General features: G+C 39.8%; 4 protein-coding genes and 1 long non-coding RNA gene across 6 annotated transcripts in view; all 5 read left to right on the top strand.

The window, feature by feature from the left end:
• LOC106601909 (uncharacterized) overlaps positions 1–4122 on the top strand; it is a 6144-nt gene extending 2022 nt beyond the window's left edge. Inside the window, exons 2-4 of one of the 2 annotated variants that reach the window (XR_014391730.1) lie at positions 1–3241; positions 3317–3364; positions 3834–4070. The exon at positions 1–3241 is cut by the window's left edge and continues 1040 nt beyond it. This is a non-coding gene — a long non-coding RNA (uncharacterized LOC106601909). Of the gene's footprint in view, positions 3242–3316; positions 3365–3833 lie in introns of both variants that reach the window. The other variant, XR_014391729.1, reaches the window with a different exon arrangement.
• Positions 4123–13783: 9661 nt separating this feature from the next.
• Positions 13784–15026, top strand: LOC145850403 (mannose-binding protein-like; the record flags this gene model as incomplete). The annotated part of the gene is made up of 3 exons (XM_082973139.1): positions 13784–13850; positions 13926–13973; positions 14443–15026. Coding segments are annotated over 3 exons (495 nt in total), but the record flags the coding sequence as incomplete, so codon positions are not given.
• An 11125-nt stretch (positions 15027–26151) lies between these two features.
• LOC145877428 (mannose-binding protein-like) lies at positions 26152–27538 on the top strand. The gene is made up of 3 exons (XM_082972891.1): positions 26152–26362; positions 26438–26485; positions 26955–27538. The coding sequence occupies exons 1-3, from the start codon at positions 26164–26166 to the stop codon at positions 27332–27334; spliced, it is 627 nt and encodes a 208-aa protein (XP_082829017.1). The 5' UTR covers positions 26152–26163; the 3' UTR covers positions 27335–27538.
• An 11468-nt stretch (positions 27539–39006) lies between these two features.
• On the top strand, positions 39007–40393 carry LOC145877429 (mannose-binding protein-like). The gene is made up of 3 exons (XM_082972892.1): positions 39007–39217; positions 39293–39340; positions 39810–40393. Exons 1-3 carry the CDS (start codon positions 39019–39021, stop codon positions 40187–40189), a joined length of 627 nt encoding a protein of 208 aa, XP_082829018.1. The 5' UTR covers positions 39007–39018; the 3' UTR covers positions 40190–40393.
• An 11167-nt stretch (positions 40394–51560) lies between these two features.
• LOC145877430 (mannose-binding protein-like) lies at positions 51561–52947 on the top strand. Its single transcript, XM_082972893.1, has 3 exons — positions 51561–51771; positions 51847–51894; positions 52364–52947. Exons 1-3 carry the CDS (start codon positions 51573–51575, stop codon positions 52741–52743), a joined length of 627 nt encoding a protein of 208 aa, XP_082829019.1. The 5' UTR covers positions 51561–51572; the 3' UTR covers positions 52744–52947.
• The last annotated feature ends 8001 nt before the right edge of the window (positions 52948–60948 follow it).

The following is a 60948-nucleotide window of genomic DNA, read 5'->3' on the forward strand; positions in this document are numbered from 1 at the left end:
GTATTTTTTTGGAAGACAAAGATCTCTGAATTACCTCAATTAGACAAAGCACACCAATTCCTAGAAAGAGACTTTGTCTGTACCAGTTGCCAAAATAAACATATTAAAAGGGTCTGGGGTATAATGAATTATTAGCGGTTCACAGCAGAGCTGTAAAACCTTTTGTTGTTCATAGATAATAAATACAAAATCCTTAACATGGCCAGATAACTCAAGTATAGATTGGACCGTTTGTTCTCATTTGTATTTACTGTAAATTCCGGACTATAAGCCGCAACTTCTTTCCCAAGCTTTGAACCTTCTCGGCTTAAACAATGACGCGGCTAATATACTGCTCAATAAAATAAAGGGAACACGTAAACAACACATCCTAGATCTGAATGATAGAAATAATCTTATTAAATACTTTTTTCTTTACATAGTTGAATGTGCTGACAACAAAATCACACAAAAATAATCAATGGAAATCCAATTTATCAACACATGGAGGTCTGGATTTGGAGTCACACTCAAAATTAAAGTGGAAAACCACACTACAGGCTGATTCAACTTTGATGTAATGTCCTTAAAACAAGTCAAAATGAGGCTCAGTAGTGTGTGTGGCCTCCACGTGCCTGTATGACCTCCCTACAATGCCTGGGCATGCTCCTGATGAGGTGGCGGATGGTCTCCTGAGGGATCTCCTCCCAGACCTGGACTAAAGCATCCGTCAACTCCTGGACAGTCTGTGGTGCAACGTGGCGTTGGTGGATGGAGCGAGACATGATGTCCCAGATGTGCTCAATTGGATTCAGGTCTGGGGAACGGGCGGGCCAGTCCATAGCATCAATGCCTTCCTCTTGCAGGAACTGCTGACACACTCCTGCCACATGAGGTCTAGCATTGTCTTGCATTAGGAGGAACCCAGGGCCAACCGCACCAGCATATGGTCTCACAAGGGGTCTGAGGATCTCATCTCGGTACCTAATGGCAGTCAGGCTACCTCTGGCGAGCACATGGAGGGCTGTGCGGCCCCCCAAAGAAATGCTACCCCACACCATGACTGACCCACCACCTAACCGGTCATGCTGGAGGATGTTGCAGGCAGCAGAACGTTCTCCACGGCGTCTCAAGACTCTGTCACGTCTGTCACGTGCTCAGTGTGAACCTGCTTTCATCTGTGAAGAGCACAGGGCGCCAATGGAAATCTTGGTGTTCTCTGGCAAATGCCAAAAGTCCTGCACGGTGTTGGACTGTAAGCACAACCCCCACCTGTGGACGTCGGGCCCTCATACCACCCTCATGGAGTCTGTTTCTGACCGTATGAGCAGACACATGCACATTTGTGGCCTGCTGGAGGTTATTTTGCAGGGCTCTGGCAGTGCTTCTCCTGCTCCTCCTTGCACAAAGGCGGAGGTAGCGGTCCTGCTGCTGGGTTGTTGCCCTCCTACGGCCTCCTCCACGTCTCCTGATGTACTGGCCTGTCTCCTGGTAGCGCCTCCATGCTCTGGACACTACGCTGACAGACACAGCAAACCTTCTTGACACAGCTCGCATTGATGTGCCATCCTGGATGAGCTGCACTACCTGAGCCACTAGTGTGGGTTGTAGACTCCGTCTCATGCTACCACTAGAGTGAAAGCACCGCCAGCATTCAAAAGTGACCAAAACATCAGCCAGGAAGCATAGGAACTGAGAAGTGGTCTGTGGTCCCCACCTGCAGAACCACTCCTTTATTGGGGGTGTCTTGCTAATTGCCTATAATTTCCACCTGTTGTCTATTCCAGTTGCACAATAGCATGTGACATTTATTGTCAATCAGTGTTGCTTCCTAAGTGGACAGTTTGATTTCACAGAAGTGTGATTGACTTGGAGTTACATTGTGTTGTTTAAGTGTTCCCTTTATTTTTTGGAGCAGTGTATATGGATTTTTCCCGCTTTCAATTTTTTTTTTCCAAAAAACACATTCTGTGACTTGGTCAGTTTTTTGGCGGCATGAAGATTTCATTAGACCAATGAAATTGCCGAACGGGTTAAGGTCAAACAACTTTTTTGTTTACTGTTTTGATTAATCGAGCGCTCTCAAACTTCCCATCATTCTGATTACGGTAGTCATTTTGTCACCCTCATCATGGCAAAGACACGGAGAAATGCATATGATGCAGCTTTCAAGTTGAAGGCGATTGATCTGGCTGTTGGAAAAGGAAATAGAGCTGCTGCTTGGTCTTAATGAGTCGATGATAAGACGTTGGAAACAGCAGCGTGAGGAATTGACTCAGTGCAAAAAGACAACTAAAGCTTACTGCAAATGTTTAATTTTTTGTTACAAGCCGTGTTTCGTTAAAGCCTATTTATTTTTGTTACAAGCTGTGTTTCGTTAAAGCCCGTGTAAAGTTAATTTGTTTCAATGTACCGATAGGCATCTGCGGCTTATAGACATGTGCGGCTTATTTATGTTCAAAATAATATATATTTTTAATTCAATGGGTTCGGCTTATATTCAGGTGCGCTTAATGGTCCGGAAATTACGGTAGGAGTCTTTCCTCATGCTAAACACTTTTGCCTCAATTACCCATAAAGTCTGTCAGGATAGATTTACCTCCATCTTGGACATTTGGGAAAACTTTAAAAAAACGTATTCTCATGAACCACAAGTCCATTGTCACGGATCCGCCCCTGTACTGCTGCTCATTCCGGAAGTCTACGTCACCGGCCTTCTAGGTGTCACTGCACTGGATTCATTTTCACCAACCCCGGACTGTCTTGTCTCATTGCGCACACCTGGTTACATTCCCCCTGATTAGGATGTTATATATGTACCCTCTGTTCCCCATTGTACCTGTCGATTTTTGTTCCATGTCCGTTGGTCTTGTGAGTACCTGTGCTCGGTTGTTTCGGCTTTCATGCTACGTGTTATTGTGTACTTGTTATTATGGGTCTCGTCCCATGTATTATTTAGAGGTTTACACCTCACTCTTTTGTTTGGGTTACATCCCTGTCTTATCTATATATATATATATACACACGTGTGTGTTTATTTTGGGCTTCTTCCCCATCGTTTTCATGACGTACTTTATTTTGAGTGGAGAAAAAAAAACTTTACTACGTATTCCTATGCCTGTCTCCTATCATTACACAGCCATCCATCCACATCTCTATTATCTCACCATAGGACGTCCTGGACTTCCTGGATATCCTGGTAGAGTTGGATGTGATGGAGTCCGTGGTCTACCTGGACCCCCGGGCCTTGCAGGAGCTACTGGTATTCAGCTGATTGATCTCTTCCTGGTTATGAATTGATTATTTGGTTCTCTAGTCACACCTTCTGTTTTCACAGACTAAGACTTGGAACCCCTGCAAGAAAGCTTGGTCAAATTGCAGTTGGGTAAGGAAGTGAATTTCAGAAAGCATGATGTTATGTACTTGAATGCAACATGACAGATCCCATATCTTAATTTGATCATTGTTGTCGCAGAGAATTTTCCTGCACATCAGGAAACGCAAACTGGTAGTGTATTCAAGGTCTAAAAATGCTTCTAAAGTTTACATTTCCTCTTAAAAAATGTCAGACTTGATTTGGCCGACAAAGAAACGATAATTCCCTACAAATAATGACCATTATTTATAATCCACATGACAATTCCTAGCTCCTGTTCCTGCAGGATTATTTTCCTGCTCTGAAACTGGCTCAAACTAAGATACTGCATCCGTAGATTATATTGTACTTATAAACAATCCGTTCAACATAAATTATGCAATATTCATAGTGTTTCCATTTGTGAAATGTAAAACACCAACTTTTGCTTCCACTTTTAATGTTACACTGACTGCATTAATACCTGGTTTCTCTTCAGCCATAAACTATGATTTCACCAGAAGAGTTGACAAGAAGTACTTTGTGTCACACAAGAGACCGGGTTCTTTTGACGACGCTGTTCAGTTCTGTACCAAGAGGGGCTTGGTGTTGGCTTTGCCGAAGAACGAGGAGGAAAACACTGCTCTCACGCAGGTCTTTGAAGGGGCTTTGAAGAATGCATGGCTCAATGTTGACAACAGTAAAGAGGGGAAGTTTCAGGTAGATTTGAAAGGCCATCCCCTCACCTTTTCCAAATGGGGAGATGGGGAACCAAAAGTGCCTAATGGGGATAAGGGCTGTACAATGTTGACAGAGTCAGGTGCATGGCAGGTGACATACGATTGCTCCTTCAATGCCTATATCGTGTGTGAGATATAGAGACACGTCAATGAAATGCTGTTTCTGAATTTAATATGAAATATTTATTCTCAATAAAAATGTGTTATGTTTAATCTCAATGTATTATCTCTATTCCTTATCTTGTGCGTATTTCCAGTTCTTTACCTTTATTCAAATTAGCTACTTAAATTGTGAGGTAAAATATGAAGGGACATTTGTGGAATAAAGCAACCAACACATTTACTTTGGTGCTTGTCTGTCTCCTTCATGCTCCTTCTCTCTGAACAGATGGGCTACTGCTCATGCACATGGCTACTTTTGACCTACAGTTTGCTGACAGAGGAATAACAAATATATATTTCCAAACAACAAAATATCAATTTAAACTTTTATGAATAGGCTGACATAGATATTGAACCCCCCTAGTAAAAGCAATGCATCTCAACACGAAAGGAAGATGTCTGTGAGGGAGACCCTCCTTAGAGCTGGTGTTATATGTTTCTCTGGAGACATAATGACAAGTTATCCGTTCCACCAGAGGGTGAAGGGGGACAGAAATCAGGAGGATAGAATTATGGTCATATTTGCCAAATGGAGGGCGAGCTTTGTATGAGTGTCTGTGTGTGGAGTAAAGGTGGGCCAGAGTTTTTTACCCCTCTGGTTGCACATTTAACATGCTGATAGAAATTTGGTAATACGCATTTAAATTCCCTGCATTAAAGTCCCCGGCTACTAGGAACGCCGCCTCTGGGTGAGCGTTTACCTGTTTACTTATGGCGGAATACATTTCATTCAGTGCGGTCTTAGTGCCAGATTCAGTCTGTGGTGGTATGTAGACAGCTACGGAAAATACAGATGAAAACGCAGGGCCAGATGGTTTGGGACACTGGATTCTGACAGTCCTCACTACTTGCGGTTATATCCAGGATCAAAACAGGAAGCAGCAACATGGGTCTGTTAATTCAAAGATTCATCTTAGAAGAAAAACAATTCTATCAACACTTTGTGAAAATAGTGGTGAGTAATGTTTTTTTGAGCACAGCATTTGCTGTCACTAAACATTTTTCAACAAGAAACAATGTTATTCTTAGTTATCCCTGCGCATACAGGTTTCTGTCAACAAGAAACAATGTTATTCTTAGTTATTACTGTACTGTACACACAGGTTTCTGTCAACAAGAAACAATGTTATTCTTAGTTATTACTGTACATACAGGTTTCTGTCAACAAGAAACAATGTTATCGTTAGTTATTACTGTACTGTACACACAGGTTTCTGTCAACAAGAAACAATGTTATTCTTAGTTATTACTGTACATACAGGTTTCTGTCAACAAGAAACAAAATCAATGTTATTCTTAGTTATTACTGTACATACAGGTTTCTGTCAACAAGAAACAAAAATCAGTGTTATTCTTAGCTATTACTGTACATACAGGCTTCTGTCAACAAGAAACAAAATCAATGTTATTCTTAGTTATCCCTGCGCATACAGGTTTCTGTCAACAAGAAACAATGTTATTCTTAGTTATTACCGTACATACAGGTTTCTGTCAACAAGAAAGAATGTTATTCTTAGTTATTACTGTACATACAGGTTTCTGTCAACAAGAAACAATGTTATTCTTAGTTATTACTGTACTGTAAATACAGGTTTCTGAAACTAGATCTTACACAAGACACTGACATATACATATTTAGGATCTTCATTTGAGCCAGTTTGCTACATCAGGAAAATAATCCTGCAGAAACAGGAAATGTGAATTATTATATGGATTATAATTAATGGAAATGTTTAGTAGGGGTTGATACATTTTTCGTTAGGACAAATCAAGTCTGAAATAATAAAGCGGAAATTGCAAACTATAGTAGCCATTTTAAACCGCAAATACACTACTGCTGTGCAGGAATATTATCAGCAACAAAAGAGTGATCAAATTAAGATTCTACATCTGTATGGGAGATAATAACTTGGCATTAATATTCTACCATCAATGCATGTGGTAGAATATATAATATAATACTTTTTGTGTGTGTCAGGGCAAAACCTACATTACATGTTGACTCAAACTTACCAGAAGTGGAATGGAACTAAAATGGAATGTGCGTGATTGATGTCAAAGATTTGTTTGGGTCCTTGACAGACGATTCCAAATGCATAAGTGTTTTGCAATAAAAGTGAAAATTGACATGTACTACATTCCAAGTTTGTATATTATCCAGTAAACTGTAACTGAACTTCAGAAGTACTTCCCGATAATAATGCATCCTAGGTGATGATCCTTGGACTAGGGCCTAACGTGATAACATTGGACTAGGGCCTAATGTGATAACATTGGACTAGGGCCTAATGTGATAACATTGGACTAGGGCCTAACATTGTAACATTGGACTAGGGCCTAATGTGATAACATTGGACTAGGGCCTAACGTGATAACACTGGACTAGGGACTAAACTGATAACATTGGACTAGGGCATAACGTGATAACATTGGACTAGGGCCTAACATGATAACATTGGACTAGGGCCTACCGTGATAACATTGGACTCGGGCCTAACGTGATAACATTGGACTAGGGCCTAACGTGATAACATTGGACTAGGGCCTAACGTGATAACATTGGACTAGGGCCTAACGTGATAACATTGGACTAGGGCCTAACGTGATAACATTGGACTAGGGCCTAACGTGATAACATTGGACTAGGGCCTAACGTGATAACACTGGACTAGGGCATAACGTGATAACATTGGACTAGGGCCTAACGTGATAACATTGGACTAGGGCATAACGTGATAACATTGGACTAGGGCATAACTTGATAACACTGGACTAGGGCATAACGTGATAACACTGGACTAGGGCCTAACGTGATAACATTGCTTTTAAAATGCACATTGTCAACATCTGTCTATGGATTGAATCCTGGCCTCAGCCTATACAGTAATACACATTAAAGTCATTAATATGCAGTTCTGTTCTTTGAAGAAAAATAAATAAATCATATCTGTCGTGTCTTTGGGGTACCATTAAACGGAAGATATGTTTATCAATTAGCTCCCTGTAATTATTATCATGCGATTAAACGGATTAATCATTTAATTGTAATTAACTAGGAGATCGGGGCACCAAGGAGAATATTCAGATTACAAAGCTATAATTTTCCTAATATAACTTTCCTGTACTATAATATTATATTATATTATAGTATAGGCAGATTATCTTCTAGTTTAATTGGTGTATTTTACCTCTAGTCCAGTCTCATACCAAACGTCGTAAATTGTTGTATCTGCACGAACCCAGTCTTCACTAAAATCATCCATACATCAATTGTCTTAAAATCATTTATTTACTACACTAAGTAATTAACAGAAAAACATACAAACATTCATTATCGTCACAAAGGATTGGTATCGGAATGTGCCCTACTGGCTAAACAGGCAGGTCGGCCTGTTGAACAATGGATCATAAAAGGTCGGCTGAGAAGTTACACAGGGTTCATTAATATTAACAATTGACAATTGAATGCTCACTCATTCGGGAACAATTGCAATCAATATATATTTACGCTCAGTGTGTCGTTCTGATTCTTGTTGGAGAGTAGTTCTGTTGGGGAGTTTTGTCCGCGTTCTCTCTCTCTCTCTCTCTCGGTTAGAATGGATCTTTCAGAGCGACATTCATTAATGTCGTCATCGAATGGTTGGTTCGTTGGTCTTCGCGTTCAATGATATAATTTACTTAGCTGCAGACTAATAATTAATATCAAAGACTTGTTCTTATTCTGTCAGTATCGATAGTCTAAAAGTTAACCACGTGGTATGGTTCACTTTCAGTAGAGGAATTGGAAGGTAAAACCTATTAGCCAACGGAGTGTAGGCCTGGTCTGAAGAAATGTAAATCCGGGGGTGTTTTATAGTGCCCATAGAACAGCTTGTCAAATGACGCCTGGTCCTGTATGGGTCCCTGGGGGCGTGCCTATGACTGAGTTAGATTTGGTTAAAGAAATACAATTCTATCACATTACATCAGTACATAGCATCTCAATGTCTTACAAAAGCTTTATCCTTATTAATACATTCCATACACCCATATAATGCAAGTCTTAAACTGAGTCTATTATATAAACAGTTTTATGGTAATATGGCTATATTGTCTCTTCTGAGTATCACAAAATGGTACCAAGCGGATCAGTTCGTAGCTGGATTCGTCAACAATCTTCCATACCTTCTCCAGAACACAAAATGTCGCTTGGCTCTCCAATTCTATGAGTTGGAAGAATTTCCTGTGTCTCTCTATGGGCCATGTGGCCAGAGACTCTCCTGGAATTTTAGAGTTTTTACGACCCTTTACACACAGGGTGGATTGTGTGCAAAAGGGAGGGGTCAACTGTCCTCCCTGTACCAAAAGAGGCCAACGTCATGACATATCCTTATGTTTCTTAACACCTGCCTAAACACAATCAATGAATGATATATTTATTTATTTAGGTTGAAGTATTTCCTTGGTGATAACACAACAGTAGATGTGTAGGCTGGAGGTGTATTTCATCAGTTCTAATAGGAAGGTTGATATACCTGCTGGTGCTACTGTTAAATGGGGTGAAGGAAAAACCAATGAAGGCAAACTGAATAAATATTTACTACAAAAATATGTGTGCTTGAATATATAGTATAATGTATGAGTATAATGCATCTTCTGAGTTGAAACAGCTAAATGTGTGCCGGGAAAAAACAACATTGCATGCTAAAACAATGGAACTATGGAAGACACTAAGTCATTCGGATGAGATAATTGTGTACTTCTTTTTTGTTTTTGCCTTGGACTTTAAGTCTTCCTTTCTCAAACTCACCAGAAGTAGAATGGAACTAAAGTGGAATTTGCGCAATGGATGTCAGAGATTTGTTTGTGTTCTTGCGAGATGATTCCACGTGCATCAGTATTTTGTAATAAATGTGAACATTGGCAGGGTACTCTGGGAATTACATTCCAAGTTTGTCTCTTTTCCAGTAAACTGTAAATGAACTTCAGAAGTACTTCCTGATAAAAATGAATCCTCCAAAGTGACGGGTTGTTTACCAATGTCTTTATAAGTTGCTGCACCAACCCATTTCTCTAGCATTCTGTTGCAAAGCAGGACAGAAACATCACATCCATTCTCAGCACATCAACTTAAAAGGTATGGTACCCACTTGTTTACTTTTTGTCTTAATTATATTGCTGCAGTTTAAAGGCACAATATGTAAGCTTTACGGACGTTAGATGGTCATTTCAATCATTATAACCATCGATTATTGAAGAATATAGTTTATCAATGTGTTATGAGCTGATTACAACTGTGTTACCCTGTCATCAATCTATGTTCCTATTACTTCACTGTTTCTGTTGCTGTTTCCATTTGAGTCTTTGTAAACACCCCAATAGCTTCTGTTTAAACTAACATGTTGATCTCCTGTCAGTCCTTGCATCAATAGTTCCATCTAACTAATTTGAGAGAGGTTACATTTCCGTTACATCCCTCAACTGGCAACAAAGTGGCAGAGTCAAGCTGTTGAAATGACACATTCACATATTCTGCATGCTACTTTTCAACTGCTTGTATTCTTGTCGATCCCATTGACAGTAAATGTTCCTATCATGTAATCTATAAGCAGATGTTTCCTGTGCTTCTATTTTTATGACACCAGTGATTTACTGTCCCTTTGGTCTCTGTGTCTTCTCCCTGATGTTTTAGTTTATGGCTCTGAGCCGACGTCTGAATTTAGTCTCTGTGTCTTCTCCCTGATGTTTTAGTTTATGGCTCTGAGCCGACGTCTGAATTTAGTCTCTGTGTCTTCTCCCTGATGTTTTAGGTTATGGCTATGAGCAGACGCCTGACTTTGGGTCTCTGTGTTCTCTCCCTGCTGGTTCTGCCAGGCCAGATGGAGAAGTGTGAATGCCAGGGTCCTAGAGGCTTTCCTGGAGGTAAATGCGTCGTAAGCTTAGAACAACTGCCTTACCCTATCATATCCCAAAAGTTAAGACTGTTGATTTTGGAGTAAGCTGTCACTTTAAGCATGCACATTCATTTGCGTACCTGATGATGGAGTGATGATGGGAAACAAAGAACTCTGAATTAATTCAGTTAGATAAGCAGTCCTACTCCTACAAAAAGGCTTTTGTCTGTAAAAGTTGCCAAACAAAACTGGGGCTGGGGGATAATGAGAAATCCCCATCTGGTATATTTCCTGCTGTTACCCTTTGATTAAAATAAAGAAAAATCCTAAGACTGTTGATTTTGGAATAAACTGTCAATTTAAGCAAGTCAGAGCAGACCAGACTGCAGAGCACTTTACAGGCTGAATGAGGCAGTCCTCGGTGTGTATGATGATGTACTGTTTCCTGTTATCTCTCCATTGGGCCACTTGGACTTGTTGGTGTACCTGGTCAACCTGGAGCCAGAGGTAAAGTCTTACATATTCACTATATTATTTACCAAAAATGTAAGGGGGTAGCAACACACGTACACGTGGATTCTATATTGTAGATATGTCTTAGTAGAGTATTGGCCTGAGGGAACACACTGAATGTGTTGTAAATAGTGTTATGAAATGTAATGTCATGTAAAATGTTAAATTGCCTTAATGCTGGACCCCAGGAAGATTAGCTGCTGCCTTGGCAGGAACTAATGAGGATCCCTAATAAACCCCAGGAAGAGTAGCTGTTGCCTTGGCAGGAATGAAGGGGGACCCCAGCTTAAACAATGACGCGGCTAATATACTGCTCAAAAAAATAAAGGGAACACTTAAACAACACATCCTAGATCTGAATGAAAGAAATAATCTTATTAAATACTTTTTTCTTTACATAGTTGAATGTGCTGACAACAAAATCACACAAAAATAATCAATGGAAATCCAATTTATCAACCCATGGAGGTCTGGATTTGGAGTCACACTCAAAATTAAAGTGGAAAACCACACTACAGGCTGATCCAACTTTGATGTAATATCCTTAAAACAAGTCAAAATGAGGCTCAGTAGTGTGTGTGACCTCCACGTGCCTGTATGACCTCCCTACAATGCCTGGGCATGCTCCTGATGAGGTGGTGGATGGTCTCCTGAGGGATCTCCTCCCAGACCTGGACTAAAGCATCCGCCAACTCCTGGACAGTCTGTGGTGCAACGTGGCGTTGGTGGATGGAGCGAGACATGATGTCCCAGATGTGCTCAATTGGATTCAGGTCTGGGGAACGGGCGGGCCAGTCCATAGCATCAATGCCTTCCTCTTGCAGGAACTGCTGACACACTCCAGCCACATGAGGTCTAGCATTGTCTTGCATTAGGAGGAACCCAGGGCCAACCGCACCAGCATATGGTCTCACAAGGGGTCTGAGGATCTCATCTCGGTACCTAATGGCAGTCAGGCTACCTCTGGCGAGCACATGGAGGGCTGTGCGGCCCCCCAAAGAAATGCTACCCCACACCATGACTGACCCACCACCAAACCGGTCATGCTGGAGGATGTTGCAGGCAGCAGAACATTCTCCAAGGCGTCTCAAGAGTCTGTCACGTCTGTCACGTGCTCAGTGTGAACCTGCTTTCATCTGTGAAGAGCACAGGGCGCCAATGGAAATCTTGGTGTTCTCTGGCAAATGCCAAACGTCCTGCATGGTGTTGGACTGTAAGCACAATCCCCACCTGTGGACGTCGGGCCCTCATACCACCCTCATGGAGTCTGTTTCTGACTGTTTGAGCAGACACATGCACATTTGTGGCCTGCTGGAGGTTATTTTGCAGGGCTCTGGCAGTGCTTCTCCTGCTCCTCCTTGCACAAAGGCGGAGGTAGCGGTCCTGCTGCTGGGTTGTTGCCCTCCTACGGCCTCCACGTCTCCTGATGTACTGGCCTGTCTCCTGGTAGCGCCTCCATGCTCTGGACACTACGCTGACAGACACAGCAAACCTTCTTGACACAGCTCGCATTGATGTGCCATCCTGGATGAGCTGCACTACCTGAGCCACTTGTGTGGGTTGTAGACTCCGTCTCATGCTACCACTAGAGTGAAAGCACCGCCAGCATTCAAAAGTGACCTAAACATCAGCCAGGAAGCATAGGAACTGAGAAGTGGTCTGTGGTCCCCACCTGCAGAACCACTCCTTTATTGGGGGTGTCTTGCTATTTGCCTATAATTTCCACCTGTTGTCTATTCCAATTGCACAACAGCATGTGATATTTATTGTCAATCAGTGTTGCTTCCTAAGTGGACAGTTTGATTTCACAGAAGTGTGATTGACTTGGAGTTACATTGTGTTGTTTAAGTGTTCCCTTTATTTTTTGGAGCAGTGTATATGGATTTGTCCTGCTTTCAATTTTCTTTTCTCCAAAAAACACATTCTGTGACTTGGTCAGTTTTTTGGCGGCATGAAGCTTTCATTAGACCAATGAAATTTCCGAACGGGTTAAGGTCAAACAACTTTTTTTGTTTACTGTTTTGATTAAATTAAGCACTCTCAAACTTCCCATCATTCTGATTACGGTAGTCATTTTGTCACCCTCATCATGGCAAAGACACGGAGAAATGCATATGATGCAGCTTTCAAGTTGAAGGCGATTGATCTGGCTGTTGGAAAAGGAAATAGAGCTGCTGCACGGGAGCGTAGTCTTAATGATTCGATGATAAGATGTTGGAAACAGCAGCGTAATGAATTGACTCAGTGCAAAAAGACAACTAAAGCTTACTGCAAATGTTTTATTTTTTGTTACAAGCCGTGTTTCGTTAAAGCCTATTTATTTTTGTTACAAGCCGTGTTTCGTTAAAGCCTGTGTAAAGTTAATTTGTTTCAATGTACCGGTTGGCATCTGCGGCTTATAGACATGTGCGGCTTATTTATGTTCAAAATAATATATTTTTTTAATTCAATGGGTTCGGCTCATATTCAGGTGCGCTTAATGGTCCGGAAATTACGGTAGGAGTCTTTCCTCATGCTAAACACTTTTGCCTCAATTACCCATAAAGTCTGTCAGGATAGATTTACCTCCATCTTGGACATTTGGGAAAACTTTAAAAAAACGTATTCTCATGAACCACAAGTCCATTGTCACGGATCCCCCCCGGTACTGCTGCTCATTCCGGAAGTCTACGTCACCGGCCTTCTAGGTGTCACTGCACTGGATTCATTTTCACCAACCCCGGACTGTCTTGTCTCATTGCTCACACCTGGTTACATTCCCCCTGATTAGGATGTTATATATGTGCCCTCTGTTCCCCATTGTCCCTGTCGATTTTTGTTCCATGTCCGTTGGTCTTGTGAGTACCTGTGCTCTGTTGTTTCGGCTTTCATGCTACGTGTTATTGTGTACTTGTTATTATGGGTCTCGTCCCATGTATTATTTAGAGGTTTACACCTCACTCTTTTGTTTGGGTTACATCCCTGTCTTATCTATATATATATATATACACACGTGTGTGTTTATTTTGGGCTTCTTCCCCATCGTTTTCATGATGTACTTTATTTTGAGTGGAGAAAAAAAAACTTTACTACGTATTCCTAAGCCTGTCTCCTATCATTACACAGCCATCCATCCACATCTCTATTATCTCTCCATAGGACTTCCTGGACTTCCTTGATATCCTGGTAGAGTTGGACGTGATGGAGTCCGTGGTCTACCTGGACCCCCGGGCCTTGCAGGAGCTACTGGTATTCAGCTGATTGATCTCTTCCTGGTTATGTATTGATTATTTCGTTCTCTAGTCACACCTTCTGTTTTCACAGACTTAGACTTGGAACCCCTGCAAGAAAGCTTGGTCAAATTGCAGTTGGGTAAGGAAGTGAATTTCAGAAAACATGATGTTATGTACTTGAATGCAACATGACAGATCCCATATCTTAATTTGATCATTGTTGTCGCAGAGAATTTTCCTGCACATCAGGAAACGCAAACTGGTAGTGTATTCAAGGTCTAAAAATGCTTCTAAAGTTTACATTTCCTCTTAAAAAATGTCAGACTTGATTTGGCCGACAAAGAAACGATAATTCCCTACAAATAATGACCATTATTTATAATCCACATGACAATTCCTAGCTCCTGTTCCTGCAGGATTATTTTCCTGCTCTGAAACTGGCTCAAACTAAGATACTGCATCCGTAGATTATATTGTACTTATAAACAATCCGTTCAACATAAATTATGCAATATTCATAGTGTTTCCATTTGTGAAATGTAAAACACCAACTTTTGCTTCCACTTTTAATGTTACACTGACTGCATTAATACCTGGTTTCCCTTCAGCCATAAACTATGATTTCACCAGAAGAGTTGACAAGAAGTACTTTGTGTCACACAAGAGACCGGGTTCTTTTGACGACGCTGTTCAGTTCTGTACCAAGAGGGGCTTGGTGTTGGCTTTGCCGAAGAACGAGGAGGAAAACACTGCTCTCACGCAGGTCTTTGAAGGGGCTTTGAAGAATGCATGGCTCAATGTTGACAACAGTAAAGAGGGGAAGTTTCAGGTAGATTTGAAAGGCCATCCCCTCACCTTTTCCAAATGGGGAGATGGGGAACCAAAAGTGCCTAATGGGGATAAGGGCTGTACAATGTTGACAGAGTCAGGTGCATGGCAGGTGACATACGATTGCTCCTTCAATGCCTATATCGTGTGTGAGATATAGAGACACGTCAATTAAATGCTGTTTCTGAATTTAATATGAAATATTTATTCTCAATGAAAATTTCTTATGTTTAATCTCAATGTATTATCTCTATTCCTTATCTTGTGCGTATTTCCAGTTCTTTACCTTTATTCAAATTAGCTAGTTAAAATGTGAGGTAAAATTTGAAGGGACATTTGTGGAATAAAGCAACCAACACATTTACTTTGGTGCTTGTCTGTCTCCTTCATGCTCCTTCTCTCTGAACAGATGGGCTACTGCTCATGCACATGGCTACTTTTGACCTACAGTTTGCTGACAGAGGAATAACAAATATATATTTCCAAACAACAAAATATCAATTTAAACTTTTATGAATAGGCTGACATAGATCTTGAACCCCCCTAGTAAAAGCAATGCATCTCAACACGAAAGGAAGATGTCTGTGAGGGAGACCCTCCTTAGTGCTGGTTTTATATGTTTCTCTGGAGACATAATGACAAGTTATCCGTTACACCAGAGGGTGAAGGGGGACAGAAATCAGGTTGATAGAATTATGGTCATATTTGCCAAATGGAGGGCGAGGGAGAGCTTTGTATGAGTGTCTGTGTGTGGAGTAAAGGTGGGCCAGAGTTTGTTTCCTCTATTTAACATGCTGATAGAAATTTGGTAATACGCATTTAAATTCCCTGCATTAAAGTCCCCGGCTACTAGGAGCGCCGCCTCTGGGTGAGCGTTTACCTGTTTACTTATGGCGGAATACATTTCATTCAGTGCGGTCTTAGTGCCAGATTCAGTCTGTGGTGGTATGTAGACAGCTACGGAAAATACAGATTAAAACGCAGGGCCAGATGGTTTGGGACACTGGATTCTGACAGTCCTCACTACTTGCGGTTATATCCAGGATCAAAACAGGAAGCAGCAACATGGGTCTGTTAATTCAAAGATTCATCTTAGAAGAAAAACAATTCTATCAACACTTTGTGAAAATAGCGGTGAGTAATGTTTTTTTGAGCACAGCATTTGCTGTCACTAAACACTTTTCAACAAGAAACAATGTTATTCTTAGTTATCCCTGCGCATACAGGTTTCTGTCAACAAGAAACAATGTTATTCTTAGTTATTACTGTACTGTACACACAGGTTTCTGTCAACAAGAAACAATGTTATTCTTAGTTATTACTGTACATACAGGTTTCTGTCAACAAGAAACAAAATCAATGTTATTCTTAGTTATTACTTTACATACAGGTTTCTGTCAACAAGAAACAAAATCAATGTTATTCTTAGTTATTACTATACATACAGGTTTCTGTCAACAAGAAACAATGTTATTCTTAGTTATTACTGTACATACAGGTTTCTGTCAACAAGAAACAATGTTATTCTTAGTTATTCCTGTACATACAGGTTTCTGTCAACAAGAAACAATGTTATTCTTAGTTATTACTGTACATACAGGTTTCTGTCAACAAGAAACAATGTTATTCTTAGTTATTCCTGTACATACAGGTTTCTGTCAACAAGAAACAAAATCAATGTTATTCTTAGCTTTCCCTGTACATACAGGTTTCTGTCAACAAGAAACAATGTTATTCTTAGTTATTCCTGTACATACAGGTTTCTGTCAACAAGAAACAATGTTATTCTTAGTTATTACTGTACATACAGGTTTCTGTCAACAAGAAACAATGTTATTCTTAGTTATTACTGTACATACAGGTTTCTGTCAACAATAAACAATGTTATTCTTAGTTATTACTGTACATACAGGTTTCTGTCAACAAGAAACAATGTTATTCTTAGTTATTACTGTACATACAGGTTTCTGTCAACAAGAAACAAAAACAATGTTATCCTTAGTTATTACTGTACATACAGGTTTCTGTCAACAAGAAACAATGTTATTCTTAGTTATTACTGTACTGTAAATACAGGTTTCTGAAACTAGATCTTACACAAGACACTGACATATACATATTTAGGATCTTAATTTGAACCAGTTTGCTACATCAGGAAAATAATCCTGCAGAAACAGGAAATGTGAATTATTATATCGATTATAATTAATGGAAATGTTTTGCAGGGGTTGATACATTTTTCGTTAGGACAAATCAAGTCTGAAATAATAAAGCGGAAATTGCAAACTATAGTAGCCATTTTAAACCGCAAATACACTACTGCTGTGCAGGAATATTATCAGCAACAAAATAGTGATCAAATTAACATTCTACATCTGTATGGGAGATAATAACTTGGCATTAATATTCTACCATCAATGCATGTGGTAGAATATATAATATAATACTTTTTGTGTGTGTCAGGGCAAAACCTACATTACATGTTGACTCAAACTTACCAGAAGTGGAATGGAACTAAAATGGAATGTGCGTGATTGATGTCAAAGATTTGTTTGGGTCCTTGACAGACGATTCCAAATGCATAAGTGTTTTGCAATAAAAGTGAAAATTGACATGTACTACATTCCAAGTTTGTATATTATCCAGTAAACTGTAACTGAACTTCAGAAGTACTTCCCGATAATAATGCATCCTAGGTGATGATCCTTGGACTAGGGCCTAACGTGATAACATTGGACTAGGGCCTAACGTGATAACATTGGACTAGGGCCTAACGTGATAACACTGGACTAGGGCCTAACATGATAACATTGGACTAGGGCCTAACGTGATAACACTGGACTAGGGCCTAACATGATAACATTGGGACTAGGGCCTAATGTGATAACATTGGACTAGGGCCTAACGTGATAACATTGGACTAGGGCCTAACATTGTAACATTGGACTAGGGCCTAACGTGATAACATTGGACTAGGGTCTAACGTGATAACACTGGACTAGGGCCTAAACTGATAACATTGGACTAGGGCATAACGTGATAACATTGGACTAGGGCCTAACATGATAACATTGGACTAGGGCCTACCATGATAACATTGGACTAGGGCCTAACGTGATAACATTGGACTAGGGCCTAACGTGATAACATTGGACTAGGGCCTAACGTGATAACATTGGACTAGGGCCTAACGTGATAACATTGGACTAGGGCCTAACGTGATAACATTGGACTAGGGCATAACGTGATAACATTGGACTAGGGCCTAACGTGATAACACTGGACTAGGGCATAACGTGATAACATTGGACTAGGGCCTAACGTGATAACATTGGACTAGAGCATAACGTGATAACATTGGACTAGGGCATAACGTGATAACATTGGACTAGGGCCTAACGTGATAACACTGGACTAGGGCATAACGTGATAACACTGGACTAGGGCATAACGTGATAACACTGGACTAGGGCCTAACGTGATAACATTAGACTAGGGCCTAACGTGATAACATTGCTTTTAAAATGCACATTGTCAACATCTGTCTATGGATTGAATCCTGGCCTCAGCCTATACAGTAATACACATTAAAGTCATTAATATGAAGTTCTGTTCTTTGAAGAAAAATAAATAAATCATATCTGTCGTGTCTTTGGGGTACCATTAAACGGAAGATATGTTTATCAATTAGCTCCCTGTAATTATTATCACGCGATTAAACGGATTAATCATTTAATTGTAATTAACTAGGAGATCGGGGCACCAAGGAGAATATTCAGATTACAAAGCTATAATTTTCCTAATATAACTTTCCTGTACTATAATATTATATTCTATTATAGTATAGGCAGATTATCTTCTAGTTTAATTGGTGTATTTTACCTCTAGTCCAGTCTCATACCAAACGTCGTAAATTGTTGTATCTGCACGAACCCAGTCTTCACTAAAATCATCCATACATCAATTGTCTTAAAATCATTTATTTACTACACTAAGTAATTAACAGAAAAACATACAAACAGTCATTATCGTCACAAAGGATTGGTATCGGAATGTGCCCTACTGGCTAAACAGGCAGGTCGGCCTGTTGAACAATGGATCATAAAAGGTCGGCTGAGAAGTTACACAGGGTTCATTAATATTAACAATTGACAATTGAATGCTCACTCATTCGGGAACAATTGCAATCAATATATATTTACGCTCAGTGTGTCGTTCTGATTCTTGTTGGAGAGTAGTTCTGTTGGGGAGTTTTGTCCGCGTTCTCTCTCTCTCTCTCTCTCGGTTAGAATGGATCTTTCAGAGCGACATTCATTAATGTCGTCATCGAATGGTTGGTTCGTTGGTCTTCGCGTTCAATGATATAATTTACTTAGCTGCAGACTAATAATTAATATCAAAGACTTGTTCTTATTCTGTCAGTATCGATAGTCTAAAAGTTAACCACGTGGTATGGTTCACATTCAGTAGAGGAATTGGAAGGTAAAACCTATTAGCCAACGGAGTGTAGGCCTGGTCTGAAGAAATGTAAATCCGGGGGTGTTTTATAGTGCCCATAGAACAGCTTGTCAAATGACGCCTGGTCCTGTATGGGTCCCTGGGGGCGTGCCTATGACTGAGTTAGATTTGGTTACAGAAATACAATTCTATCACATTACATCAGTACATAGCATCTCAATGTCTTACAAAAGCTTTATCCTTATTAATACATTCCATACACCCATATAATGCAAGTCTTAAACTGAGTCTATTATATAAACAGTTTTATGGTAATATGGCTATATTGTCTCTTCTGAGTATCACAAAATGGTACCAAGCGGATCAGTTCGTAGCTGGATTCGTCACCAATCTTCCATACCTTCTCCAGAACACAAAATGTCGCTTGGCTCTCCAATTCTATGAGTTGGAAGAATTTCCTGTGTCTCTCTATGGGCCATGTGGCCAGAGACTCTCCTGGAATTTTAGAGTTTTTACGACCCTTTACACACAGGGTGGATTGTGTGCAAAAGGGAGGGGTCAACTGTCCTCCCTGTACCAAAAGAGGCTAACGTCATGACATGTCCTTATGTTTCTTAACCTCTATGGGTAGGTGGGACGCCTGCGTCCCCCCCGTGGAGCACTCCATCAACAGCAGGTGCATTTCAATAGCGGAAAATTTGAATCCAAATAAATGTCAAAATTCCAATTTTTCAAACATACAACTATTTTACACCCTTTGAAAGATAAACATCTCCTTAATCTAACCACGTTTTACGATTTCAAAAAGGTTTTACGGCGAAAGCATAAATTGAGAGTATGTTAGGACAGTACATTTACAAGAGTTGTGTGTAATGTTTTGTCAATTCAAAGACAGGGTCACCAAAACCATAAAACCAGCTAAAATGATGCACTAACCTTTTACAATCTCCATCAGATGACACTCCTAGGACATTATGTTAGACAATGCATGCATTTTTAGTTCTATCAAGTTCATATTTATATCCAAAAACAGCGTTTTACTATGGCATTGATGTTGAGGAAATCGTTTCCCTCCAATAACCGGCAGTCAAGTCAGCATCACAAATTAAATAATTAAAATTAGAAAACATTGGTAAAATATTATATTGTCATTTAAAGAATTATAGATTTACATCTCTTGAACGCAATCAACTTGCCAGATTTAAAAATAACCTTACTGGGAAATCACACTTTGCAATAATCTGAGCACTGCGCCCAGAAAAATACGCGTTGCGATACAGACTAGTCGTCATGTTGGGGAGATCTAAAATCGAAAATACTATGTAAATAATCCATTACTTTTGATTCTCTTCATCAGATGTCACTTCCAGGTATCACAGGTCCATAACGAATGTAGTTTTGTTCAAAAAAGCTCATCATTTATGTCCAAAAATCTCCGTCTTGTTAGCACATGATCTAAGCCTGCCGGACTTCACTTCATGAACGAGGGGAAAAAATATATTTACGTTCGTTCAAACATGTCAAACGTTGTATCGCATAAATCATTAGGGCCTTTTTTAACCAGAACATGAATAATATTCAAGGTGGATGAATGCATACTCTTTTATAACGTATTGATACGAGGGTACCCAACATGAACTCGCGCGCCAGGTGTCTAATGGGCCATCATCGTTCCATGGCTCTTGTTCGGTCAGATCTCCCTCCAGAAGACTCAAAACACTTTGTAAAGGCTGGTGACATCTAGTGGAAGCAATAGGAAGTGCCAAAATATTACTCAGCCCCTGTGTTTTTCAATGGCATAGGTTTAAAGGTAATACAACACATCAGGTATCCACTTCCTGTCAGAAAATGTCTCAGGGTTTTTATCCAGCCGTGCAAATACTGCCCCCTAGCCCTAACAGGTTAACACCTGCCTAAACACAATCAATGAATGATATATTTATTTATTTAGGTTGAAGTATTTCCTTGGTGATAACACAACAGTAGATGTGTATGCTGGAGGTGTATTTCATCAGTTCTAATAGGAAGGTTGATATACCTGCTGGTGCTACTGTTAAATGGGGTGAAGGAAAAACCAATGAAGGCAAACTGAATAAATATTTACTACAAAAATATGTGTGCTTGAATATATAGTATAATGTATGAGTATAATGCATCTTCTGAGTTGAAACAGCTAAATGTGTGCCGGGAAAAAACAACATTGCATGCTAAAACAATGGAACTATGGAAGACACTAAGTCATTCGGATGAGATAATTGTGTACTTCTTTTTTGTTTTTGCCTTGGACTTTAAGTCTTCCTTTCTCAAACTCACCAGAAGTAGAATGGAACTAAAGTGGAATTTGCGCAATGGATGTCAGAGATTTGTTTGTGTTCTTGCGAGATGATTCCACGTGCATCAGTATTTTGTAATAAATGTGAACATTGGCAGGGTACTCTGGGAATTACATTCCAAGTTTGTCTCTTTTCCAGTAAACTGTAAATGAACTTCAGAAGTACTTCCTGATAAAAATGAATCCTCCAAAGTGACGGGTTGTTTACCAATGTCTTTATAAGTTGCTGCACCAACCCATTTCTCTAGCATTCTGTTGCAAAGCAGGACAGAAACATCACATCCATTCTCAGCACATCAACTTAAAAGGTATGGTACCCACTTGTTTACTTTTTGTCTTAATTATATTGCTGCAGTTTAAAGGCACAATATGTAAGCTTTACGGACGTTAGATGGTCATTTCAATCATTATAACCATCGATTATTGAAGAATATAGTTTATCAATGTGTTATGAGCTGATTACAACTGTGTTACCCTGTCATCAATCTATGTTCCTATTACTTCACTGTTTCTGTTGCTGTTTCCATTTGAGTCTTTGTAAACACCCCAATAGCTTCTGTTTAAACTAACATGTTGATCTCCTGTCAGTCCTTGCATCAATAGTTCCATCTAACTAATTTGAGAGAGGTTACATTTCCGTTACATCCCTCAACTGGCAACAAAGTGGCAGAGTCAAGCTGTTGAAATGACACATTCACATATTCTGCATGCTACTTTTCAACTGCTTGTATTCTTGTCGATCCCATTGACAGTAAATGTTCCTATCATGTAATCTATAAGCAGATGTTTCCTGTGCTTCTATTTTTATGACACCAGTGATTTACTGTCCCTTTGGTCTCTGTGTCTTCTCCCTGATGTTTTAGTTTATGGCTCTGAGCCGACGTCTGAATTTAGTCTCTGTGTCTTCTCCCTGATGTTTTAGTTTATGGCTCTGAGCCGACGTCTGAATTTAGTCTCTGTGTCTTCTCCCTGATGTTTTAGTTTATGGCTCTGAGCCGACGTCTGAATTTAGTCTCTGTGTCTTCTCCCTGATGTTTTAGTTTATGGCTCTGAGCCGACGTCTGAATTTAGTCTCTGTGTCTTCTCCCTGATGTTTTAGGTTATGGCTATGAGCAGACGCCTGACTTTGGGTCTCTGTGTTCTCTCCCTGCTGGTTCTGCCAGGCCAGATGGAGAAGTGTGAATGCCAGGGTCCTAGAGGCTTTCCTGGAGGTAAATGCGTCGTAAGCTTAGAACAACTGCCTTACCCTATCATATCCCAAAAGTTAAGACTGTTGATTTTGGAGTAAGCTGTCACTTTAAGCATGCACATTCATTTGCGTACCTGATGATGGAGTGATGATGGGAAACAAAGAACTCTGAATTAATTCAGTTAGATAAGCAGTCCTACTCCTACAAAAAGGCTTTTGTCTGTAAAAGTTGCCAAACAAAACTGGGGCTGGGGGATAATGAGAAATCCCCATCTGGTATATTTCCTGCTGTTACCCTTTGATTAAAATAAAGAAAAATCCTAAGACTGTTGATTTTGGAATAAACTGTCAATTTAAGCAAGTCAGAGCAGACCAGACTGCAGAGCACTTTACAGGCTGAATGAGGCAGTCCTCGGTGTGTATGATGATGTACTGTTTCCTGTTATCTCTCCATTGGGCCACTTGGACTTGTTGGTGTACCTGGTCAACCTGGAGCCAGAGGTAAAGTCTTACATATTCACTATATTATTTACCAAAAATGTAAGGGGGTAGCAACACACGTACACGTGGATTCTATATTGTAGATATGTCTTAGTAGAGTATTGGCCTGAGGGAACACACTGAATGTGTTGTAAATAGTGTTATGAAATGTAATGTCATGTAAAATGTTAAATTGCCTTAATGCTGGACCCCAGGAAGATTAGCTGCTGCCTTGGCAGGAACTAATGAGGATCCCTAATAAACCCCAGGAAGAGTAGCTGTTGCCTTGGCAGGAATGAAGGGGGACCCCAGCTTAAACAATGACGCGGCTAATATACTGCTCAAAAAAATAAAGGGAACACTTAAACAACACATCCTAGATCTGAATGAAAGAAATAATCTTATTAAATACTTTTTTCTTTACATAGTTGAATGTGCTGACAACAAAATCACACAAAAATAATCAATGGAAATCCAATTTATCAACCCATGGAGGTCTGGATTTGGAGTCACACTCAAAATTAAAGTGGAAAACCACACTACAGGCTGATCCAACTTTGATGTAATATCCTTAAAACAAGTCAAAATGAGGCTCAGTAGTGTGTGTGACCTCCACGTGCCTGTATGACCTCCCTACAATGCCTGGGCATGCTCCTGATGAGGTGGTGGATGGTCTCCTGAGGGATCTCCTCCCAGACCTGGACTAAAGCATCCGCCAACTCCTGGACAGTCTGTGGTGCAACGTGGCGTTGGTGGATGGAGCGAGACATGATGTCCCAGATGTGCTCAATTGGATTCAGGTCTGGGGAACGGGCGGGCCAGTCCATAGCATCAATGCCTTCCTCTTGCAGGAACTGCTGACACACTCCAGCCACATGAGGTCTAGCATTGTCTTGCATTAGGAGGAACCCAGGGCCAACCGCACCAGCATATGGTCTCACAAGGGGTCTGAGGATCTCATCTCGGTACCTAATGGCAGTCAGGCTACCTCTGGCGAGCACATGGAGGGCTGTGCGGCCCCCCAAAGAAATGCTACCCCACACCATGACTGACCCACCACCAAACCGGTCATGCTGGAGGATGTTGCAGGCAGCAGAACATTCTCCAAGGCGTCTCAAGAGTCTGTCACGTCTGTCACGTGCTCAGTGTGAACCTGCTTTCATCTGTGAAGAGCACAGGGCGCCAATGGAAATCTTGGTGTTCTCTGGCAAATGCCAAACGTCCTGCATGGTGTTGGACTGTAAGCACAATCCCCACCTGTGGACGTCGGGCCCTCATACCACCCTCATGGAGTCTGTTTCTGACTGTTTGAGCAGACACATGCACATTTGTGGCCTGCTGGAGGTTATTTTGCAGGGCTCTGGCAGTGCTTCTCCTGCTCCTCCTTGCACAAAGGCGGAGGTAGCGGTCCTGCTGCTGGGTTGTTGCCCTCCTACGGCCTCCACGTCTCCTGATGTACTGGCCTGTCTCCTGGTAGCGCCTCCATGCTTTGGACACTACGCTGACAGACACAGCAAACCTTCTTGACACAGCTCGCATTGATGTGCCATCCTGGATGAGCTGCACTACCTGAGCCACTTGTGTGGGTTGTAGACTCCGTCTCATGCTACCACTAGAGTGAAAGCACCGCCAGCATTCAAAAGTGACCTAAACATCAGCCAGGAAGCATAGGAACTGAGAAGTGGTCTGTGGTCCCCACCTGCAGAACCACTCCTTTATTGGGGGTGTCTTGCTATTTGCCTATAATTTCCACCTGTTGTCTATTCCAATTGCACAACAGCATGTGATATTTATTGTCAATCAGTGTTGCTTCCTAAGTGGACAGTTTGATTTCACAGAAGTGTGATTGACTTGGAGTTACATTGTGTTGTTTAAGTGTTCCCTTTATTTTTTGGAGCAGTGTATATGGATTTGTCCTGCTTTCAATTTTCTTTTCTCCAAAAAACACATTCTGTGACTTGGTCAGTTTTTTGGCGGCATGAAGCTTTCATTAGACCAATGAAATTTCCGAACGGGTTAAGGTCAAACAACTTTTTTTGTTTACTGTTTTGATTAAATCGAGCACTCTCAAACTTCCCATCATTCTGATTACGGTAGTCATTTTGTCACCCTCATCATGGCAAAGACACGGAGAAATGCATATGATGCAGCTTTCAAGTTGAAGGCGATTGATCTGGCTGTTGGAAAAGGAAATAGAGCTGCTGCACGGGAGCGTAGTCTTAATGATTCGATGATAAGATGTTGGAAACAGCAGCGTAATGAATTGACTCAGTGCAAAAAGACAACTAAAGCTTACTGCAAATGTTTTATTTTTTGTTACAAGCCGTGTTTCGTTAAAGCCTATTTATTTTTGTTACAAGCCGTGTTTCGTTAAAGCCTGTGTAAAGTTAATTTGTTTCAATGTACCGGTTGGCATCTGCGGCTTATAGACATGTGCGGCTTATTTATGTTCAAAATAATATATTTTTTTAATTCAATGGGTTCGGCTCATAATGGTCCGGAAATTACGGTAGGAGTCTTTCCTCATGCTAAACACTTTTGCCTCAATTACCCATAAAGTCTGTCAGGATAGATTTACCTCCATCTTGGACATTTGGGAAAACTTTAAAAAAACGTATTCTCATGAACCACAAGTCCATTGTCACGGATCCCCCCCGGTACTGCTGCTCATTCCGGAAGTCTACGTCACCGGCCTTCTAGGTGTCACTGCACTGGATTCATTTTCACCAACCCCGGACTGTCTTGTCTCATTGCTCACACCTGGTTACATTCCCCCTGATTAGGATGTTATATATGTGCCCTCTGTTCCCCATTGTCCCTGTCGATTTTTGTTCCATGTCCGTTGGTCTTGTGAGTACCTGTGCTCTGTTGTTTCGGCTTTCATGCTACGTGTTATTGTGTACTTGTTATTATGGGTCTCGTCCCATGTATTATTTAGAGGTTTACACCTCACTCTTTTGTTTGGGTTACATCCCTGTCTTATCTATATATATATATATACACACGTGTGTGTTTATTTTGGGCTTCTTCCCCATCGTTTTCATGATGTACTTTATTTTGAGTGGAGAAAAAAAAACTTTACTACGTATTCCTAAGCCTGTCTCCTATCATTACACAGCCATCCATCCACATCTCTATTATCTCTCCATAGGACTTCCTGGACTTCCTGGATATCCTGGTAGAGTTGGACGTGATGGAGTCCGTGGTCTACCTGGACCCCCGGGCCTTGCAGGAGCTACTGGTATTCAGCTGATTGATCTCTTCCTGGTTATGTATTGATTATTTCGTTCTCTAGTCACACCTTCTGTTTTCACAGACTTAGACTTGGAACCCCTGCAAGAAAGCTCGGTCAAATTGCAGTTGGGTAAGGAAGTGAATTTCAGAAAGCATGATGTTATGTACTTGAATGCAACATGACAGATCCCATATCTTAATTTGATCATTGTTGTCGCAGAGAATTTTCCTGCACATCAGGAAACGCAAACTGGTAGTGTATTCAAGGTCTAAAAATGCTTCTAAAGTTTACATTTCCTCTTAAAAAATGTCAGACTTGATTTGGCCGACAAAGAAACGATAATTCCCTACAAATAATGACCATTATTTATAATCCACATGACAATTCCTAGCTCCTGTTCCTGCAGGATTATTTTCCTGCTCTGAAACTGGCTCAAACTAAGATACTGCATCCGTAGATTATATTGTACTTATAAACAATCCGTTCAACATAAATTATGCAATATTCATAGTGTTTCCATTTGTGAAATGTAAAACACCAACTTTTGCTTCCACTTTTAATGTTACACTGACTGCATTAATACCTGGTTTCTCTTCAGCCATAAACTATGATTTCACCAGAAGAGTTGACAAGAAGTACTTTGTGTCACACAAGAGACCGGGTTCTTTTGACGACGCTGTTCAGTTCTGTACCAAGAGGGGCTTGGTGTTGGCTTTGCCGAAGAACGAGGAGGAAAACACTGCTCTCACGCAGGTCTTTGAAGGGGCTTTGAAGAATGCATGGCTCAATGTTGACAACAGTAAAGAGGGGAAGTTTCAGGTAGATTTGAAAGGCCATCCCCTCACCTTTTCCAAATGGGGAGATGGGGAACCAAAAGTGCCTAATGGGGATAAGGGCTGTACAATGTTGACAGAGTCAGGTGCATGGCAGGTGACATACGATTGCTCCTTCAATGCCTATATCGTGTGTGAGATATAGAGACACGTCAATTAAATGCTGTTTCTGAATTTAATATGAAATATTTATTCTCAATGAAAATTTCTTATGTTTAATCTCAATGTATTATCTCTATTCCTTATCTTGTGCGTATTTCCAGTTCTTTACCTTTATTCAAATTAGCTAGTTAAAATGTGAGGTAAAATTTGAAGGGACATTTGTGGAATAAAGCAACCAACACATTTACTTTGGTGCTTGTCTGTCTCCTTCATGCTCCTTCTCTCTGAACAGATGGGCTACTGCTCATGCACATGGCTACTTTTGACCTACAGTTTGCTGACAGAGGAATAACAAATATATATTTCCAAACAACAAAATATCAATTTAAACTTTTATGAATAGGCTGACATAGATCTTGAACCCCCCTAGTAAAAGCAATGCATCTCAACACGAAAGGAAGATGTCTGTGAGGGAGACCCTCCTTAGTGCTGGTTTTATATGTTTCTCTGGAGACATAATGACAAGTTATCCGTTACACCAGAGGGTGAAGGGGGACAGAAATCAGGTTGATAGAATTATGGTCATATTTGCCAAATGGAGGGCGAGGGAGAGCTTTGTATGAGTGTCTGTGTGTGGAGTAAAGGTGGGCCAGAGTTTGTTTCCTCTATTTAACATGCTGATAGAAATTTGGTAATACGCATTTAAATTCCCTGCATTAAAGTCCCCGGCTACTAGGAGCGCCGCCTCTGGGTGAGCGTTTACCTGTTTACTTATGGCGGAATACATTTCATTCAGTGCGGTCTTAGTGCCAGATTCAGTCTGTGGTGGTATGTAGACAGCTACGGAAAATACAGATTAAAACGCAGGGCCAGATGGTTTGGGACACTGGATTCTGACAGTCCTCACTACTTGCGGTTATATCCAGGATCAAAACAGGAAGCAGCAACATGGGTCTGTTAATTCAAAGATTCATCTTAGAAGAAAAACAATTCTATCAACACTTTGTGAAAATAGCGGTGAGTAATGTTTTTTTGAGCACAGCATTTGCTGTCACTAAACACTTTTCAACAAGAAACAATGTTATTCTTAGTTATCCCTGCGCATACAGGTTTCTGTCAACAAGAAACAATGTTATTCTTAGTTATTACTGTACATACAGGTTTCTGTCAACAAGAAACAATGTTATTCTTAGTTATTACTGCACTGTACACACAGGTTTATGTAAACAAGAAACAATGTTATTCTTAGTTATTACTGTACATACAGGTTTCTGTCAACAAGAAACAAAATCAATGTTATTCTTAGTTATTACTATACATACAGGTTTCTGTCAACAAGAAACAAAAATCAGTGTTATTCTTAGTTATTACTGTACATACAGGTTTCTGTCAACAAGAAACAATGTTATTCTTAGTTATTACTGTACATACAGGTTTCTGTCAACAAGAAACAAAATCAATGTTATCCTTAGTTATTACTGTACATACAGGTTTCTGTCAACAAGAAACAATGTTATTCTTAGTTATTACTGTACATACAGGTTTCTGTCAACAAGAAACAATGTTATTCTTAGTTATTCCTGTACATACAGGTTTCTGTCAACAAGAAACAATGTTATTCTTAGTTATTACTGTACATACAGGTTTCTGTCAACAAGAAACAATGTTATTCTTAGTTATTCCTGTACATACAGGTTTCTGTCAACAAGAAACAAAATCAATGTTATTCTTAGCTTTCCCTGTACATACAGGTTTCTGTCAACAAGAAACAATGTTATTCTTAGTTATTCCTGTACATACAGGTTTCTGTCAACAAGAAACAATGTTATTCTTAGTTATTACTGTACATACAGGTTTCTGTCAACAAGAAACAATGTTATTCTTAGTTATTACTGTACATACAGGTTTCTGTCAACAATAAACAATGTTATTCTTAGTTATTACTGTACATACAGGTTTCTGTCAACAAGAAACAATGTTATTCTTAGTTATTACTGTACATACAGGTTTCTGTCAACAAGAAACAAAAACAATGTTATCCTTAGTTATTACTGTACATACAGGTTTCTGTCAACAAGAAACAATGTTATTCTTAGTTATTACTGTACATACAGGTTTCTGTCAACAAGAAACAATGTTATTCTTAGTTATTACTGTACATACAGGTTTCTGTCAACAAGAAACAATGTTATTCTTAGTTATTACTGTACTGTAAATACAGGTTTCTGAAACTAGATCTTACACAAGACACTGACATATACATATTTAGGATCTTAATTTGAACCAGTTTGCTACATCAGGAAAATAATCCTGCAGAAACAGGAAATGTGAATTATTATATCGATTATAATTAATGGAAATGTTTTGCAGGGGTTGATACATTTTTCGTTAGGACAAATCAAGTCTGAAATAATAAAGCGGAAATTGCAAACTATAGTAGCCATTTTAAACCGCAAATACACTACTGCTGTGCAGGAATATTATCAGCAACAAAATAGTGATCAAATTAACATTCTACATCTGTATGGGAGATAATAACTTGGCATTAATATTCTACCATCAATGCATGTGGTAGAATATATAATATAATACTTTTTGTGTGTGTCAGGGCAAAACCTACATTACATGTTGACTCAAACTTACCAGAAGTGGAATGGAACTAAAATGGAATGTGCGTGATTGATGTCAAAGATTTGTTTGGGTCCTTGACAGACGATTCCAAATGCATAAGTGTTTTGCAATAAAAGTGAAAATTGACATGTACTACATTCCAAGTTTGTATATTATCCAGTAAACTGTAACTGAACTTCAGAAGTACTTCCCGATAATAATGCATCCTAGGTGATGATCCTTGGACTAGGGCCTAACGTGATAACATTGGACTAGGGCCTAACGTGATAACATTGGACTAGGGCCTAACGTGATAACACTGGACTAGGGCCTAACATGATAACATTGGACTAGGGCCTAACGTGATAACACTGGACTAGGGCCTAACATGATAACATTGGACTAGGGCCTAATGTGATACATTGTACTAGGGCCTAACGTGATAACATTGGACTAGGGCCTAATGTGATAACATTGGACTAGGGCCTAACGTGATAACATTGGACTAGGGCCTAACATTGTAACATTGGACTAGGGCCTAACGTGATAACATTGGACTAGGGTCTAACGTGATAACACTGGACTAGGGCCTAAACTGATAACATTGGACTAGGGCATAACGTGATAACATTGGACTAGGGCCTAACATGATAACATTGGACTAGGGCCTACCATGATAACATTGGACTAGGGCCTAACGTGATAACATTGGACTAGGGCCTAACGTGATAACATTGGACTAGGGCCTAACGTGATAACATTGGACTAGGGCCTAACGTGATAACATTGGACTAGGGCCTAACGTGATAACATTGGACTAGGGCATAACGTGATAACATTGGACTAGGGCCTAACGTGATAACACTGGACTAGGGCATAACGTGATAACATTGGACTAGGGCCTAACGTGATAACATTGGACTAGAGCATAACGTGATAACATTGGACTAGGGCATAACGTGATAACATTGGACTAGGGCCTAACGTGATAACACTGGACTAGGGCATAACGTGATAACACTGGACTAGGGCATAACGTGATAACACTGGACTAGGGCCTAACGTGATAACATTAGACTAGGGCCTAACGTGATAACATTGCTTTTAAAATGCACATTGTCAACATCTGTCTATGGATTGAATCCTGGCCTCAGCCTATACAGTAATACACATTAAAGTCATTAATATGAAGTTCTGTTCTTTGAAGAAAAATAAATAAATCATATCTGTCTTGTCTTTGGGGTACCATTAAACGGAAGATATGTTTATCAATTAGCTCCCTGTAATTATTATCACGCGATTAAACGGATTAATCATTTAATTGTAATTAACTAGGAGATCGGGGCACCAAGGAGAATATTCAGATTACAAAGCTATAATTTTCCTAATATAACTTTCCTGTACTATAATATTATATTCTATTATAGTATAGGCAGATTATCTTCTAGTTTAATTGGTGTATTTTACCTCTAGTCCAGTCTCATACCAAACGTCGTAAATTGTTGTATCTGCACGAACCCAGTCTTCACTAAAATCATCCATACATCAATTGTCTTAAAATCATTTATTTACTACACTAAGTAATTAACAGAAAAACATACAAACAGTCATTATCGTCACAAAGGATTGGTATCGGAATGTGCCCTACTGGCTAAACAGGCAGGTCGGCCTGTTGAACAATGGATCATAAAAGGTCGGCTGAGAAGTTACACAGGGTTCATTAATATTAACAATTGACAATTGAATGCTCACTCATTCGGGAACAATTGCAATCAATATATATTTACGCTCAGTGTGTCGTTCTGATTGTTGTTGGAGAGTAGTTCTGTTGGGGAGTTTTGTCCGCGTTCTCTCTCTCTCTCTCTCTCGGTTAGAATGGATCTTTCAGAGCGACATTCATTAATGTCGTCATCGAATGGTTGGTTCGTTGGTCTTCGCGTTCAATGATATAATTTACTTAGCTGCAGACTAATAATTAATATCAAAGACTTGTTCTTATTCTGTCAGTATCGATAGTCTAAAAGTTAACCACGTGGTATGGTTCACATTCAGTAGAGGAATTGGAAGGTAAAACCTATTAGCCAACGGAGTGTAGGCCTGGTCTGAAGAAATGTAAATCCGGGGGTGTTTTATAGTGCCCATAGAACAGCTTGTCAAATGACGCCTGGTCCTGTATGGGTCACTGGGGGCGTGCCTATGACTGAGTTAGATTTGGTTACAGAAATACAATTCTATCACATTACATCAGTACATAGCATCTCAATGTCTTACAAAAGCTTTATCCTTATTAATACATTCCATACACCCATATAATGCAAGTCTTAAACTGAGTCTATTATATAAACAGTTTTATGGTAATATGGCTATATTGTCTCTTCTGAGTATCACAAAATGGTACCAAGCGGATCAGTTCGTAGCTGGATTCGTCACCAATCTTCCATACCTTCTCCAGAACACAAAATGTCGCTTGGCTCTCCAATTCTATGAGTTGGAAGAATTTCCTGTGTCTCTCTATGGGCCATGTGGCCAGAGACTCTCCTGGAATTTTAGAGTTTTTACGACCCTTTACACACAGGGTGGATTGTGTGCAAAAGGGAGGGGTCAACTGTCCTCCCTGTACCAAAAGAGGCTAACGTCATGACATGTCCTTATGTTTCTTAACCTCTATGGGTAGGTGGGACGCCTGCGTCCCCCCCGTGGTGCACTCCATCAACAGCAGGTGCATTTCAATAGCGGAAAATTTGAATCCAAATAAATGTCAAAATTCCAATTTTTCAAACATACAACTATTTTACACCCTTTGAAAGATAAACATCTCCTTAATCTAACCACGTTTTACGATTTCAAAAAGGTTTTACGGCGAAAGCATAAATTTAGAGTATGTTAGGACAGTACATTTACAAGAGTTGTGTGTAATGTTTTGTCAATTCAAAGACAGGGTCACCAAAACCATAAAACCAGCTAAAATGATGCACTAACCTTTTACAATCTCCATCAGATGACACTCCTATGACATTATGTTAGACAATGCATGCATTTTTAGTTCTATCAAGTTCATATTTATATCCAAAAACAGCGTTTTACTATGGCATTGATGTTGAGGAAATCGTTTCCCTCCAATAACCGGCAGTCAAGTCAGCATCACAAATTAAATAATTAAAATTAGAAAACATTGGTAAAATATTATATTGTCATTTAAAGAATTATAGATTTACATCTCTTGAACGCAATCAACTTGCCAGATTTAAAAATAACCTTACTGGGAAATCACACTTTGCAATAATCTGAGCACTGCGCCCAGAAAAATACGCGTTGCGATACAGACTAGTCGTCATGTTGGGGAGATCTAAAATCGAAAATACTATGTAAATAATCCATTACTTTTGATTCTCTTCATCAGATGTCACTTCCAGGTATCACAGGTCCATAACGAATGTAGTTTTGTTCAAAAAAGCTCATCATTTATGTCCAAAAATCTCCGTCTTGTTAGCACATGATCTAAGCCTGCCGGACTTCACTTCATGAACGAGGGGAAAAAATATATTTACGTTCGTTCAAACATGTCAAACGTTGTATCGCATAAATCATTAGGGCCTTTTTTAACCAGAACATGAATAATATTCAAGGTGGATGAATGCATACTCTTTTATAACGTATTGATACGAGGGTACCCAACATGAACTCGCGCGCCAGGTGTCTAATGGGCCATCATCGTTCCATGGCTCTTGTTCGGTCAGATCTCCCTCCAGAAGACTCAAAACACTTTGTAAAGGCTGGTGACATCTAGTGGAAGCAATAGGAAGTGCCAAAATATTACTCAGCCCCTGTGTTTTTCAATGGCATAGGTTTAAAGGTAATACAACACATCAGGTATCCACTTCCTGTCAGAAAATGTCTCAGGGTTTTGCCTGCCAAATGAGTTCTGTTATACTCACAGACACCATTCAAACAGTTTTAGAAACTTTAGAGTGTTTTCTATCCATATATAATAAGTATATGCATATTCTAGTTACTGGGTAGGATTAGTAACCAGATTAAATCGGGTACATTTTTTTTATCCAGCCGTGCAAATACTGCCCCCTAGCCCTAACAGGTTAACACCTGCCTAAACACAATCAATGAATGATATATTTATTTATTTAGGTTGAAGTATTTCCTTGGTGATAACACAACAGTAGATGTGTAGGCTGGAGGTGTATTTCATCAGTTCTAATAGGAAGGTTGATATACCTGCTGGTGCTACTGTTAAATGGGGTGAAGGAAAAACCAATGAAGGCAAACTGAATAAATATTTACTACAAAAATATGTGTGCTTGAATATATAGTATAATGTATGAGTATAATGCATCTTCTGAGTTGAAACAGCTAAATGTGTGCCGGGAAAAAACAACATTGCATGCTAAAACAATGGAACTATGGAAGACACTAAGTCATTCGGATGAGATAATTGTGTACTTCTTTTTTGTTTTTGCCTTGGACTTTAAGTCTTCCTTTCTCAAACTCACCAGAAGTAGAATGGAACTAAAGTGGAATTTGCGCAATGGATGTCAGAGATTTGTTTGTGTTCTTGCGAGATGATTCCACGTGCATCAGTATTTTGTAATAAATGTGAACATTGGCAGGGTACTCTGGGAATTACATTCCAAGTTTGTCTCTTTTCCAGTAAACTGTAAATGAACTTCAGAAGTACTTCCTGATAAAAATGAATCCTCCAAAGTGACGGGTTGTTTACCAATGTCTTTATAAGTTGCTGCACCAACCCATTTCTCTAGCATTCTGTTGCAAAGCAGGACAGAAACATCACATCCATTCTCAGCACATCAACTTAATAGGTATGGTACCCACTTGTTTACTTTTTGTCTTAATTATATTGCTGCAGTTTAAAGGCACAATATGTAAGCTTTACGGACGTTAGATGGTCATTTCAATCATTATAACCATCGATTATTGAAGAATATAGTTTATCAATGTGTTATGAGCTGATTACAACTGTGTTACCCTGTCATCAATCTATGTTCCTATTACTTCACTGTTTCTGTTGCTGTTTCCATTTGAGTCTTTGTAAACACCCCAATAGCTTCTGTTTAAACTAGCATGTTGATCTCCTGTCAGTCCTTGCATCAATAGTTCCATCTAACTAATTTGAGAGAGGTTACATTTCCGTTCCATCCGTCAACTGGCAACAAAGTGGCAGAGTCAAGCTGTTGAAATGACACATTCACATATTCTGCATGCTACTTTTCTACTGCTTGTATTCTTGTCAATCCCATTGACAGTAAATGTTCCTATCATGTAATTTATAAGCAGATGTTTCCTGTGCTTCTATTTTTATGACACCAGTGATTTACTGTCCCTTTGGTCTCTGTGTCTTCTCCCTGATGTTTTAGTTTATGGCTCTGAGCCGACGTCTGAATTTAGTCTCTGTGTCTTCTCCCTGATGTTTTAGTTTATGGCTCTGAGCCGACGTCTGAATTTAGTCTCTGTGTCTTCTCCCTGATGTTTTAGGTTATGGCTATGAGCAGACGCCTGACTTTGGGTCTCTGTGTTCTCTCCCTGCTGGTTCTGCCAGGCCAGATGGAGAAGTGTGAATGCCAGGGTCCTAGAGGCTTTCCTGGAGGTAAATGCGTCGTAAGCTTAGAACAACTGCCTTACCCTATCATATCCCAAAAGTTAAGACTGTTGATTTTGGAGTAAGCTGTCACTTTAAGCATGCACATTCATTTGCGTACCTGATGATGGAGTGATGATGGGAAACAAAGAACTCTGAATTAATTCAGTTAGATAAGCAGTCCTACTCCTACAAAAAGGCTTTTGTCTGTAAAAGTTGCCAAACAAAACTGGGGCTGGGGGATAATGAGAAATCCCCATCTGGTATATTTCCTGCTGTTACCCTTTGATTAAAATAAAGAAAAATCCTAAGACTGTTGATTTTGGAATAAACTGTCAATTTAAGCAAGTCAGAGCAGACCAGACTGCAGAGCACTTTACAGGCTGAATGAGGCAGTCCTCGGTGTGTATGATGATGTACTGTTTCCTGTTATCTCTCCATTGGGCCACTTGGACTTGTTGGTGTACCTGGTCAACCTGGAGCCAGAGGTAAAGTCTTACATATTCACTATATTATTTACCAAAAATGTAAGGGGGTAGCAACACACGTACACGTGGATTCTATATTGTAGATATGTCTTAGTAGAGTATTGGCCTGAGGGAACACACTGAATGTGTTGTAAATAGTGTTATGAAATGTAATGTCATGTAAAATGTTAAATTGCCTTAATGCTGGACCCCAGGAAGATTAGCTGCTGCCTTGGCAGGAACTAATGAGGATCCCTAATAAACCCCAGGAAGAGTAGCTGTTGCCTTGGCAGGAATGAAGGGGGACCCCAGCTTAAACAATGACGCGGCTAATATACTGCTCAAAAAAATAAAGGGAACACTTAAACAACACATCCTAGATCTGAATGAAAGAAATAATCTTATTAAATACTTTTTTCTTTACATAGTTGAATGTGCTGACAACAAAATCACACAAAAATAATCAATGGAAATCCAATTTATCAACCCATGGAGGTCTGGATTTGGAGTCACACTCAAAATTAAAGTGGAAAACCACACTACAGGCTGATCCAACTTTGATGTAATATCCTTAAAACAAGTCAAAATGAGGCTCAGTAGTGTGTGTGACCTCCACGTGCCTGTATGACCTCCCTACAATGCCTGGGCATGCTCCTGATGAGGTGGTGGATGGTCTCCTGAGGGATCTCCTCCCAGACCTGGACTAAAGCATCCGCCAACTCCTGGACAGTCTGTGGTGCAACGTGGCGTTGGTGGATGGAGCGAGACATGATGTCCCAGATGTGCTCAATTGGATTCAGGTCTGGGGAACGGGCGGGCCAGTCCATAGCATCAATGCCTTCCTCTTGCAGGAACTGCTGACACACTCCAGCCACATGAGGTCTAGCATTGTCTTGCATTAGGAGGAACCCAGGGCCAACCGCACCAGCATATGGTCTCACAAGGGGTCTGAGGATCTCATCTCGGTACCTAATGGCAGTCAGGCTACCTCTGGCGAGCACATGGAGGGCTGTGCGGCCCCCCAAAGAAATGCTACCCCACACCATGACTGACCCACCACCAAACCGGTCATGCTGGAGGATGTTGCAGGCAGCAGAACATTCTCCAAGGCGTCTCAAGAGTCTGTCACGTCTGTCACGTGCTCAGTGTGAACCTGCTTTCATCTGTGAAGAGCACAGGGCGCCAATGGAAATCTTGGTGTTCTCTGGCAAATGCCAAACGTCCTGCATGGTGTTGGACTGTAAGCACAATCCCCACCTGTGGACGTCGGGCCCTCATACCACCCTCATGGAGTCTGTTTCTGACTGTTTGAGCAGACACATGCACATTTGTGGCCTGCTGGAGGTTATTTTGCAGGGCTCTGGCAGTGCTTCTCCTGCTCCTCCTTGCACAAAGGCGGAGGTAGCGGTCCTGCTGCTGGGTTGTTGCCCTCCTACGGCCTCCACGTCTCCTGATGTACTGGCCTGTCTCCTGGTAGCGCCTCCATGCTTTGGACACTACGCTGACAGACACAGCAAACCTTCTTGACACAGCTCGCATTGATGTGCCATCCTGGATGAGCTGCACTACCTGAGCCACTTGTGTGGGTTGTAGACTCCGTCTCATGCTACCACTAGAGTGAAAGCACCGCCAGCATTCAAAAGTGACCTAAACATCAGCCAGGAAGCATAGGAACTGAGAAGTGGTCTGTGGTCCCCACCTGCAGAACCACTCCTTTATTGGGGGTGTCTTGCTATTTGCCTATAATTTCCACCTGTTGTCTATTCCAATTGCACAACAGCATGTGATATTTATTGTCAATCAGTGTTGCTTCCTAAGTGGACAGTTTGATTTCACAGAAGTGTGATTGACTTGGAGTTACATTGTGTTGTTTAAGTGTTCCCTTTATTTTTTGGAGCAGTGTATATGGATTTGTCCTGCTTTCAATTTTCTTTTCTCCAAAAAACACATTCTGTGACTTGGTCAGTTTTTTGGCGGCATGAAGCTTTCATTAGACCAATGAAATTTCCGAACGGGTTAAGGTCAAACAACTTTTTTTGTTTACTGTTTTGATTAAATCGAGCACTCTCAAACTTCCCATCATTCTGATTACGGTAGTCATTTTGTCACCCTCATCATGGCAAAGACACGGAGAAATGCATATGATGCAGCTTTCAAGTTGAAGGCGATTGATCTGGCTGTTGGAAAAGGAAATAGAGCTGCTGCACGGGAGCGTAGTCTTAATGATTCGATGATAAGATGTTGGAAACAGCAGCGTAATGAATTGACTCAGTGCAAAAAGACAACTAAAGCTTACTGCAAATGTTTTATTTTTTGTTACAAGCCGTGTTTCGTTAAAGCCTATTTATTTTTGTTACAAGCCGTGTTTCGTTAAAGCCTGTGTAAAGTTAATTTGTTTCAATGTACCGGTTGGCATCTGCGGCTTATAGACATGTGCGGCTTATTTATGTTCAAAATAATATATTTTTTTAATTCAATGGGTTCGGCTCATAATGGTCCGGAAATTACGGTAGGAGTCTTTCCTCATGCTAAACACTTTTGCCTCAATTACCCATAAAGTCTGTCAGGATAGATTTACCTCCATCTTGGACATTTGGGAAAACTTTAAAAAAACGTATTCTCATGAACCACAAGTCCATTGTCACGGATCCCCCCCGGTACTGCTGCTCATTCCGGAAGTCTACGTCACCGGCCTTCTAGGTGTCACTGCACTGGATTCATTTTCACCAACCCCGGACTGTCTTGTCTCATTGCTCACACCTGGTTACATTCCCCCTGATTAGGATGTTATATATGTGCCCTCTGTTCCCCATTGTCCCTGTCGATTTTTGTTCCATGTCCGTTGGTCTTGTGAGTACCTGTGCTCTGTTGTTTCGGCTTTCATGCTACGTGTTATTGTGTACTTGTTATTATGGGTCTCGTCCCATGTATTATTTAGAGGTTTACACCTCACTCTTTTGTTTGGGTTACATCCCTGTCTTATCTATATATATATATATACACACGTGTGTGTTTATTTTGGGCTTCTTCCCCATCGTTTTCATGATGTACTTTATTTTGAGTGGAGAAAAAAAAACTTTACTACGTATTCCTAAGCCTGTCTCCTATCATTACACAGCCATCCATCCACATCTCTATTATCTCTCCATAGGACTTCCTGGACTTCCTGGATATCCTGGTAGAGTTGGACGTGATGGAGTCCGTGGTCTACCTGGACCCCCGGGCCTTGCAGGAGCTACTGGTATTCAGCTGATTGATCTCTTCCTGGTTATGTATTGATTATTTCGTTCTCTAGTCACACCTTCTGTTTTCACAGACTTAGACTTGGAACCCCTGCAAGAAAGCTCGGTCAAATTGCAGTTGGGTAAGGAAGTGAATTTCAGAAAGCATGATGTTATGTACTTGAATGCAACATGACAGATCCCATATCTTAATTTGATCATTGTTGTCGCAGAGAATTTTCCTGCACATCAGGAAACGCAAACTGGTAGTGTATTCAAGGTCTAAAAATGCTTCTAAAGTTTACATTTCCTCTTAAAAAATGTCAGACTTGATTTGGCCGACAAAGAAACGATAATTCCCTACAAATAATGACCATTATTTATAATCCACATGACAATTCCTAGCTCCTGTTCCTGCAGGATTATTTTCCTGCTCTGAAACTGGCTCAAACTAAGATACTGCATCCGTAGATTATATTGTACTTATAAACAATCCGTTCAACATAAATTATGCAATATTCATAGTGTTTCCATTTGTGAAATGTAAAACACCAACTTTTGCTTCCACTTTTAATGTTACACTGACTGCATTAATACCTGGTTTCTCTTCAGCCATAAACTATGATTTCACCAGAAGAGTTGACAAGAAGTACTTTGTGTCACACAAGAGACCGGGTTCTTTTGACGACGCTGTTCAGTTCTGTACCAAGAGGGGCTTGGTGTTGGCTTTGCCGAAGAACGAGGAGGAAAACACTGCTCTCACGCAGGTCTTTGAAGGGGCTTTGAAGAATGCATGGCTCAATGTTGACAACAGTAAAGAGGGGAAGTTTCAGGTAGATTTGAAAGGCCATCCCCTCACCTTTTCCAAATGGGGAGATGGGGAACCAAAAGTGCCTAATGGGGATAAGGGCTGTACAATGTTGACAGAGTCAGGTGCATGGCAGGTGACATACGATTGCTCCTTCAATGCCTATATCGTGTGTGAGATATAGAGACACGTCAATTAAATGCTGTTTCTGAATTTAATATGAAATATTTATTCTCAATGAAAATTTCTTATGTTTAATCTCAATGTATTATCTCTATTCCTTATCTTGTGCGTATTTCCAGTTCTTTACCTTTATTCAAATTAGCTAGTTAAAATGTGAGGTAAAATTTGAAGGGACATTTGTGGAATAAAGCAACCAACACATTTACTTTGGTGCTTGTCTGTCTCCTTCATGCTCCTTCTCTCTGAACAGATGGGCTACTGCTCATGCACATGGCTACTTTTGACCTACAGTTTGCTGACAGAGGAATAACAAATATATATTTCCAAACAACAAAATATCAATTTAAACTTTTATGAATAGGCTGACATAGATCTTGAACCCCCCTAGTAAAAGCAATGCATCTCAACACGAAAGGAAGATGTCTGTGAGGGAGACCCTCCTTAGTGCTGGTTTTATATGTTTCTCTGGAGACATAATGACAAGTTATCCGTTACACCAGAGGGTGAAGGGGGACAGAAATCAGGTTGATAGAATTATGGTCATATTTGCCAAATGGAGGGCGAGGGAGAGCTTTGTATGAGTGTCTGTGTGTGGAGTAAAGGTGGGCCAGAGTTTGTTTCCTCTATTTAACATGCTGATAGAAATTTGGTAATACGCATTTAAATTCCCTGCATTAAAGTCCCCGGCTACTAGGAGCGCCGCCTCTGGGTGAGCGTTTACCTGTTTACTTATGGCGGAATACATTTCATTCAGTGCGGTCTTAGTGCCAGATTCAGTCTGTGGTGGTATGTAGACAGCTACGGAAAATACAGATTAAAACGCAGGGCCAGATGGTTTGGGACACTGGATTCTGACAGTCCTCACTACTTGCGGTTATATCCAGGATCAAAACAGGAAGCAGCAACATGGGTCTGTTAATTCAAAGATTCATCTTAGAAGAAAAACAATTCTATCAACACTTTGTGAAAATAGCGGTGAGTAATGTTTTTTTGAGCACAGCATTTGCTGTCACTAAACACTTTTCAACAAGAAACAATGTTATTCTTAGTTATCCCTGCGCATACAGGTTTCTGTCAACAAGAAACAATGTTATTCTTAGTTATTACTGTACATACAGGTTTCTGTCAACAAGAAACAATGTTATTCTTAGTTATTACTGCACTGTACACACAGGTTTATGTAAACAAGAAACAATGTTATTCTTAGTTATTACTGTACATACAGGTTTCTGTCAACAAGAAACAAAATCAATGTTATTCTTAGTTATTACTTTACATACAGGTTTCTGTCAACAAGAAACAAAATCAATGTTATTCTTAGTTATTACTATACATACAGGTTTCTGTCAACAAGAAACAAAAATCAGTGTTATTCTTAGTTATTACTGTACATACAGGTTTCTGTCAACAAGAAACAATGTTATTCTTAGTTATTACTGTACATACAGGTTTCTGTCAACAAGAAACAATGTTATTCTTAGTTATTCCTGTACATACAGGTTTCTGTCAACAAGAAACAATGTTATTCTTAGTTATTACTGTACATACAGGTTTCTGTCAACAAGAAACAATGTTATTCTTAGTTATTCCTGTACATACAGGTTTCTGTCAACAAGAAACAAAATCAATGTTATTCTTAGCTTTCCCTGTACATACAGGTTTCTGTCAACAAGAAACAATGTTATTCTTAGTTATTACTGTACATACAGGTTTCTGTCAACAAGAAACAATGTTATTCTTAGTTATTACTGTACATACAGGTTTCTGTCAACAAGAAACAAAAACAATGTTATCCTTAGTTATTACTGTACATACAGGTTTCTGTCAACAAGAAACAATGTTATTCTTAGTTATTACTGTACATACAGGTTTCTGTCAACAAGAAACAATGTTATTCTTAGTTATTACTGTACATACAGGTTTCTGTCAACAAGAAACAATGTTATTCTTAGTTATTACTGTACTGTAAATACAGGTTTCTGAAACTAGATCTTACACAAGACACTGACATATACATATTTAGGATCTTAATTTGAACCAGTTTGCTACATCAGGAAAATAATCCTGCAGAAACAGGAAATGTGAATTATTATATCGATTATAATTAATGGAAATGTTTTGCAGGGGTTGATACATTTTTCGTTAGGACAAATCAAGTCTGAAATAATAAAGCGGAAATTGCAAACTATAGTAGCCATTTTAAACCGCAAATACACTACTGCTGTGCAGGAATATTATCAGCAACAAAATAGTGATCAAATTAACATTCTACATCTGTATGGGAGATAATAACTTGGCATTAATATTCTACCATCAATGCATGTGGTAGAATATATAATATAATACTTTTTGTGTGTGTCAGGGCAAAACCTACATTACATGTTGACTCAAACTTACCAGAAGTGGAATGGAACTAAAATGGAATGTGCGTGATTGATGTCAAAGATTTGTTTGGGTCCTTGACAGACGATTCCAAATGCATAAGTGTTTTGCAATAAAAGTGAAAATTGACATGTACTACATTCCAAGTTTGTATATTATCCAGTAAACTGTAACTGAACTTCAGAAGTACTTCCCGATAATAATGCATCCTAGGTGATGATCCTTGGACTAGGGCCTAACGTGATAACATTGGACTAGGGCCTAACGTGATAACATTGGACTAGGGCCTAACGTGATAACACTGGACTAGGGCCTAACATGATAACATTGGACTAGGGCCTAACGTGATAACACTGGACTAGGGCCTAACATGATAACATTGGACTAGGGCCTAATGTGATACATTGTACTAGGGCCTAACGTGATAACATTGGACTAGGGCCTAATGTGATAACATTGGACTAGGGCCTAACGTGATAACATTGGACTAGGGCCTACCATGATAACATTGGACTAGGGCCTAACGTGATAACATTGGACTAGGGCCTAACGTGATAACATTGGACTAGGGCCTAACGTGATAACATTGGACTAGGGCCTAACGTGATAACATTGGACTAGGGCCTAACGTGATAACATTGGACTAGGGCATAACGTGATAACATTGGACTAGGGCCTAACGTGATAACACTGGACTAGGGCATAACGTGATAACATTGGACTAGGGCCTAACGTGATAACATTGGACTAGAGCATAACGTGATAACATTGGACTAGGGCATAACGTGATAACATTGGACTAGGGCCTAACGTGATAACACTGGACTAGGGCATAACGTGATAACACTGGACTAGGGCATAACGTGATAACACTGGACTAGGGCCTAACGTGATAACATTAGACTAGGGCCTAACGTGATAACATTGCTTTTAAAATGCACATTGTCAACATCTGTCTATGGATTGAATCCTGGCCTCAGCCTATACAGTAATACACATTAAAGTCATTAATATGAAGTTCTGTTCTTTGAAGAAAAATAAATAAATCATATCTGTCGTGTCTTTGGGGTACCATTAAACGGAAGATATGTTTATCAATTAGCTCCCTGTAATTATTATCACGCGATTAAACGGATTAATCATTTAATTGTAATTAACTAGGAGATCGGGGCACCAAGGAGAATATTCAGATTACAAAGCTATAATTTTCCTAATATAACTTTCCTGTACTATAATATTATATTCTATTATAGTATAGGCAGATTATCTTCTAGTTTAATTGGTGTATTTTACCTCTAGTCCAGTCTCATACCAAACGTCGTAAATTGTTGTATCTGCACGAACCCAGTCTTCACTAAAATCATCCATACATCAATTGTCTTAAAATCATTTATTTACTACACTAAGTAATTAACAGAAAAACATACAAACAGTCATTATCGTCACAAAGGATTGGTATCGGAATGTGCCCTACTGGCTAAACAGGCAGGTCGGCCTGTTGAACAATGGATCATAAAAGGTCGGCTGAGAAGTTACACAGGGTTCATTAATATTAACAATTGACAATTGAATGCTCACTCATTCGGGAACAATTGCAATCAATATATATTTACGCTCAGTGTGTCGTTCTGATTGTTGTTGGAGAGTAGTTCTGTTGGGGAGTTTTGTCCGCGTTCTCTCTCTCTCTCTCTCTCGGTTAGAATGGATCTTTCAGAGCGACATTCATTAATGTCGTCATCGAATGGTTGGTTCGTTGGTCTTCGCGTTCAATGATATAATTTACTTAGCTGCAGACTAATAATTAATATCAAAGACTTGTTCTTATTCTGTCAGTATCGATAGTCTAAAAGTTAACCACGTGGTATGGTTCACATTCAGTAGAGGAATTGGAAGGTAAAACCTATTAGCCAACGGAGTGTAGGCCTGGTCTGAAGAAATGTAAATCCGGGGGTGTTTTATAGTGCCCATAGAACAGCTTGTCAAATGACGCCTGGTCCTGTATGGGTCACTGGGGGCGTGCCTATGACTGAGTTAGATTTGGTTACAGAAATACAATTCTATCACATTACATCAGTACATAGCATCTCAATGTCTTACAAAAGCTTTATCCTTATTAATACATTCCATACACCCATATAATGCAAGTCTTAAACTGAGTCTATTATATAAACAGTTTTATGGTAATATGGCTATATTGTCTCTTCTGAGTATCACAAAATGGTACCAAGCGGATCAGTTCGTAGCTGGATTCGTCACCAATCTTCCATACCTTCTCCAGAACACAAAATGTCGCTTGGCTCTCCAATTCTATGAGTTGGAAGAATTTCCTGTGTCTCTCTATGGGCCATGTGGCCAGAGACTCTCCTGGAATTTTAGAGTTTTTACGACCCTTTACACACAGGGTGGATTGTGTGCAAAAGGGAGGGGTCAACTGTCCTCCCTGTACCAAAAGAGGCTAACGTCATGACATGTCCTTATGTTTCTTAACCTCTATGGGTAGGTGGGACGCCTGCGTCCCCCCCGTGGTGCACTCCATCAACAGCAGGTGCATTTCAATAGCGGAAAATTTGAATCCAAATAAATGTCAAAATTCCAATTTTTCAAACATACAACTATTTTACACCCTTTGAAAGATAAACATCTCCTTAATCTAACCACGTTTTACGATTTCAAAAAGGTTTTACGGCGAAAGCATAAATTTAGAGTATGTTAGGACAGTACATTTACAAGAGTTGTGTGTAATGTTTTGTCAATTCAAAGACAGGGTCACCAAAACCATAAAACCAGCTAAAATGATGCACTAACCTTTTACAATCTCCATCAGATGACACTCCTATGACATTATGTTAGACAATGCATGCATTTTTAGTTCTATCAAGTTCATATTTATATCCAAAAACAGCGTTTTACTATGGCATTGATGTTGAGGAAATCGTTTCCCTCCAATAACCGGCAGTCAAGTCAGCATCACAAATTAAATAATTAAAATTAGAAAACATTGGTAAAATATTATATTGTCATTTAAAGAATTATAGATTTACATCTCTTGAACGCAATCAACTTGCCAGATTTAAAAATAACCTTACTGGGAAATCACACTTTGCAATAATCTGAGCACTGCGCCCAGAAAAATACGCGTTGCGATACAGACTAGTCGTCATGTTGGGGAGATCTAAAATCGAAAATACTATGTAAATAATCCATTACTTTTGATTCTCTTCATCAGATGTCACTTCCAGGTATCACAGGTCCATAACGAATGTAGTTTTGTTCAAAAAAGCTCATCATTTATGTCCAAAAATCTCCGTCTTGTTAGCACATGATCTAAGCCTGCCGGACTTCACTTCATGAACGAGGGGAAAAAATATATTTACGTTCGTTCAAACATGTCAAACGTTGTATCGCATAAATCATTAGGGCCTTTTTTAACCAGAACATGAATAATATTCAAGGTGGATGAATGCATACTCTTTTATAACGTATTGATACGAGGGTACCCAACATGAACTCGCGCGCCAGGTGTCTAATGGGCCATCATCGTTCCATGGCTCTTGTTCGGTCAGATCTCCCTCCAGAAGACTCAAAACACTTTGTAAAGGCTGGTGACATCTAGTGGAAGCAATAGGAAGTGCCAAAATATTACTCAGCCCCTGTGTTTTTCAATGGCATAGGTTTAAAGGTAATACAACACATCAGGTATCCACTTCCTGTCAGAAAATGTCTCAGGGTTTTGCCTGCCAAATGAGTTCTGTTATACTCACAGACACCATTCAAACAGTTTTAGAAACTTTAGAGTGTTTTCTATCCATATATAATAAGTATATGCATATTCTAGTTACTGGGTAGGATTAGTAACCAGATTAAATCGGGTACATTTTTTTTATCCAGCCGTGCAAATACTGCCCCCTAGCCCTAACAGGTTAACACCTGCCTAAACACAATCAATGAATGATATATTTATTTATTTAGGTTGAAGTATTTCCTTGGTGATAACACAACAGTAGATGTGTAGGCTGGAGGTGTATTTCATCAGTTCTAATAGGAAGGTTGATATACCTGCTGGTGCTACTGTTAAATGGGGTGAAGGAAAAACCAATGAAGGCAAACTGAATAAATATTTACTACAAAAATATGTGTGCTTGAATATATAGTATAATGTATGAGTATAATGCATCTTCTGAGTTGAAACAGCTAAATGTGTGCCGGGAAAAAACAACATTGCATGCTAAAACAATGGAACTATGGAAGACACTAAGTCATTCGGATGAGATAATTGTGTACTTCTTTTTTGTTTTTGCCTTGGACTTTAAGTCTTCCTTTCTCAAACTCACCAGAAGTAGAATGGAACTAAAGTGGAATTTGCGCAATGGATGTCAGAGATTTGTTTGTGTTCTTGCGAGATGATTCCACGTGCATCAGTATTTTGTAATAAATGTGAACATTGGCAGGGTACTCTGGGAATTACATTCCAAGTTTGTCTCTTTTCCAGTAAACTGTAAATGAACTTCAGAAGTACTTCCTGATAAAAATGAATCCTCCAAAGTGACGGGTTGTTTACCAATGTCTTTATAAGTTGCTGCACCAACCCATTTCTCTAGCATTCTGTTGCAAAGCAGGACAGAAACATCACATCCATTCTCAGCACATCAACTTAATAGGTATGGTACCCACTTGTTTACTTTTTGTCTTAATTATATTGCTGCAGTTTAAAGGCACAATATGTAAGCTTTACGGACGTTAGATGGTCATTTCAATCATTATAACCATCGATTATTGAAGAATATAGTTTATCAATGTGTTATGAGCTGATTACAACTGTGTTACCCTGTCATCAATCTATGTTCCTATTACTTCACTGTTTCTGTTGCTGTTTCCATTTGAGTCTTTGTAAACACCCCAATAGCTTCTGTTTAAACTAGCATGTTGATCTCCTGTCAGTCCTTGCATCAATAGTTCCATCTAACTAATTTGAGAGAGGTTACATTTCCGTTCCATCCGTCAACTGGCAACAAAGTGGCAGAGTCAAGCTGTTGAAATGACACATTCACATATTCTGCATGCTACTTTTCTACTGCTTGTATTCTTGTCAATCCCATTGACAGTAAATGTTCCTATCATGTAATTTATAAGCAGATGTTTCCTGTGCTTCTATTTTTATGACACCAGTGATTTACTGTCCCTTTGGTCTCTGTGTCTTCTCCCTGATGTTTTAGTTTATGGCTCTGAGCCGACGTCTGAATTTAGTCTCTGTGTCTTCTCCCTGATGTTTTAGTTTATGGCTCTGAGCCGACGTCTGAATTTAGTCTCTGTGTCTTCTCCCTGATGTTTTAGTTTATGGCTCTGAGCCGACGTCTGAATTTAGTCTCTGTGTCTTCTCCCTGATGTTTTAGGTTATGGCTATGAGCAGACGCCTGACTTTGGGTCTCTGTGTTCTCTCCCTGCTGGTTCTGCCAGGCCAGATGGAGAAGTGTGAATGCCAGGGTCCTAGAGGCTTTCCTGGAGGTAAATGCGTCGTAAGCTTAGAACAACTGCCTTACCCTATCATATCCCAAAAGTTAAGACTGTTGATTTTGGAGTAAGCTGTCACTTTAAGCATGCACATTCATTTGCGTACCTGATGATGGAGTGATGATGGGAAACAAAGAACTCTGAATTAATTCAGTTAGATAAGCAGTCCTACTCCTACAAAAAGGCTTTTGTCTGTAAAAGTTGCCAAACAAAACTGGGGCTGGGGGATAATGAGAAATCCCCATCTGGTATATTTCCTGCTGTTACCCTTTGATTAAAATAAAGAAAAATCCTAAGACTGTTGATTTTGGAATAAACTGTCAATTTAAGCAAGTCAGAGCAGACCAGACTGCAGAGCACTTTACAGGCTGAATGAGGCAGTCCTCGGTGTGTATGATGATGTACTGTTTCCTGTTATCTCTCCATTGGGCCACTTGGACTTGTTGGTGTACCTGGTCAACCTGGAGCCAGAGGTAAAGTCTTACATATTCACTATATTATTTACCAAAAATGTAAGGGGGTAGCAACACACGTACACGTGGATTCTATATTGTAGATATGTCTTAGTAGAGTATTGGCCTGAGGGAACACACTGAATGTGTTGTAAATAGTGTTATGAAATGTAATGTCATGTAAAATGTTAAATTGCCTTAATGCTGGACCCCAGGAAGATTAGCTGCTGCCTTGGCAGGAACTAATGAGGATCCCTAATAAACCCCAGGAAGAGTAGCTGTTGCCTTGGCAGGAATGAAGGGGGACCCCAGCTTAAACAATGACGCGGCTAATATACTGCTCAAAAAAATAAAGGGAACACTTAAACAACACATCCTAGATCTGAATGAAAGAAATAATCTTATTAAATACTTTTTTCTTTACATAGTTGAATGTGCTGACAACAAAATCACACAAAAATAATCAATGGAAATCCAATTTATCAACCCATGGAGGTCTGGATTTGGAGTCACACTCAAAATTAAAGTGGAAAACCACACTACAGGCTGATCCAACTTTGATGTAATATCCTTAAAACAAGTCAAAATGAGGCTCAGTAGTGTGTGTGACCTCCACGTGCCTGTATGACCTCCCTACAATGCCTGGGCATGCTCCTGATGAGGTGGTGGATGGTCTCCTGAGGGATCTCCTCCCAGACCTGGACTAAAGCATCCGCCAACTCCTGGACAGTCTGTGGTGCAACGTGGCGTTGGTGGATGGAGCGAGACATGATGTCCCAGATGTGCTCAATTGGATTCAGGTCTGGGGAACGGGCGGGCCAGTCCATAGCATCAATGCCTTCCTCTTGCAGGAACTGCTGACACACTCCAGCCACATGAGGTCTAGCATTGTCTTGCATTAGGAGGAACCCAGGGCCAACCGCACCAGCATATGGTCTCACAAGGGGTCTGAGGATCTCATCTCGGTACCTAATGGCAGTCAGGCTACCTCTGGCGAGCACATGGAGGGCTGTGCGGCCCCCCAAAGAAATGCTACCCCACACCATGACTGACCCACCACCAAACCGGTCATGCTGGAGGATGTTGCAGGCAGCAGAACATTCTCCAAGGCGTCTCAAGAGTCTGTCACGTCTGTCACGTGCTCAGTGTGAACCTGCTTTCATCTGTGAAGAGCACAGGGCGCCAATGGAAATCTTGGTGTTCTCTGGCAAATGCCAAACGTCCTGCATGGTGTTGGACTGTAAGCACAATCCCCACCTGTGGACGTCGGGCCCTCATACCACCCTCATGGAGTCTGTTTCTGACTGTTTGAGCAGACACATGCACATTTGTGGCCTGCTGGAGGTTATTTTGCAGGGCTCTGGCAGTGCTTCTCCTGCTCCTCCTTGCACAAAGGCGGAGGTAGCGGTCCTGCTGCTGGGTTGTTGCCCTCCTACGGCCTCCACGTCTCCTGATGTACTGGCCTGTCTCCTGGTAGCGCCTCCATGCTTTGGACACTACGCTGACAGACACAGCAAACCTTCTTGACACAGCTCGCATTGATGTGCCATCCTGGATGAGCTGCACTACCTGAGCCACTTGTGTGGGTTGTAGACTCCGTCTCATGCTACCACTAGAGTGAAAGCACCGCCAGCATTCAAAAGTGACCTAAACATCAGCCAGGAAGCATAGGAACTGAGAAGTGGTCTGTGGTCCCCACCTGCAGAACCACTCCTTTATTGGGGGTGTCTTGCTATTTGCCTATAATTTCCACCTGTTGTCTATTCCAATTGCACAACAGCATGTGATATTTATTGTCAATCAGTGTTGCTTCCTAAGTGGACAGTTTGATTTCACAGAAGTGTGATTGACTTGGAGTTACATTGTGTTGTTTAAGTGTTCCCTTTATTTTTTGGAGCAGTGTATATGGATTTGTCCTGCTTTCAATTTTCTTTTCTCCAAAAAACACATTCTGTGACTTGGTCAGTTTTTTGGCGGCATGAAGCTTTCATTAGACCAATGAAATTTCCGAACGGGTTAAGGTCAAACAACTTTTTTTGTTTACTGTTTTGATTAAATCGAGCACTCTCAAACTTCCCATCATTCTGATTACGGTAGTCATTTTGTCACCCTCATCATGGCAAAGACACGGAGAAATGCATATGATGCAGCTTTCAAGTTGAAGGCGATTGATCTGGCTGTTGGAAAAGGAAATAGAGCTGCTGCACGGGAGCGTAGTCTTAATGATTCGATGATAAGATGTTGGAAACAGCAGCGTAATGAATTGACTCAGTGCAAAAAGACAACTAAAGCTTACTGCAAATGTTTTATTTTTTGTTACAAGCCGTGTTTCGTTAAAGCCTATTTATTTTTGTTACAAGCCGTGTTTCGTTAAAGCCTGTGTAAAGTTAATTTGTTTCAATGTACCGGTTGGCATCTGCGGCTTATAGACATGTGCGGCTTATTTATGTTCAAAATAATATATTTTTTTAATTCAATGGGTTCGGCTCATAATGGTCCGGAAATTACGGTAGGAGTCTTTCCTCATGCTAAACACTTTTGCCTCAATTACCCATAAAGTCTGTCAGGATAGATTTACCTCCATCTTGGACATTTGGGAAAACTTTAAAAAAACGTATTCTCATGAACCACAAGTCCATTGTCACGGATCCCCCCCGGTACTGCTGCTCATTCCGGAAGTCTACGTCACCGGCCTTCTAGGTGTCACTGCACTGGATTCATTTTCACCAACCCCGGACTGTCTTGTCTCATTGCTCACACCTGGTTACATTCCCCCTGATTAGGATGTTATATATGTGCCCTCTGTTCCCCATTGTCCCTGTCGATTTTTGTTCCATGTCCGTTGGTCTTGTGAGTACCTGTGCTCTGTTGTTTCGGCTTTCATGCTACGTGTTATTGTGTACTTGTTATTATGGGTCTCGTCCCATGTATTATTTAGAGGTTTACACCTCACTCTTTTGTTTGGGTTACATCCCTGTCTTATCTATATATATATATATACACACGTGTGTGTTTATTTTGGGCTTCTTCCCCATCGTTTTCATGATGTACTTTATTTTGAGTGGAGAAAAAAAAACTTTACTACGTATTCCTAAGCCTGTCTCCTATCATTACACAGCCATCCATCCACATCTCTATTATCTCTCCATAGGACTTCCTGGACTTCCTGGATATCCTGGTAGAGTTGGACGTGATGGAGTCCGTGGTCTACCTGGACCCCCGGGCCTTGCAGGAGCTACTGGTATTCAGCTGATTGATCTCTTCCTGGTTATGTATTGATTATTTCGTTCTCTAGTCACACCTTCTGTTTTCACAGACTTAGACTTGGAACCCCTGCAAGAAAGCTCGGTCAAATTGCAGTTGGGTAAGGAAGTGAATTTCAGAAAGCATGATGTTATGTACTTGAATGCAACATGACAGATCCCATATCTTAATTTGATCATTGTTGTCGCAGAGAATTTTCCTGCACATCAGGAAACGCAAACTGGTAGTGTATTCAAGGTCTAAAAATGCTTCTAAAGTTTACATTTCCTCTTAAAAAATGTCAGACTTGATTTGGCCGACAAAGAAACGATAATTCCCTACAAATAATGACCATTATTTATAATCCACATGACAATTCCTAGCTCCTGTTCCTGCAGGATTATTTTCCTGCTCTGAAACTGGCTCAAACTAAGATACTGCATCCGTAGATTATATTGTACTTATAAACAATCCGTTCAACATAAATTATGCAATATTCATAGTGTTTCCATTTGTGAAATGTAAAACACCAACTTTTGCTTCCACTTTTAATGTTACACTGACTGCATTAATACCTGGTTTCTCTTCAGCCATAAACTATGATTTCACCAGAAGAGTTGACAAGAAGTACTTTGTGTCACACAAGAGACCGGGTTCTTTTGACGACGCTGTTCAGTTCTGTACCAAGAGGGGCTTGGTGTTGGCTTTGCCGAAGAACGAGGAGGAAAACACTGCTCTCACGCAGGTCTTTGAAGGGGCTTTGAAGAATGCATGGCTCAATGTTGACAACAGTAAAGAGGGGAAGTTTCAGGTAGATTTGAAAGGCCATCCCCTCACCTTTTCCAAATGGGGAGATGGGGAACCAAAAGTGCCTAATGGGGATAAGGGCTGTACAATGTTGACAGAGTCAGGTGCATGGCAGGTGACATACGATTGCTCCTTCAATGCCTATATCGTGTGTGAGATATAGAGACACGTCAATTAAATGCTGTTTCTGAATTTAATATGAAATATTTATTCTCAATGAAAATTTCTTATGTTTAATCTCAATGTATTATCTCTATTCCTTATCTTGTGCGTATTTCCAGTTCTTTACCTTTATTCAAATTAGCTAGTTAAAATGTGAGGTAAAATTTGAAGGGACATTTGTGGAATAAAGCAACCAACACATTTACTTTGGTGCTTGTCTGTCTCCTTCATGCTCCTTCTCTCTGAACAGATGGGCTACTGCTCATGCACATGGCTACTTTTGACCTACAGTTTGCTGACAGAGGAATAACAAATATATATTTCCAAACAACAAAATATCAATTTAAACTTTTATGAATAGGCTGACATAGATCTTGAACCCCCCTAGTAAAAGCAATGCATCTCAACACGAAAGGAAGATGTCTGTGAGGGAGACCCTCCTTAGTGCTGGTTTTATATGTTTCTCTGGAGACATAATGACAAGTTATCCGTTACACCAGAGGGTGAAGGGGGACAGAAATCAGGTTGATAGAATTATGGTCATATTTGCCAAATGGAGGGCGAGGGAGAGCTTTGTATGAGTGTCTGTGTGTGGAGTAAAGGTGGGCCAGAGTTTGTTTCCTCTATTTAACATGCTGATAGAAATTTGGTAATACGCATTTAAATTCCCTGCATTAAAGTCCCCGGCTACTAGGAGCGCCGCCTCTGGGTGAGCGTTTACCTGTTTACTTATGGCGGAATACATTTCATTCAGTGCGGTCTTAGTGCCAGATTCAGTCTGTGGTGGTATGTAGACAGCTACGGAAAATACAGATTAAAACGCAGGGCCAGATGGTTTGGGACACTGGATTCTGACAGTCCTCACTACTTGCGGTTATATCCAGGATCAAAACAGGAAGCAGCAACATGGGTCTGTTAATTCAAAGATTCATCTTAGAAGAAAAACAATTCTATCAACACTTTGTGAAAATAGCGGTGAGTAATGTTTTTTTGAGCACAGCATTTGCTGTCACTAAACACTTTTCAACAAGAAACAATGTTATTCTTAGTTATCCCTGCGCATACAGGTTTCTGTCAACAAGAAACAATGTTATTCTTAGTTATTACTGTACATACAGGTTTCTGTCAACAAGAAACAATGTTATTCTTAGTTATTACTGTACATACAGGTTTCTGTCAACAAGAAACAAAATCAATGTTATTCTTAGTTATTACTTTACATACAGGTTTCTGTCAACAAGAAACAAAATCAATGTTATTCTTAGTTATTACTATACATACAGGTTTCTGTCAACAAGAAACAAAAATCAGTGTTATTCTTAGTTATTACTGTACATACAGGTTTCTGTCAACAAGAAACAATGTTATTCTTAGTTATTACTGTACATACAGGTTTCTGTCAACAAGAAACAAAATCAATGTTATCCTTAGTTATTACTGTACATACAGGTTTCTGTCAACAAGAAACAATGTTATTCTTAGTTATTACTGTACATACAGGTTTCTGTCAACAAGAAACAATGTTATTCTTAGTTATTCCTGTACATACAGGTTTCTGTCAACAAGAAACAATGTTATTCTTAGTTATTACTGTACATACAGGTTTCTGTCAACAAGAAACAATGTTATTCTTAGTTATTCCTGTACATACAGGTTTCTGTCAACAAGAAACAAAATCAATGTTATTCTTAGCTTTCCCTGTACATACAGGTTTCTGTCAACAAGAAACAATGTTATTCTTAGTTATTCCTGTACATACAGGTTTCTGTCAACAAGAAACAATGTTATTCTTAGTTATTACTGTACATACAGGTTTCTGTCAACAAGAAACAATGTTATTCTTAGTTATTACTGTACATACAGGTTTCTGTCAACAATAAACAATGTTATTCTTAGTTATTACTGTACATACAGGTTTCTGTCAACAAGAAACAATGTTATTCTTAGTTATTACTGTACATACAGGTTTCTGTCAACAAGAAACAAAAACAATGTTATCCTTAGTTATTACTGTACATACAGGTTTCTGTCAACAAGAAACAATGTTATTCTTAGTTATTACTGTACATACAGGTTTCTGTCAACAAGAAACAATGTTATTCTTAGTTATTACTGTACTGTAAATACAGGTTTCTGAAACTAGATCTTACACAAGACACTGACATATACATATTTAGGATCTTAATTTGAACCAGTTTGCTACATCAGGAAAATAATCCTGCAGAAACAGGAAATGTGAATTATTATATCGATTATAATTAATGGAAATGTTTTGCAGGGGTTGATACATTTTTCGTTAGGACAAATCAAGTCTGAAATAATAAAGCGGAAATTGCAAACTATAGTAGCCATTTTAAACCGCAAATACACTACTGCTGTGCAGGAATATTATCAGCAACAAAATAGTGATCAAATTAACATTCTACATCTGTATGGGAGATAATAACTTGGCATTAATATTCTACCATCAATGCATGTGGTAGAATATATAATATAATACTTTTTGTGTGTGTCAGGGCAAAACCTACATTACATGTTGACTCAAACTTACCAGAAGTGGAATGGAACTAAAATGGAATGTGCGTGATTGATGTCAAAGATTTGTTTGGGTCCTTGACAGACGATTCCAAATGCATAAGTGTTTTGCAATAAAAGTGAAAATTGACATGTACTACATTCCAAGTTTGTATATTATCCAGTAAACTGTAACTGAACTTCAGAAGTACTTCCCGATAATAATGCATCCTAGGTGATGATCCTTGGACTAGGGCCTAACGTGATAACATTGGACTAGGGCCTAACGTGATAACATTGGACTAGGGCCTAACGTGATAACACTGGACTAGGGCCTAACATGATAACATTGGACTAGGGCCTAACGTGATAACACTGGACTAGGGCCTAACATGATAACATTGGACTAGGGCCTAATGTGATACATTGTACTAGGGCCTAACGTGATAACATTGGACTAGGGCCTAATGTGATAACATTGGACTAGGGCCTAACGTGATAACATTGGACTAGGGCCTAACATTGTAACATTGGACTAGGGCCTAACGTGATAACATTGGACTAGGGTCTAACGTGATAACACTGGACTAGGGCCTAAACTGATAACATTGGACTAGGGCATAACGTGATAACATTGGACTAGGGCCTAACATGATAACATTGGACTAGGGCCTACCATGATAACATTGGACTAGGGCCTAACGTGATAACATTGGACTAGGGCCTAACGTGATAACATTGGACTAGGGCCTAACGTGATAACATTGGACTAGGGCCTAACGTGATAACATTGGACTAGGGCCTAACGTGATAACATTGGACTAGGGCATAACGTGATAACATTGGACTAGGGCCTAACGTGATAACACTGGACTAGGGCATAACGTGATAACATTGGACTAGGGCCTAACGTGATAACATTGGACTAGAGCATAACGTGATAACATTGGACTAGGGCATAACGTGATAACATTGGACTAGGGCCTAACGTGATAACACTGGACTAGGGCATAACGTGATAACACTGGACTAGGGCATAACGTGATAACACTGGACTAGGGCCTAACGTGATAACATTAGACTAGGGCCTAACGTGATAACATTGCTTTTAAAATGCACATTGTCAACATCTGTCTATGGATTGAATCCTGGCCTCAGCCTATACAGTAATACACATTAAAGTCATTAATATGAAGTTCTGTTCTTTGAAGAAAAATAAATAAATCATATCTGTCGTGTCTTTGGGGTACCATTAAACGGAAGATATGTTTATCAATTAGCTCCCTGTAATTATTATCACGCGATTAAACGGATTAATCATTTAATTGTAATTAACTAGGAGATCGGGGCACCAAGGAGAATATTCAGATTACAAAGCTATAATTTTCCTAATATAACTTTCCTGTACTATAATATTATATTCTATTATAGTATAGGCAGATTATCTTCTAGTTTAATTGGTGTATTTTACCTCTAGTCCAGTCTCATACCAAACGTCGTAAATTGTTGTATCTGCACGAACCCAGTCTTCACTAAAATCATCCATACATCAATTGTCTTAAAATCATTTATTTACTACACTAAGTAATTAACAGAAAAACATACAAACAGTCATTATCGTCACAAAGGATTGGTATCGGAATGTGCCCTACTGGCTAAACAGGCAGGTCGGCCTGTTGAACAATGGATCATAAAAGGTCGGCTGAGAAGTTACACAGGGTTCATTAATATTAACAATTGACAATTGAATGCTCACTCATTCGGGAACAATTGCAATCAATATATATTTACGCTCAGTGTGTCGTTCTGATTGTTGTTGGAGAGTAGTTCTGTTGGGGAGTTTTGTCCGCGTTCTCTCTCTCTCTCTCTCTCGGTTAGAATGGATCTTTCAGAGCGACATTCATTAATGTCGTCATCGAATGGTTGGTTCGTTGGTCTTCGCGTTCAATGATATAATTTACTTAGCTGCAGACTAATAATTAATATCAAAGACTTGTTCTTATTCTGTCAGTATCGATAGTCTAAAAGTTAACCACGTGGTATGGTTCACATTCAGTAGAGGAATTGGAAGGTAAAACCTATTAGCCAACGGAGTGTAGGCCTGGTCTGAAGAAATGTAAATCCGGGGGTGTTTTATAGTGCCCATAGAACAGCTTGTCAAATGACGCCTGGTCCTGTATGGGTCACTGGGGGCGTGCCTATGACTGAGTTAGATTTGGTTACAGAAATACAATTCTATCACATTACATCAGTACATAGCATCTCAATGTCTTACAAAAGCTTTATCCTTATTAATACATTCCATACACCCATATAATGCAAGTCTTAAACTGAGTCTATTATATAAACAGTTTTATGGTAATATGGCTATATTGTCTCTTCTGAGTATCACAAAATGGTACCAAGCGGATCAGTTCGTAGCTGGATTCGTCACCAATCTTCCATACCTTCTCCAGAACACAAAATGTCGCTTGGCTCTCCAATTCTATGAGTTGGAAGAATTTCCTGTGTCTCTCTATGGGCCATGTGGCCAGAGACTCTCCTGGAATTTTAGAGTTTTTACGACCCTTTACACACAGGGTGGATTGTGTGCAAAAGGGAGGGGTCAACTGTCCTCCCTGTACCAAAAGAGGCTAACGTCATGACATGTCCTTATGTTTCTTAACCTCTATGGGTAGGTGGGACGCCTGCGTCCCCCCCGTGGTGCACTCCATCAACAGCAGGTGCATTTCAATAGCGGAAAATTTGAATCCAAATAAATGTCAAAATTCCAATTTTTCAAACATACAACTATTTTACACCCTTTGAAAGATAAACATCTCCTTAATCTAACCACGTTTTACGATTTCAAAAAGGTTTTACGGCGAAAGCATAAATTTAGAGTATGTTAGGACAGTACATTTACAAGAGTTGTGTGTAATGTTTTGTCAATTCAAAGACAGGGTCACCAAAACCATAAAACCAGCTAAAATGATGCACTAACCTTTTACAATCTCCATCAGATGACACTCCTATGACATTATGTTAGACAATGCATGCATTTTTAGTTCTATCAAGTTCATATTTATATCCAAAAACAGCGTTTTACTATGGCATTGATGTTGAGGAAATCGTTTCCCTCCAATAACCGGCAGTCAAGTCAGCATCACAAATTAAATAATTAAAATTAGAAAACATTGGTAAAATATTATATTGTCATTTAAAGAATTATAGATTTACATCTCTTGAACGCAATCAACTTGCCAGATTTAAAAATAACCTTACTGGGAAATCACACTTTGCAATAATCTGAGCACTGCGCCCAGAAAAATACGCGTTGCGATACAGACTAGTCGTCATGTTGGGGAGATCTAAAATCGAAAATACTATGTAAATAATCCATTACTTTTGATTCTCTTCATCAGATGTCACTTCCAGGTATCACAGGTCCATAACGAATGTAGTTTTGTTCAAAAAAGCTCATCATTTATGTCCAAAAATCTCCGTCTTGTTAGCACATGATCTAAGCCTGCCGGACTTCACTTCATGAACGAGGGGAAAAAATATATTTACGTTCGTTCAAACATGTCAAACGTTGTATCGCATAAATCATTAGGGCCTTTTTTAACCAGAACATGAATAATATTCAAGGTGGATGAATGCATACTCTTTTATAACGTATTGATACGAGGGTACCCAACATGAACTCGCGCGCCAGGTGTCTAATGGGCCATCATCGTTCCATGGCTCTTGTTCGGTCAGATCTCCCTCCAGAAGACTCAAAACACTTTGTAAAGGCTGGTGACATCTAGTGGAAGCAATAGGAAGTGCCAAAATATTACTCAGCCCCTGTGTTTTTCAATGGCATAGGTTTAAAGGTAATACAACACATCAGGTATCCACTTCCTGTCAGAAAATGTCTCAGGGTTTTGCCTGCCAAATGAGTTCTGTTATACTCACAGACACCATTCAAACAGTTTTAGAAACTTTAGAGTGTTTTCTATCCATATATAATAAGTATATGCATATTCTAGTTACTGGGTAGGATTAGTAACCAGATTAAATCGGGTACATTTTTTTTATCCAGCCGTGCAAATACTGCCCCCTAGCCCTAACAGGTTAACACCTGCCTAAACACAATCAATGAATGATATATTTATTTATTTAGGTTGAAGTATTTCCTTGGTGATAACACAACAGTAGATGTGTAGGCTGGAGGTGTATTTCATCAGTTCTAATAGGAAGGTTGATATACCTGCTGGTGCTACTGTTAAATGGGGTGAAGGAAAAACCAATGAAGGCAAACTGAATAAATATTTACTACAAAAATATGTGTGCTTGAATATATAGTATAATGTATGAGTATAATGCATCTTCTGAGTTGAAACAGCTAAATGTGTGCCGGGAAAAAACAACATTGCATGCTAAAACAATGGAACTATGGAAGACACTAAGTCATTCGGATGAGATAATTGTGTACTTCTTTTTTGTTTTTGCCTTGGACTTTAAGTCTTCCTTTCTCAAACTCACCAGAAGTAGAATGGAACTAAAGTGGAATTTGCGCAATGGATGTCAGAGATTTGTTTGTGTTCTTGCGAGATGATTCCACGTGCATCAGTATTTTGTAATAAATGTGAACATTGGCAGGGTACTCTGGGAATTACATTCCAAGTTTGTCTCTTTTCCAGTAAACTGTAAATGAACTTCAGAAGTACTTCCTGATAAAAATGAATCCTCCAAAGTGACGGGTTGTTTACCAATGTCTTTATAAGTTGCTGCACCAACCCATTTCTCTAGCATTCTGTTGCAAAGCAGGACAGAAACATCACATCCATTCTCAGCACATCAACTTAATAGGTATGGTACCCACTTGTTTACTTTTTGTCTTAATTATATTGCTGCAGTTTAAAGGCACAATATGTAAGCTTTACAGACGTTAGATGGTCATTTCAATCATTATAACCATCGATTATTGAAGAATATAGTTTATCAATGTGTTATGAGCTGATTACAACTGTGTTACCCTGTCATCAATCTATGTTCCTATTACTTCACTGTTTCTGTTGCTGTTTCCATTTGAGTCTTTGTAAACACCCCAATAGCTTCTGTTTAAACTAACATGTTGATCTCCTGTCAGTCCTTGCATCAATAGTTCCATCTAACTAATTTGAGAGAGGTTACATTTCCGTTACATCCCTCAACTGGCAACAAAGTGGCAGAGTCAAGCTGTTGAAATGACACATTCACATATTCTGCATGCTACTTTTCAACTGCTTGTATTCTTGTCGATCCCATTGACAGTAAATGTTCCTATCATGTAATCTATAAGCAGATGGTTCCTGTGCTTCTATTTTTATGACACCAGTGATTTACTGTCCCTTTGGTCTCTGTGTCTTCTCCCTGATGTTTTAGTTTATGGCTCTGAGCCGACGTCTGAATTTAGTCTCTGTGTCTTCTCCCTGATGTTTTAGGTTATGGCTCTGAGCCGACGTCTGAATTTAGTCTCTGTGTCTTCTCCCTGATGTTTTAGGTTATGGCTATGAGCAGACGCCTGACTTTGGGTCTCTGTGTTCTCTCCCTGCTGGTTCTGCCAGGCCAGATGGAGAAGTGTGAATGCCAGGGTCCTAGAGGCTTTCCTGGAGGTAAATGCGTCGTAAGCTTAGAACAACTGCCTTACCCTATCATATCCCAAAAGTTAAGACTGTTGATTTTG

Source organism: Salmo salar, chromosome 03 (assembly GCF_965601325.2).
Source record: "Salmo salar chromosome 03, fSalSal1, whole genome shotgun sequence".
Lineage (NCBI taxonomy): Eukaryota > Metazoa > Chordata > Actinopteri > Salmoniformes > Salmonidae > Salmo > Salmo salar.

What these genes read in the sequence shown, in the direction of transcription:
- LOC145877428 (XM_082972891.1), top strand. Translation starts at nt 26,164, where the DNA reads ATGATGTACTTTATTTTGAGTGGAGAAAAAAAAACTTTACTACGTATT. An exon ending in GGGCCTTGCAGGAGCTACTG is followed by an intron (nt 26,363 to 26,437) that starts GTATTCAGCTGA and finishes CTGTTTTCACAG; the next exon opens with ACTTAGACTTGGAACCCCTG. An exon ending in CTCGGTCAAATTGCAGTTGG is followed by an intron (nt 26,486 to 26,954) that starts GTAAGGAAGTGA and finishes GTTTCTCTTCAG; the next exon opens with CCATAAACTATGATTTCACC.
- LOC145877429 (XM_082972892.1), top strand. Translation starts at nt 39,019, where the DNA reads ATGATGTACTTTATTTTGAGTGGAGAAAAAAAAACTTTACTACGTATT. An exon ending in GGGCCTTGCAGGAGCTACTG is followed by an intron (nt 39,218 to 39,292) that starts GTATTCAGCTGA and finishes CTGTTTTCACAG; the next exon opens with ACTTAGACTTGGAACCCCTG. An exon ending in CTCGGTCAAATTGCAGTTGG is followed by an intron (nt 39,341 to 39,809) that starts GTAAGGAAGTGA and finishes GTTTCTCTTCAG; the next exon opens with CCATAAACTATGATTTCACC.
- LOC145877430 (XM_082972893.1), top strand. Translation starts at nt 51,573, where the DNA reads ATGATGTACTTTATTTTGAGTGGAGAAAAAAAAACTTTACTACGTATT. An exon ending in GGGCCTTGCAGGAGCTACTG is followed by an intron (nt 51,772 to 51,846) that starts GTATTCAGCTGA and finishes CTGTTTTCACAG; the next exon opens with ACTTAGACTTGGAACCCCTG. An exon ending in CTCGGTCAAATTGCAGTTGG is followed by an intron (nt 51,895 to 52,363) that starts GTAAGGAAGTGA and finishes GTTTCTCTTCAG; the next exon opens with CCATAAACTATGATTTCACC.